The following is a 72,089-nucleotide window of genomic DNA, read 5'->3' on the forward strand; positions in this document are numbered from 1 at the left end:
TTGAAGTTGGAAAGCCATTGCAGCAGGCTTCAGAGGATGCTAGAGGCATACTGTTATAAGGGGATTTACCTCATAAAAATTTTCTTATGCCTGGCACAGAACCTGGTGTGTGTTATCCAGGCAAAAGAAAATTGTGCAAGTTTTATTCATTTTTATCTCTTTGCTCAATATCAGTAAAATGTCAGACCTTGTAAATCAGTCAAGGATAAACCTAAATATGTTTACTTTCTTATAAGGGCAAACATAAAAACAACCTGAGATTTACACATCTATCATGCAACTGTTTTATCAAGTATTTTTAAGTCACCTATCACTCCCTTTTGAGCATCATTTCTGATTGTTACATATGCAAAATCTGACTTTTCTTTCTCAAATGATTTTGAGAAAAATAACACTCTTCCTACGTACATATTTGGTTTAATAGTTGAAACACTCATGTCCCAGGTCAGAGTGTCTGGGTTCAATTCCGGTTCTGGTTCCCAACTCCAGCTTCCCATCAGTGCAGATCTAGGGGGACAAGAGATGACAGTTCAAGAATTGGGTCTCCAAGTGTTTAGCAAGGTGGATTTCCTAGCTCCTAATTCTATGCAGCATTTTGGAATAGAACCAATGGATGGAAGCTCTGTCTAGTTCCCTCCTACCTGTGTATCGTTTATTATTCTCTTCTTCTCAAAAAGGAAAAATAAACAGCAGTGTCCTGCCAAAGTTTAATTATGTCACTTTTAAGCATACCCCACCTACAAGTATTGCAGATTGCTAATGAGTATATTTATACCTTTATATTTTACTTTTTTTTTTTTTTAAATATTCATTTATTCATTAATTACATTGCATTACATGACACAATTTCATAGGTACTGGGATTCCCCCCCCTTCACCCCAAACCCTTCCCCCATCATGAATTCCTTCACCTTGATGCATAACCACAGCTCAAGTTCCGTTGAGATTCCCTAATTAAAAGTTTACACTATACAGAGTCCAGCATCCCACTTGTCCAGTTCAAGTTCAACCGCCTCTTAGGGAGGCCCTCTCAGGTTTGTAGGCAGAGCCAGCAGAGCGTCACCTCGTTCAATTAGAAGCACCAACATATCATCAGCAACAGTCCAGGTATGATGAGGCTGGTGCAGAGTCCACTGATAGTCCGTCTTAGGGTTTCCCCTTGTCCAGTTTTCCGCTGCAAGCATAAAGCTGAGGTGGTTGATTCATCTACTCCATTTTCCATCTTTTTTTGATTAATGCTTTGATTCCTCCATTTTGTTCAGGGGAATCCCCCTAAAAAAAACTTTGAGGCATTCCCAGTCCAGGCTCCTACATGTACTACTAGTAAGCACAGTGCCCGCCACAGTCCATCACTCCGATCAGCTGATGGTTTTAACCCCTAGGTTGGTTCTCTTCTGAGCCCCGACCTCTATTGGAACCAATGAGTATTGCATCTCTCCCCGGCTCTGCCCATCACACTCTTGTCCCTCACCTAAACCAGTGGGAGGAGTGCTGGTCGGGTGTTGCATTCCCTGCTAGCACAGGCCATTTCACCTTGGCATTTTGTGTTTTGTACTGTTTTTTTTTGTTTGTTTGTTTGTTTTTTTCGCAACCAAGCACGGCCAGGCCCCCACACAGTTTCAGCACTTGGGCTTGCCAGTGGATGACGTGAACTGACTCAGCCTGGTCTGCCCCAACCCGAGCCAAGTGTATTCCAGTGGGTCACATTCCAAAGCCTCTTCTGGGTTATTTACCTCCATGCTTCTTGCGTTTATTTGTAGAGTCAGTGTCCTGTCAGAGGATCTGTTCAGGTTCCTCCCTCCGACTCCTTCATGGTGTCGGGCTTCACGCATTCCAGCAGGTCCTTCGGCCAGCTCCGCTCTTCAATCCATTCTGGTTCCTGCTGTTGAGAGTTTCAGCCCAGCCACGGCTCGTCCATACCCACGCATATCTCATATATGGCTCAGATGGGGTTGAGGCCTAGCCGAGCCCGTTCAACGTCTATCCTGGTCCTCCAGAGCACCAAACTGTGCTGTGGTCTAATCCGGCATGGTGCGTCAAAGCCGAATTGATATTTGTGCCAAGGGATTACAACTGTGACCCGACCAGAACTCAGCCTCCCTCCAGTTCCTGTGCCCCTTAGTGGTAGGCTCCACGCAGCCAAGGCCTCCACCACGCTCTCCAACCAGGCCTGTTGCCAGCCAGTGTTAACTATGCCAGAGGTTGCTCTGGTCAGCCCAGAGCATCCTATAGACTGTCATGCCTCCTGCATAGACTCCACCGGCCCTTCTAAACCGTCCAATGGGGTCAGAGTGTCAGGGCATTGGTCCACGTATGCCTTACACATTCTAGCCCCGAGTATGGTTCTTGAATGCCAGTCAGTGTCACAGTAATGCCTTCTGTGACCCCTCTGCTGATCCCTCATCCTATCAGGTAATGGGGCATCCTGCTGGAAAAGCCCGATTGTTTACATAATTGAGAGTGATGCATGCCCATGTGAGCCCCAAATTAGTGTGGGGAGATTCAGGTATGAAGGAAGATGGGTGGGACAAATATTCCAATTTTTTTTTTCGCTTTTGTCCACAAGGGAGGTGGGGGAGAGGCCACTCTTACAGTGAAACTACACCAGCACCTGGAGATTGGGGTGGTCCTTTGATGATACCCTAGAGACTCCAATGTGGAAAAGAGTGTTCTAAGAGTACTACTTGAGTGATTTTGATAGTGATAAGCCATTGTCATCTTTGTTGCACCACAATTGAGAAAATCTTTCTAAAGTCTGTTGGCGAACTAAATCCACGTTAGTACATCCACAGACCCAGTAACATGCTGCAAAACTTGGCCAGAGGAATTGTCCAACCTGGTCTGCTTTCCATCCTCTTACAATGCAGTTGACCTCACCTTGCTGGACAAGAGGAGCTGGCTGTTATGTCCTGTGTGCATCTGGGCATGCTGTCCACTGCACAGGCATCAACAACTGTGGAGGCCCAGTCCCAATACATGCACTCCAAGGTCAGATCACACATCCTGTGATTCTCCCTGTGGCCAGGGTCTGAGTCCAGCAATCTAGTTTGGAGTCTTTCAAGAAAACTTACTTGGGGTGACCACAGACCTGACTTATATATGCCAGCTAGTCACCTGCACCAGCCAACATTCACACCAGTAGATACAGCTGCCTAGTTAGTTCCATCCCAGCCCCTATTTCACATGAACTGATGCATGCTGTGCCTTAATTTTACCAGCCAGCCTGCCACAGACCAGTTCCTCATGCATGCCAGCAGATGTCATGACCTACTAAGGGCAACTCTCAATAACCCCCATCAGGCCTGCTGTCAGCCCTGGTTATTCATTGTGCCAGCATGTGCTATGCCTAATCCAGCCAAGAATATATCCATCAGCTCTCATACATATACATGGGTGCTGCAACTTAGTTTAGCCCAACCCACCCCCAGACCTGGCCCTTACATATGCCAACAATAGCCTTGTCCAGCCTGGTCCACCCCCAGCCCTTGGTTTCATGCTTACCAGTGATAAGTACAGTGTAGCAGGGGTGTGTCTATGATTCTGCCAGGCACGCTTCCTGCCCTAGATCTTGTACCTCCCAATGGGGTCTTGCGATCCTGTCTGGCATAACTCACACCCACACTTAGCACTCACCAGCTGGTGCTATGGCCTATCCTGGCTCGCCCACATCAAATCTGGCATTCATGCATACCAACAGGTGCAGCCTACTAGCTCAGGTGGCCCCACCCACACACCTAGCTCTCATGCTCATCAGTAGCAGCATCAGGCCAGCAAGGGAGTCCCCAAAGTTTCCCCATGAGGCCCACTCTCAGCTCCAGGTATTGTGCATACCAGCAGGTGTTGTGGCCCAGTGAGATGGCCCTCCCCCAATCTCAGCATTTACCAGCAGGTGCTCAGCCCAGCATACCCCCAGGTCCAGTTCTTGACAATGAATGTAGCAACCTAGTTCTACCTGGCCCACCCCAGTCCCCATGTGAAATGTTGAAAGTTGTAGTCTAGCCCTGCTTGGCTCTCCTTTGTGTCAGTGTGTGTTATGGACTCACCCTGCCTAGCCTACCCCCAAGCCCAGGTCACATATATGCTAACAGGTGTTACAACCCAGCTTGCTCTGCCCTTGCTCTGCCCTGCTCCAAGTCCCGGTTCTGCACTCATCAGTGAGAGCTACAGCCTGTCAGGGGAGTTCCTTAAATTCCCTTTACAGGAATGCTCTCAGTGCAGTGGTGCTATCACACAGAAATGACATGGTAGACCTCCAGTCCTGACACTCATAAATGGCTACTGCAGCCTAGCCTAATTAGCCTGCACCTATTTTGGCTCATGTGAATGCCAGCAGGTGCTGGAGCCTAGTCCAGTCTGGTCTTTCCTCGGCCCTGGCTCTTATACTCACCAGTGGGAGCTGACACCCTACAGGGAGTCTCCATAGTTCACCTACTAAGACTGTTCCCAGCCTCAGGTCTTGTGCATGCCGGCAGTGATTCAACCCAGCCTGACATGACCCACCCACAGTCTCAGTGTTTGTTGGTGATTGTTGTAACTTAGGTCAGCCAGGCACAGCTAACATTCTGTTCTGGCCCTCATACACATCAGTGGATACTGCAACCTATTACATCCTGGCTTGTCCCCAGACCCAGTCCACAAAAATGCTGATGAGTGCCGCAGCCCTGCCTGGCCGGGCCCACCTACAGCCCTGGCTCTTGGGTTCCTCAGCAAGAGGTGAAACTCAGTAGGGCAGTTCCCCAAGTTCCCCTACCAGATCTGCTCCCAACCCCATGATCTCAGACATGCCAGCAGGTGCCGTTGCCCTGCTTGACATAATGTGCCCTCAGTCTTGACTTTTGCATGTGCTAGTAGGTGCTGCAGCCTGGCCCTGACCGGACTCATCTCAGAGGCAGGCTCCCAGGAATGTTAGTAAGTTTTACAGTTGATCCTGGCTCAGTCTGTCACTACCTCTAATTCTCCATGCAAATCAGGGAATGCTGCAGTCCCTCAGATGTGTGCCTACAATTCCCCTGCAGAATCTGCCCTCTAGATCTGGCACTCTCACATTCTTATGGATGTTGCAGCCCAGCCTGACATGGCCCACCTACTTCAACACTTGTGGGCAGGAACTAGCCCAGCCAGTCATGCATCCCAGATCCATGTTTTGCATGTGTCAATGGGTAGCAGACAATGATATTCAGCCCAGTCCAGGTCTCTTACTTGAGTGGGTTGTATTGGTCTGACCCAGACAGGCCCACTCCATGTCCCTTCCCCAGATAGCCTGCAGCTCCTCTACCTAGGGATCAGAGTAGTTTGTCCCAGCCCAATGTTCCCTGTCATCCCCACTGATCTCAAAAACAAAGGCGAAAAACAGGTAAACAAACAAAACAAAACAAAACTATGTTGGTCTACTGGTATAGATAGCACAAATTGGCATTAATCAGACCTAGAATGCCTGCCAGCCACTGACTAGTTTTCTCCCAGTAGTGTAACACTTGCCTAGGTACAAGGCAACCTAGGTTGTTGCCCACAGCTGAGACCTAAAGAATAATAACCTTTTTTATTGGAAAGACATTTAAGAATCTCTCATTATGTGTCAAGCACAATGTTAGATTTTGAGGATACATTCATGAAGAGACATTGTAGTTCTAGTGTATACATATTTCATATTTTTGTTGGTGCAAATAAGCAAGACTGTGCAGATGTAATGCAACATGTAGAGTTTTAGGCAAAAAAATAAATAGGATTGTTATGTGGGAATAATATGGGGGAAGTTTATATCCACCTGTCACTCTTCCAACAAAGCAGCATTTATGTAGAAACTCAAGAAAGATTATAACTCACCATTAATAAAGCTGGAAGGGAACAATTCACAACAGAGGGGGAAAAATACATAAAGGCCCAAGGGCAGAAATGTGGATGTTTAGGCACTTAAAATCCTGAGATGTGTGATGTATCATGAATGAGGTTGAAGTTGGAGTCACAGGTATACGTTAGGCCAATGAAGACCTTGCCACCTTGATTTACCATGAGTGTGGTAAAAAGTGTGTGGATTTTCTTCTAACTGTAATAGAAGTGGGAGCAAAGCAAAGATAGGGAGACGTGATTACACATCTTTTCAGAGATGGTACTATTTAAAGCCTAGAAAATGGGAAAGCAATGAAGAAAGAAAATACATAGATGCTTTATTGTTTAAATATGAAGGGGTAGACTTGTATCAGCAACGAAGAATGCAGAAATGGGCAAATTAAGGGATATTTTAGAACTTAAGTTGACAAATAACTGCCAACAATTTCAGGGAAGAATTGGAAGTGTAGGACTAGGTGGAGAAGAAAATCAACCTTTTGATTTTTCAAACCCCACAGTACCTTTTAATACAAGCAGAAAACCTAAGAGAGAAACAAGTTGGAACTGGAGGAGACCATCAGAATTCAGTTGGGGCCTGGTAAGTTTGAGATGTCCCCAAAACAGTAAAGTAGAGATGTCAGATAGATACTTAACTAATTGTTAATACCATTTAAACAACATAAAATGCATATGTTCTCATCATCTCAGCTGTTCTGGGATTATTTTTAGCAGCACCTTGTTAGCATTTACTAATATTTATTATGCCTTTATGTTTTGTAATTATTACAGGGATGAATCTCAAACTTTACCTCTTTATCCTGCATAGATACTCAGAAGAAACCCAGAGCAGGGAACAAATTTATTCAAATTCCAGTTTCATATTTGAACTGCAGCTTATAGATTTAACCCCAAGCATTTCTGGCAAGCAAAGCATGAATAAAAAATAGGCATTACAATTCCAGACAACATACACATTCACTCTCATTTTTATTGTCTAATGGTCCTGTCTCATCTTGCCGTTTGACACATTCCAAATTAACTGCAAATTTGCAATGACAGCTGTTTTCCATGGCAGAAGATAAAGTAGTAAGCAATCTCCATAAGCATTTACTGAGCATAAACTTTGGCGATAATAACAAATATATAATTTTTATTAAAGGCATACTAGATTATTGACAACACTAAACATAACATTTAGTTAGAATCTTTAAAAAAGTCTAAGAGATGAGTAAAATTATAATCCCATTTAACAAGAATGAAAACTAAGGTTTTAGGGAAATAGAGAATGACAGAGGAAAAAATCCTATTTGCAGGAAATAAAAATTTCTGCCATCAATAACTAAATCAGACTGCCTAAAAACTAAGCAAAGAAAGAAATAATATAATACAGTTAAAGTATTTTAAGTATGAAGATTTGCCATATGACACCGCAATCTCACTTCGAGGTATGCATCCAAAAGACAAAGGTATCTTATCACAGAGATAATACAGCACCATTTTATAGCAGCGCTGTTCACAATATGTAAAATATGGAATTAACCAACATGTCGATTATCAGACGACTGGATAGAGCAATGTATATGTACACAATGGAAAGTCATTCAGCAATTTTAAAAAGAAATTATAAGTAACAAAATGGTTGAGACTGGAAGACACAATATAAAGTGAAACAAGCCACACATAGGAAGACAAATACCAAATGTTTTTCCATTACATGTGAGCCAGAATTTAAAGGAAAAACATGTAAAAAAAAGAAGTGTGTGTGTGTGTGTGTGTGTGTGTCTTACTGAAAAGATCATTATAACTGAAAATACAGTTTGGTCAAACTTTTTAATGTTTTATACTTTTACAAATGTGCTAATTGGGGCCCAGCACAATGGCCTAGTATCTGAATTATTGCTTTGCATACACCAGGATCCCATATGGGTGCCGATTCATTTCCCATTTCCCATCCAGCTCCCACCTTGTGACCTGGGAAAGCAGTCAAGGACAGCCCAAAGTCTTGGCACCATGCACCTGCGTGGGAGACCCGGTGAAAGCTCCTGGCTCCTGACTTCAGATTGGCTCAGCTTTGCCAAATGCAGCCACTTGGGGAGTGGACCAGTGGATGAAAGATCTTTATTTCAGTATTGACTTCTCTCTGTAAATCTGCCTTTCAGATAAAAATAAAATAAATCTTTTAAAAAACAACATATTAAAAACATAGTGAACTGTTTATAATCTAGTCTAAGAAAGGAAAAGGGGAACGGACTAAGATCTATCACAAGGACAACATGGTATTGCAGGTAAAGCTACCACCCATGGCACCAGTAGCTCATATTAGCACTGATTTGTGCCCAGCTCCTCCACTTCCAATCCAGTTCTCTGCAAATAGGTCGGGAAAAGCAGTGGAATTTGGCCCAAATGTTTGGAACCTTGCCACTAATGTGGAAAGGAGTTCAGATGAAGCTCCTGGCCCCATTTTTGTCTGGCAAGAGGGCTGGCTATTGCAGTCATCTGATTTGTGACCCAGAGATAGAACAGCTCGCTTGCTGTCTCTCTTCCTCCTCCTCCTCCTCCTCCTCCTCCTCCTCCTTCTTCTTCTCTTCCTCTCCCTCTCTATTTCCCTTTGGAATTCCAACATTCGAATAAATTAATAAAGGGAAAACAATGTCTGAGTGCCTACCTCCACTTTTTGCCACCTTTAAACAAAACAGCCTTTCTTTTTACTTAAAACAACGTGTCTCCACTCGTTTGTTGCACATACAGAAGTATGAGTATGGAGCTGTGATGGTAATGCCTGGAACGTTTCAAAGGCCATACTTTGTAGAGACGAGGATGAGACCCCAAAAAGTTCTTGGTAGTTAGACAATATTGATTAGGAAACAATTTTTATTCGTGAAACAAGGTTATAGAGCTTTATTTGTGCCCAAGCCTCATTCACTAGACGTTATCAGTGGAATCCAGCTCCCTGCTTATGGCCTGGGAAAGCCGTCAAGGACAGCTCTTGGGACTCTGCACCCATTTGAGAGACCTTGAAAAAGCTCCTGTCTTCTGGCTTCAGATTAGCTCAGCTCTGGCCACTGCAGCCATTTGGGGAGTGGATTAGCAGAGCAAGATCTTTCTCTCTGTCTCTCTGTCTCTCTTTCTGTCTGCATATCTGCCTTTCCAATAAAATCAAATAAATCTTTTTACAGAAAGACAAAAATTCTACCAAAAAGGTAGTTGTATGCAGAAATTAATTGGGCCATTGTTTTGGTAAAATTAATATAATTTTTAGAGATTTAGTTATTTGTTGGAAAGAACCACAGAAAGAAAGAGAGAGACAGAAAAAGATCTACTGATCCACTCCTAAAATAGCCACATTGGCTAGGAACGGCCCAGGTCAAATGCAGAAGTCCAGAGTTTCATCAGGGTCTCCCACAAATGTGGCAGCAGTCCAGGTACTTGGGTTGCCTTATGTTGTTTTCCTAGGTGCATTAGTAGCAAGCTGGATCAGAAGTAGATCAGCTGGGACTCCAACCTGTGCCCATATGGATGCCAGCATCACAGGTGGGAGTGTAACCCATTGCATCACAGATCAGAAATGGAACAGCTGGGACTCAAATGTGTTTCCTATCAGATGTAGGTTTTGCAGGTGGGTGTATTGCACTGCATCACAGCACTGGCTAATATCATTTTTATAAAAAAAAAAAGTAGAAATCCATCTCATTATCTTTAACAAAGCAGCATGCTCAACTTTAAATACAGTTCATCTTTTGTATCAAAGAACTTGTGTGGTTTGCTCATATTATAGTGACTGATATATTGTGAGGCTCATAGATTGAGACTTTAGTAAGCTGCAACTGAAATCTCCTAACCCTGAACGATTCTTATTTATTGAAAACTCGACCTCTTTTTGCTGACTACTGTGGGCACTCAAGTAGTTGTAGGTGCAAGCTGTTCTTAAGAGAACTTAACCTGAACAACAATATTCAGAATGTATAAACATGAACAAGTCACTCCAACATTCTGTGCCTCGGTGATCAAAGGCATGAAATGGTAGTGACAACAAAATAGGAATGGTAGGTATTGGAAAAAATACAAACTGGAATGCTTCAGTGCTCAGCAATCATTTAACACTAGAGCTGCAAAAGTGTATGTCCATCCCATTTTGCACAAAGATTTTTACCTAAAATAACTAATCTACAAAAATTTCAATTAAATTCTTCTCCACATCCACTCATTCATCCCTAGGTTACAGAAATAGTCAACATATTTAAGATGATCTGTTCTTTCATTGTATTGCATATTATTAACCATTTGCATCTTTCATTTTGAAATCATCTCTATTCTGCTATGCATTTTTAAATATACAAAGATTATTTGCTTATATTTCCTATTACTTCCAGGTGATTCCAAATCTGCATAGACACAAAATGTTCAACTGTACTTTTTCATTTAATCTTCATAAGTACTGTAGAAGAAAAGTTTTATTATACCCATTTTGTGAGGAAGAAAATATTTTTCCAAGTCTATCATTAAAATTTAGACCGAAGTTATACTACTTCCCAAGTTACTAACTAAAGGATACTTACCTTGAATACAAACATGATCTCAAAGAGACAGGCTCAAAGGAGACACAAAGTTGTAAGAATGGCTTGAAAGGGACTGCATGACATGAGGGAGAGATTGGGTCAAGTAACAGGTTAAGTGTGGCTTTGCTTAAGTACATACAACATGAAAATTAAAAGTAGCAACTATCTTGCACAGTAAAAACTTCCATAAGCACTGGTGGATTTTTGTGCAGCAATAGAATTTATAGTTAGACTACAAAAGGCCCAGTTGTTGGAAAAACCTGAGAAATTATGCAATGAGAAAAAAACTTTTTTTCTTGACATTTATTAACGTTTTCTTCCCCTTTGGCATCATAGCAGTTATCATATATCCTTAAAATTTCAATTAAAATGTTCTCTTCCTGGGGATCTTGTCCAATATCTCCAGGAAGCTAAATACATCCTCCTCTTTTTTTCTGACAGTGTTTGATTGGAACAGTGTAGTACTTGTTCCATTGCCTGATGATTTATTGTCCATTTGTGTCTCACACTGATTTATGAAAACACTGGAAAACAGGAAATTTGTTCTATGTGTCTTTATGGATCCCATGAATTCATCTTGGTGTCTAACACACGGCAGGTGTTTAATAGATGCTTACTGCTTGAATGGATAAATAAACAAACATATCTAAAGAAGAAGAATGACAGTGTTTGACAAAAACACAAAGAATGGCTGGAGCGAGAGACTATTAGAGGCAATTAAGTAGCTTATGTTATAAAATGTTCCATGAGCTGGACAATATATTGGAATTATTCTGTTATATGCTGTTGCTGAATTAATTATTCTAGTCATATGAGAAATGCTTCCTGTAATCCTCATACCCCAATATAATCCAATAAAAGCTCAATGATGTGAAAGTATTAATTCAGTTTGAATGTACTTTTCAAATATGGCAAATATTATTTAATCTAAATCAAAAGGTAACAGGCAAAAATTCTGTAGCAGTTTTTCTAATGAGACTCATGTACCTGTGATTCAATAGGAAAACTCAAATAATATTAAACCAAAGTGGTCAAATTTTTGGAGTGTTTCTTGATAGACATAGTTAAGAGAAAAAAATCAGAATTTATCATGGAAAATATATTATATTTGAAATCTACAAATAAAAATATTCCACCATGGTGAAATCATAGTTTCCCAAAACCATTTCATTTTATTCTCTTGCTTATGTACTAATGTGTCATGACAGTATAGCATTCTTTGAGAAAAAAAGAAAATAATTCCCATGGTCTTCACTGTTCTCAAGTAATGGAAATCATTACATGTGTCAAGCAATTAAGACTACCCATTGCACTTAATGAATTGACCTGAATCAAACTGTATCTATTTTACCCGCTGAAATCATTGCATCTCCACTCCTGAAGAAAAAGTCAAATCAAGAACAGATTGAATGTGGACTTAAGCTTGATTAAATATTAATGATCAAATATGTTTCCTTTAAAATAATTTGTACATTTATGAAATCATCCACTTCTACAAAGTAAAAAAAAAAAAAGGATCATTTAACTGATTTCTACTATTGCTCAATGAATATCATCAGTTACCAGCAAAAATCCATTAGTAGGATATCTCTACCAGAATGAAACACAAATCCAATGAACACTTATATGCAACACTGGGAAATTCAGGCTCCAGGCTGACGGAAATGATCCAAATGAGTAGCTCTCTTAAACGCTGAAAGGACACAATTGACACACCACTCCAAAGGATCATCCTTTTCAAGTGCTATACAATGTAGCAAATTTTCATAATTTTTTTTCATAAATAAAGGTAGTAATGACCAATGTAACTCAGTCATTATATAAGTCAATGAAGAAAGACTTAACCAGGAAATGCATGGGATAATATACAGAAAATGTAGATTATAGAATTTGAGTACAGATAAAAACACAAGCCACATTGCTAATAACAGAGTTAATACATTCCATAAGATTTGATAACATCAGTATTACTCCCAAAGGTTAAATAATCCAAATTTGTTTTTCTTGTATTCAAATGATATGATGTTTAATTAAAATATTATCAAATCTGGGCCAGGCACGGAAGCCTAGCGGCTAAAACCTTGCACACGCCAGGATCCCACACAGGTGTCAGTTCGTGTCCCAACTGTCCTGCTTCCTGTCAAGCTTCCTGCTTGTGGCCTAGGAAAGCAGTAGAGGACACCCCAAACCTTGGGACCCTGAACCTACTTGGGAAACCTGAAGGAAGTTCCAGGCTCCTGGTTTCAAATCAGCGCAACACAGGCCATTGCAGCTGCTTGGCAAGTGAATCAATAGATGGAAGATCTTTCACTCTGTCTCTCCTCCTCTCTGTATATTTGACTTTCCAATAAAAATACATAAATCTTTAAAAATATATTGTCAAATCTGATTCTTAAATAGTATGTTTACTGGTTAAAAATTATCCTACATATTTCAAGGAATATCATTTTAATTCACTTTCCATGTGGAACGTTTAACCAAAATATCTTGTTTTTTAGATCATTGCAATAAATTAACTTCTTGGAATGAAAAACAAAAATGAATAAAAGCTATATCTCATATATAGTACCCAAAGTATGACTCAATGACAGAGGTGGTATACACCATGGACTTTTAAAAAATAATTCATTTTTTCTTTGTCAATAGTGATCTCTGAAAAAATGATTTTGTCAATAGTGATCTCTGAAAAAAAGAATCATTTTTTCTTTGTCAATAGTGATCTCTGAAAAAATAAAGGAAATTTATTGGAAACACAGCATAGGAATTAACAGGCATACCAACTGAAGAGAAAGGTAAGATAAATAGTGAGGATATAGAAAGAAAAAGGGTAATCGTGCAACAATGTATTAGCCAAACTGCCCAAGGAAAGAGAAACAGAGAGAGAGAGAGAGAACATATTAGCCAAAAAGAATGACCAAACCACAGCAATCAAGAAGTTCCCACTTTACCTTCTAGAAATTTCTTGATCATGCCATCTAAAATATTCAAAGGTTTGAAACTCTCTTCGTAATAGTACTTTGTTCTTCCTGATTTTCATTAATATCCTCTAGGCTATTTCTGTACTAGTTGGTCTCAATGTTTTCTAATATCCACATACGTATTTCTTCTGCCTACAAAAATATGCCAGTAAAAAGGGGTTCTTAGAATCTCCTCATCATTGCAACAGTTGTAAATTCAGTTTTGTGACTTCTACTTCTGCTGAGTCTTTCAGAATGAGGGTTAACGCAGATGACGCCGATCAGATAAACTAGGCATTGTGGGGAAGCATTCACAAGTTAGAGGAACAGATCTGTGAGATGGTTTTTTTCTGTGGTCCCTCATCTCAACCACCAAATCCATGATGTGTCTTCCACTGTGCTTTCTGCCATATATATGGATGTTTATGGCCTGAAAGAAAATTGAAATATACCACTGAAAATATTGGCTGGACATTGCTGCTCCCTAGTTTCCCACTCTACTGCTTATGTTTAATGATCATAGTCATCATTATAGAAAAACACTACTATGGCAACAAGTTCTCTCCCAGTTCCCATAAAATGTTATCTCCTCTTGCCTTTTGAAGCCAATGGGCAGCAACAACTTCCTCTATAGCTAATCTGATACTTCAAAAGTTTTGAGCAATTTACCTACTCTGGTCATACCACAGCCGAATGAGAAGCGCACTTTTTTTAAATTCTTAAAGACTGAAGCATGTGTTTCACATAGGAACTAAAAGTGGCCCATAGTGATAGAGTGAGCTTGAGAAAAGTGATATAACAGCTGTTGGAGAAGCAACTGCCAAGGTTTGGCTATGATCTGAGTGTTGCCCCAGGTTTCCTATGTTGAAATTGAATCCCCATTGTAAAGCATTAAGAGGGAGGACACTTAATTCAACTGTGAAGCCTTTGGAGGAGTGGTTAAGATTGGATTCATCATTACAGTAGAACCCCATGATTGACTCCTGGTGACCATAAAAGAGGGTTAGAGAGACATAGGCACATGCACTTCCTCCTCCCACCCTTTGGACACTACTAGCAAGAAGGTGTCCTGAGATGTGGCCTCTCCACCCTGCACATCCAGGAACATGAGCCATAATAAACCTGTTTTCTTTATAAGGTAGTTAGCCTCAGGTATTTTCACTATCATTACGAACAAGCCTGATTAATACAGTATCCCTAATAAGCCTAGGAAAGACTTTGTATTTTTATCTTAAGTACATGGGAAGACCACTGGGATAGTAAGTTATCCTCACTGTTTCAAGGAGAAAGAGACTGTTTATAGAAAGAGATCAGATTTGGTGGGAAGGGTCATCCCATGAAGATGGAGAAGGTATTGTAGAGTACTGTCAGAACCAAAATTAGACTTGTCCTTACTAAACCAGTAGTATCAACCCAGCTAGAGGGTAGTTAGCAAAGCAGAGTCTGACTTTTCTCTAGATATTCTGAATCACAATCTGCATTTTAAACAAAATGCTAGGTGAGAAGTAATGAGTATTACAGCATTAGTAGATTCCAGAGACCAGGCAAAAGTATAGATGCTGGGCCCAGCATGGTAGCCTAATGGCTCAAGTTCTCCCTTGAAATCGCCAGGATCCCATATGGATGCCTGTTCGTGTCTCAGTGGCCTCACCTCCCATCTGACTCCCTGCCTGTGGCCTCTTGAAAGCAGTCAAGGATGGCCCAAAGTCTTGGGACCCTGCACCCACATGGGAGACCTGGAAGAAGCTCCTGGTTCCTGGCTCCTGGCTCGTGGCTCCTGGCTCCTGGCTCCTGGCTTCGGATTGGCTCAGCTCCGTCATTGTGGCTAGTTGAGGAGTGAATTGTTGAAAAGAAGATCTTCTCTCTGTCTCTCTTCTTTTCTGTATATCTGACTTTCCAATAAAAATAAATAAACCTTAAAAGAGAGAGAGAATAGATGCTGAAGGGCCTAGCAAATTAGGCTGAAGCTATTGGGCAGAGCCTCGAATACTGTGACTAAAGGATTTGAAGGATCCTGTACAAGTGCTCCCAGAAAGCCACAACACAATTCCTACTTCATCCTAGCTAAGTACTGTTAGTTGTCAAATTTAATATAAAACACAAAAGTAGAGGAATCTTTAGTAATATTTCAAACAAAATTAAACAATATAAAGATACTGTTAATAATGTGTTTTTGGACTTAAAGAAATGCCATTATCTGATTTGCAAGGATACTCACCCCATGCTGGTTTATATTCATTCTTCAGAAGCTCTGAAATGTCCTCAACAAAATGGGAAACAAAAATAGTCTTTGAAGCTGTGCATCAGTGAGTTGTTTATTCTTTTCATTCTTCATGTTCTACAGGCCAGGCTCAATTGCAAATGTGTTCTCTCAAGGAATGTAAATGTAGTCAATTACAGGGCTCTTCCCATCCTTGTTTTGGCACAGGAGCTGTTCTCTCTTCTGCTTTTTATTGAACATAGCGAATACAGATGTTCAAAATGCGTCACAAGAAAAAGGGGTCAGAATATCAGCAAAACTGACAATTCCAGAAAAAAAAATCATTTGAATATTGAATTTCAGTAAAATAATGTGTCACAAGAGGACTTTTCCCCTTGTTTCGTTCATCTGGTGTCTTTTTCCTTTTTTTTTTTTTTTAACCACAGTTTGAGACTCAAATGAAAAGACAGGGATAGCAGGTCTTCAGGAACTTGAGAGTGCACAGAGGGAGGACACAGGTAAAGGATACTGTGGACAAAAATGTTGGCAAGCACATTCTGAAAGATCTCTTCCACTTCTAGGAGAATTAGTATTAAGAAATGTGCAGAAATTAAGTACACAGAAAATGAAACTCACTAGAAGAACTGAGAGCCAAAGACAGATAACCAGGAGATCAGCCAGGAAGGGTCTTCTTCCTCCTGATGACAAGCCTGTTCTCCCAGACACAATCAGGTCCACTCCCATCCAGGTCATGAGCATTTCTCATCTGCAGTAGTATCCTACATGAATACGCATGTCTCTTTTGTTCAAACCTTATACTACTCCCCAACAGGAAGCCATTCTTCACAGAATAGCTAGAGGGTAAATCTTGTCACTTCCTTGCCAAGAATCCTTCAAAGACTTCCCTAGGTATTATAGATGAGATGAAAATTCTCTATCATTTGGCTCAAAACTCCACCTACTGGCCCCACCATTTTCCTTCATGCATACAAAATGCCTTGTTTCTGTTCCTCCAACATGTCAAGCTGTTCCCTATCTCAATCAAATATTCTCTCTGCCAAAATGTCCTTGTACTTCCTACTCCAATTCATGATTGTGAGCTTCTTATTTACATATTTATGAATTTATGTATGTATGTATGTATTTGTTTATTTAAGATTTATTTATTTGATTACAAAGTCAGATATACAGAGAGGAGAGACAGAGAGGAAGATCTTCTGTCCTGTGATTCACTCCCCAAGTGAGCCGCAACAGCCGGTGCACGCCAATCCGATGCCGGGAACCAGGAACCTCTTCCGGGTCTCCCACACGGATGCAGGGTCCCAAAGCATTGGGCCGTCCTCAACTGCTTTCCCAGGCCACAAGCAGGGAGCTGGATGGGAAGTGGAGCTGCCGGGATTAGAACCGGCGCCCATATGGGATCCCGGGGCGTTCAAGGCGAGGACTTTAGCTGCTAGACCACGCCGCCAGGCCCTATTTATTTATTTATTTATTTAGACTTCTGTCAATAGAATATCACAAGAGGGACTGTCTTGATTGTTCCTATATAGTAACCTCTGTTTCGGGCTTATTTTTATAACACTATCCTATTTGTATATTTTAATATCTTTTAACTTTGTGCGAATGTATGTCTATTTGCTTGCTTGTTATACGGTTCTTGTACTAATTTTCAATTGCTGTATAGCAAATCCAGCAACCTAACACACATTCATTATTTTGTAGTGGCTGTAGGTCAGGAATTCATGTGGACTTAGTCCCAGTTTCTGCAATTAAGGCTGTCAGCCAGTACCTGGGGTCATACCATGAGACCTCACTAGAGATGAGCTCATGTGTTCAAGTTTACTTCAGTTGTGGGAAGAATTCATTTCCTTGAAACTCAAAGACCAAGGGCACCAGCTCTTGCTGAGTGTCACCTAGAAACTGTCCTCACTTTCTTACCATGTGTGCATCCTAACATGAGCAGCAACAGGGAACATCTCTATACTAAATCTGCTAGCAAGGTAAGGTTTTACATAACATAAAATAACAAGAGTAGAATTACATCAGCTCTTCCATAGTCTGTTGGTCTGAAAAAAGTCACAGGTCCACTGACATCTGAGTGCAGTGGAGTATACTTGCATAAGAGTATGAACATCAGAAGTAACTAACAGGGCCAAATGAAGCTGTCCTGCCCAGTTCACCATCTGACTCCCAATGATTCATACCATTCTCACTTGCAAAACACATTCAGTCCCCTACAACATCCCTATTAAAATATCCTATTTTTGCCTCCTAACGTAAAATCAGTTCAAAATCCAAAATCACATTGTCTAAGCCAGGTCCAGGTAAGGAAAATGGCCTTCAGTTTACAACATTAAGTACAGTTCCAGAGACATAATTCTTTCTGTGAATGTATAAAACTAGAGACAAGTTATCTGTCTCCATATTTTCCATCTCAAGTATTACCTCTGAAAAAAATACAAAATAAGTCAATCTTGGTTATGCTTTATCTCCAGAATAGGCACTAGATCCAACGTCAATAGATGTTCAATAAATACTGTGATTAATGAGTGTGTAAGGGTACTTCAAAAGCCTGTGAAAACGCATACGCTCCATGAACTCTTTAAAGCTTTACTTTAAAGTACAACAGAACTGACATGAAGTACACTAGCTGATTCCGAGGTGTGACAAAGAACCCAGATACAGAGAATAAGGTACAAGGCTAGAAAGCAAATCAAAACTGAAGAATAATACAGCAGTTTGAACACTGAAGGAAAGCACAGGGGTAGGAAAACAGGAAGGAAAGAGTGAAGTAAGTACCAGAGCATGTTACCGAACCAGGTATTATGTCATTTTGTAAGTCTATTTAACAAACATCAGAAACTCTGGTAGTGATACAAGAGACAAACAGAAAGAAAAAAAATAAAAAAACCCTATCCCTACCCTCAAAGAATTTACAGAGAGCAAACACTGGGCTTACCAGGTGAGAAGCCTGTGTCCACCAACAGAGCTGCCAGAGTTCCACCCCTAGCTCTGGCTCCTGACTCCAGCTTCCAGCTAATGTGCACCCTGGGAGTCAGTGGTGATGGCCCAAGTTATTACGTCCTTGCCATACAGACTGAAGTCCTAAATTGAGCTACCAACTCCCTACATGGATCTCAGACAACTGTCTATCTAAGGCATGTTGAGAATAAACCAGCTGACGGAAGTGTACTCTTTCTCTCATTTGCTTGCCCTATCTTAGCTAACATGAGTAAATACATAAATAAATACATAAATGAAGATAAGTCTTTTACATAAATAACTAATCGCTTCTCAGCCTTTTGGCTGAGATCAAATGTAGTACATAAAAAACTATAATAGAAGAGACCTGATACAAGATAATAAACATTACATTAGTAAGCAGAGAATTAACAAAAGCACATGGCAGAAATACTAAGCCCCACATGTGGGAGGTTCAGGGAAATTATCCCAGAGACCAGGACCACTAAACTTCATCTTGAAGATTTAGTAGGAATTAGCGCAACCACCACCTGAGTTGTGATGGAAGCTACAGAAAAGACAGACAATGTTCCAGGAAGAAAGAGGAAAATATGCATGTTCATTTTGAAAGATGAAAGAGTATATGGCACAACCAAGAAATATTAAAGGGCTATAGCACAGATAGTCACAAGGAAAAATGTTAAAAGGTTAGGTGGGACACTTGGTCACAAGTGGAATTTGAATTTTATTCTGAGAACACTGTAGAACTATAGAATTCCAAACAAAAAGTCAAACTTTTATCTTAGAAAGTTCACTCTGGCTCCATTGTGCAAAAATTAATCAAATGGGAAACATCTAAATATTATGAAAAAGAGGAAATTGATATTGGAAATTAGGAATTGGAGAGGGTTGAAAATGTAACAGCAGAGAGAATAGGAAAATGAACTGAGCAATACTGGGGCGGTAAATGGATAGCAAGAATTACAGATTGCCTGAGCCCAAGGAGGATTAAGTGAAGGGGGTATAGCAACTGACAGAGAGGAGACAAGGGTAAGTGCCAATTGCCTGACTCTCAAAACTAGACGCACAGTAGTATGATTTGTTCAGATAGCAAACAAAACAAGAGAAGAGATGCAGCCTGGGAGCCAGACTGGATGTAGATGCAGCAAGCTGGAGTACTTTGAGTTGTCAGTGGGACTTCCAGGTGGAAAAGCCTGGAAGGCAGTTGGATGCACAGGGCTACAGAGTTCAAAAGAAAAATTTGACCAGGTCCCTAATTTTCTCCAGTTGATGAAAAACATTGGCTAAAGAGTATAACTAATAAAAGATTGGTAGTGGAAAACCTGAGAGATAAATGTTACCTGATGAAAAAAATCTAAATTTCATACACAAGAGATACAGCATATAGTCTCTTACATATTTCTCCTGTTTTGCATTTATGAAGCCATAGTATAGTATGTGGTACATCAGTTTAGACATTTAGTCACACAAGGTAAATTGAGCTCCTCTCTGCTCCTAATGAAGATGATATTAAAGCAGCAGTATTTTATAGTGTTATAAATCCTGCAGCTAGCATAGCAGAGTAGCAGGCTAAGCATGTTCCTGCAGCGCTGGCATCCCTATGGGTACTGGTTCCTGTACCAGCTGCTTCACTTCCAATCCTGCTCCCTGCTGATAGCCTGGGAAAGCAGCGGAGAATGGGTCAAGTCCTTAAGCCTGTGAACCTATGTGGGAGACCCAAAGGAAACTCATGGATCCCAGGCTAAGACCAGCCAGCTCCAGCCATGGTGGCCTTTTAGGGAATCAATCAGCACATGGAATATCTCTCTCACTCTCTTTCTGTCTCTCCTTCCCTCTCTGCAATTCTGCTTTTCTAATAAAAAATAAAAGAAAATTTTTAAAAATTATAAATACTAAGAACAAAGGAAAATAACAAGAGCAAGTTAAAATATCAACATGTGTTAACTTGTGAAAGAAAATAGTGGGGAGGTCCTTGACATCTGGGTACAGTGTTGAACTCAAGTTTTTTTGGTTTTGTTTTTGTTTTTTCTGTGTGCTACCAGAAAGATTTGAGACATGAAGCCTATGGATGAGTCACAGCATGGTACAGAACATGGAACTGTTTGAAAACTGTACTAAACGAGCAGATCTCCTTCCTTCCTCATTCTGCAGAATTAGATTAATACTCTTCCTAACCACCCCTGGGGCTTGGATGGTTTGTCTTTCAGAAATGTATCTACAAATAACTGAGAGTGGAAACACCAAGAACAACGGAGAATAAAGGTGCAGAAGTTATTAAAATAATAATAATTATATGAAAGCATATGAGTAAATTCCTGTATATTTTACCATAACTTTTCCAATAGTATTTATATGTAATATAGCAGTCATAATTTAATAGAATTTATATTTGTTTAATAAAAGACCATTAAATGGGAAAAATCATCTTTATTCAATTTTCTGTTTTGTTTTGTTTTGTTTTAAGAAGCAAAAAAATGCGTAAAATTATCCAACTTTTGTGACACCAGTTCTACTTTGATAATGATGGAAAGGAAGGAAAACAGGGTACTACAGTCGGGTACTATAGACCTGCAGACTTTTTAGGGCCATCAATAGTAAGAATATCATCAAGGGGCAAAGTTTTAAGTTCCCCAGAAAGCATGAATCATCTTTTTGAATTCCTTTTTAATTATGCCTCCAGTGGAGAATTCACCTAACGAAAAGATTTGGGGAATCCTTCCAAACCAAGGGTGTTGACAGTGAGGAGGTGTGCAGAACACAAACTCAGCCTTGCTCTCCCACGTGACTGCAGTCTTCATCCAGCACTGAAAGTCCTGCTTGCAAGGTCTTTCCTGAACTCCACCCTGAAGGGGCTGCAAAGCACTTCCCACCCAACCATGTCTTACCCGGCCACACCCAGCCTTGCCTAGCAACACCTCCAAAACTCAGAGGACAGAACGAGGACTTCTGTCTTTAACTGCTACCCAGAATCTGGATGGCCCACCCCCACTATCCAGATCTAGTTGGCTACTTTTTTGCTGACCTAAATCAGTAACCTTGAGACCCTGAAATGCTCGTGACATCATGGATCAGAGCTGATCTCGGTTCATAGCTCTGTGGGCTTGAGCAATTTCACCCACAATCCTTGTGCCTTCCCACTCTGCCTCAGACCTGCCCCAGCTTTTTTTGTGCTAAAGGATTCTATCTCTGAACTAAATCTTCCCAAGTTTTCCTAATCATCTTAAATGATTCCTTCATTTATCCTCTAACACTTTTTTTCTTTTGTTTTATTAGATTTGTTTCCAACAATTGCACTTTCAGTCAGCTCACTTCAGTTTCTTTCATATTCATAATATTCTGTGCTTCCAAAATTATATATTTATGAAAACAGACACACACTCAAAAACACACTCGCAAAAGTGCTCATTCCTAGATGGTAGTTTTACTGTTACCATAGAAACATATCAGTTTCATATCAAATCAGAGAGATGAATCATGGCTCATAAATATTTATTTTATTTTACATTTGAGTATTCCATCTTTAAGATCTGTGGGGAAAAAGGATATTTGTTTTCAATTTCTTTTTAACTTAAAATCTTCCTTTTAAAGATAGCATTTTGTTTTCACTCAAAATACAATGACATATTTAATGGATATGGTTCACTATTATTATTGTAATGATATAGTTCTTCATGTGTAAATATGAGATACATACATTCTCCATATATAATCATGAGATATATAAAGTCCTAACATATATAAAATTCTGGTGTATCATTAATTATTGCTCTATGCTGGATATCTTATAACCAATATGCTCATCTGTAGAATCACACATGATTAGTAGGGACTCTTAGCTACAAGGGCAAGGGATATATGTGTATGTTGCCAACTTAACGCAATAGAATGATTCGTATGGCTAAAGAAAAATATCACCAAGTCAAAGTAATTCAGTAAGAATTAAGTGAATTAATTCAGTAAGTACAGAATTAATTCAGTAAGAATAAGTGTTTTTTAGAGGGTGTTGAGTGGGGCAGGGAAATGGTTCTTAACAATCCTTTACAGTTTTGGATCACTTTTCAGTCTCCAAAGCACTCCACAAACATTCAACCTCCTTCATTGTAGAAGCAACTATTTTTGCTCAATTTTCTTTTCTGTGCTGCATTAAAAAGTCAGAATAGACAAATATATTTCCCCAAACCTCCTAAAAGCCTGAAACCTCAGTTGTTCTTGACTTCAAGTAAATGAAGTCCTTTTTTGTAGTTATTGGTGCTTCATATTAAATATTACCAAGTTTAATGAACCAACAGACTCTTTTTTTTATTAATTATTTTGCATTAGGTGACAGTTTCATAGGCTCTGGGAATCCCGCCACCCCTCCCCCTCCACTCCCCCCTGGTGGATTCCTCCACCTTGATGCAGTATTACAGTTCAAATTCAACCAAGATTCTTTCCTTGCAAACATATACCAAGCATGGAGTCCAGCTACTTATTGTCCAGATGGGTTGAACAGTTTCTTGGGGAGACCATTTCTGGTCCGAAGTTAGAGCTGGTAGAATATCATCCCAGTCAATTAAGAGTCCCAATATAACATCAAAGGCAAATAAAAGTAGAGTTTTAGAGGTTGGCAGAGTTCATGGAAAAACAAACTGGAATCTACTGGGAGAATAAAACAGCCTTTGGGGATCAGTTGGGAACCACAAGAGCCTAAGGAGAAGGAAAGGTCCTAGCCCAAAGTCAGGTATGGTTCAGGTGGGGCAATCGATTATCCCTTGATTGTCCACCAGGAATGATAACTTTACATGGCTCCTACAACTTCCCCAAGCCCAGTACCCAGAACACTTACAAACCCAAGGAAGATCCCTAGGACAGGCAGAAGAATGTTAATGAGAAGTTCCTAATCAGTACTTAGGGTTCAACTGAACCACTAATCCTGCATATCAGACATTGTTGATATATATAATCTCCCCAAGGTTCACAACAAAACACCTTTTATTCACCTTTGTAATTTTTCTAAAGATAAAGGTGAAGATGAAGTCACAAGACCAGGCTGTAGAGGGCATGGCCTCAAGGACCAAGAGGACTGTAACTCACATTCTGTGTCCTCAACACAGAATCTCTGTTGAACAACCTTAGTTTATTTTTGTTGTGTCTCTTTTATCCCCAACTGGATTTAAACGTGGAAGGGCAGTTATAACAAAGTTATTCTACTGTACCATGTTGTTGCCATGGACTCAAGTAGGTCAAGTAGATCAAGAAGGTAACTCAGAGGCTTGATGATCATGAGTACACAATATGCACAAGGTATTGGTACTAGCCGGTAAACCAAAAGGAAATCAAGTGAATGGCCTAAGCTATGTGGCAGCATCAAGGATCTTTCTACTAGTCTTCATTCTGAGATATTGAAGAGCATGCTTTCTGAGAAATTGGATCAGCACTATTGAGTCTCCCTCACACTGCACAAACCTGGAGGGCACAATTGCTTCATTTATGGTTTTTCTTTTTTTCTCACACAGGTTCAAGCAAGGAGGCAGGCAATGACTATCAGCTTAGTCATTTTTCCTGCTCCAAATCTGTCCATCACCTCTCAGAAACAGATATGCCTTAAGAGAAATTCAACTGCTTAGCCGTGAGTTTATTTTTATAAGAGAATTAAACCAATCACGTGTGCCCCCACCAAGATGATCTAATTACATCCCAAAGTCCACATCTTCAAGACCAACACATTAGATATTCCATATATGAGTTTAGGACATACATGAGCAGTAAGTCCCTAACAGTCTAATACATTAGGTTCTCTGACCACTATACTTCACAAAGTTAATCAACTTGGCTAAATATATTTTGCAGCTGGATAATGTAAGGCTTATTCATTGCTGTATTGCTTCCAGTTTCCAAAAACACCACCTCAGAAGCACTACGGTTTTCAATTACTTCTTGCTCTACAGTTTGAAATATTTCTTTAAAAAAAAGTTTGTTTATTTTATCAGAAAGGCATATTCAGAGAGAAGGCAATACAGAGAGAAAGATATTTCGTCCACTGGTTCACTCCTCAAATGGCTGCAATTGGCAGAGCTAAGCCAATCTGAAGTCAGGAGCCAGGCACTTCCTCCAGGTCTCCCCTGTGGGTGCAGGGTCCCTAACTTTAGGCTGTCTTCCACCATGCTCCCAGCTCACAAGCAGGGAATCAGAAGAGAAGTGGAGCAGCCAGGACACGAACCAGTGCCCACATCAATACCGGCACATGCAAGACTGGCCACCAGGCTACCACACAGATTCCAGTTTGACATATTTCCTCCAAAGATCATTGCCACTAATTATAACAATAAAGTTAAGTATGGTTAATTTGTATCATTGAGTAACAATTGGTATCCAGTGTATGACGCTTATATTCATCTCCTCTAACACTTGTCTGAAAAAAACAACACTTATAAAAGTGAAATTTCAAATAAATGAAGATTTTTCATTTTATATTTTTGAATAAAGAAAAAACACATTTCTAGGACCACATAATACCTTATGTTATATATCTATCTTGTTATTTTTTAAAGATTTACTGGTGCTGAGCCAATCCGAAGCCAGGAGCCAGGAGCCAGGGGCTTTCCTGGGTCTCCCACACGGGTGTAGGGTCCCAAGGCTTTGGGCCGTCCTCAACTGCTTTCCCAGGCCACAAGCAGGGAGCTGGATGGAAAGCAGGGCCACCAGGATTAGAACCGGTGCCCATATGGGATCCCGGTGCGTTCAAGGCAAGGACTTTAACCACTATGCTATCGCGTAGGGCCCCAGGGTAGGTTCTAAATGCCAAGTTTCCAACATCCTTCTTAGATTAATGACACATGACTTGCCTAGCACATACTATGTGACAAAACACCAATAACAATTTACAAGACAATGTACAGCCCAGGGCAGCTCATCCAAGCTTCAGTGTCTGAAGATTCTCTTACAGCTCATGATGTACGTCCGATGCTTGAATCATTGACCGTGAGTTTCCATTCAATTTCCAGTCTGCTCTAAAAGCAGTTAATATTTATATGGCTCAAAGCCCTACTCCTACATCACATATTGGTCTTTCTATTGTAACCTGCTCCCATACTGAGTCATCTCTTTAGTTTGAAGTATATAGGAGGTGCAGCAGGTTGAGCTGCCACTTGGGTCTGCCACATCCTGTGTAGGAGTGCTAGAAGACCTGTGACTGCTCTTGGTTCTTGACTTTGGCATGGCCCAGTGCAGAGTGATGTAGCTATTTTGTAATTAAACCAACAGTGTGGATCTCTCTCTCTCCTCTTCTCTGCCCATCTACCTTCCAAATAAATAAATAAATAAATCTTTGAAAATTTTCAAGTGACTCGCATAAGCAATCTTGTCCGTATAAACTACCAATAGCAACAGATACACCTATTATCACTTGGGATATAGCAAAATGTACAGCTTCACTTCAAACACTAGGGACTAAGGGGAAATGTGATATTTGTTCTTTTGGATATGACTTGTTTAACTTAATATAATGATCCCCAGGAGCATCCACTTCATAGCAAACATTAGAATTTCTCCCATTTTTGTGGCTAATATTCTACCATGTGTACATACCACATTTTCCTTAACAATCATCAGGTGATGTGCATTTAGAGTGATTCTCTACCTTACTCACTGTGCATTGAGCTTCTGTGAGTGTGACAGTTCAGATACCTCTTTCATACTCTGATTTAATTTCCCTTGGATACTTTCCTAGGAGTCATACTGTGGTTGTATTTTTAGTTTTCTGAGGAATCCCCATACGGTTTTCAATAACAGTTGTAATAATTTGTATCCCCAACAGCAATTTATCAGGGGACATCCTTGCCAGTGCTGTCTTGTTTTTCTTTTTAATTACAATAGCCATTCTAAGTGAAATGACATGATTCTTTATTTTCTTGATTTGCATTTCCCTGACTTCCTGAGAATTTTTTTATTTGTCTATGGCCATTTGCATTTCTTCCTTTCATAAATAAACCAGTTGATACCCTTTGTCTATTTCTTAATAGGTTTTTTTAATAATTGAAATTCTTAAGCTTTTATGTATTACAAATATTAATTCTTTATCAGATGAATAGTTGGAAAATTTTAAAATATTTCATCCCATTCTGTTGGTTGTTTGCTTATTTTTTAATATTTTCCCTTGCTGTGCAGAAGTTGCTTGTTTGATATAATCCCACTTTTCATTAATTGCCTATGCTTCCATGGTCTTATCCAAAAAGTCCTTGCATAGACCAATGCCTTTCCAATTAAATATTAATTTTTTAAAAAGATGGACTTTCAAGAAACTTAACTTGTGTTTCTTTTTCTTTATTTTAAATAATTATCCATTCCTACTGAAAAAGCAGATTCACAGAAAGAAGTACAGATAGAGAGGAAGACCCTCTGTTCATTGGTTCACTCCCCAGGTGGCCGCAGAGGCCTGACCTGTACCAATCCAAAGCCCCAGAATCCCGGAGCGTCATCTGGGTCTTCCATGTAGGTGCAGGCTGCCAAGGCTTTGGGCCACACTCCTGCTTTCTCAGGCCACAAGCACGGGGGCTGGATGGGAAATGGAACACCCAGGGTACGGACTGGTGCCCCTACAGGACCCAGGAGCATGCAAGGTGAGAATGTAACCACCAGACCATTGAGCCATGCCTGCCCAATTAACTTTTGAAGAAAACATAGCTGATCAATAGAAAAATGAGATTTGAAGCCATGCCTGTTTTTACCACCCAGTTTTCCAAGACTGGACTAATCTTCCATGTGGCTATGCCTCAGTTTAATACCATTTAACTACTGTTAAATGGTCATGGCTTCAGTGAAAAAAAGAGCATTTTTTATGAAATCTATTTAGTGCACTCAAAGTTTATCTTCAAAATAAGAGAGGCAATGAAATGTTAACGACAGAAATAGATTTGAGTTCTAATTTCTGCCAGTTTCTATTTAGCCACTAAATCTGTAATTCAAGTCAAAGCTTTTATAATCTCTGAACATCAGTTTCCATTCTATGAATGTTCACCCATATTCTGAGATGATTTTGACATTCAAGCAATGTTAATGAAAGCTACAGTCATGTTTGCGAAAGATCCTTATTGCCTCTAGTTTTTTATAAGACTTCAATACCTCATGACATTTCATACAATTCTAATATGCAAGTTCAATATTTACATCAATATGTAAGCTCTGCAATGTCAAAACTTAATTTTCCAATTAAACATCTTAAATCTCAAGCTCAGGTTCTGTTAAATGATGGAAATTCAAGTTCTTAGACAAATGGTATGCTGGACAAAGCAAGAACAGGCAAAATTCTAACTTTCTTATGCCCATTATACGCCTGAAGAAAACAAGCAAAACTTGGAAAATTTTTGTTGTTTTCCACACTGTCCTATCAGATAGAAGAAAATGTTGAAAAATTGCTGGTCCAAGAATCAAGGGAGAAGGAAACACCCTAAAATCCTCAGATATCAGATTCTTTTCTGCAACAACGATTGCTGGTTACGGAGGTACTATCAAGCGATAGAGTACTGATCACTATTCTTCACAGACTCCATGCTAGTAGACCATGTTTTGGAGCCAAAGAGGACCCAGTGAGGCAAGAGAGGACCCAGTGAGGCTCCCTGCTTTGGGGCTACATTCTCCAAGGTCTGTGCCCTTAGAGCAACATAAAATGCACAGAAGCTCTTACACAATTGAGCTCTGTTTAAATTATACACATTCCAGACATTAATCTGTGATTGCTAATCCCTCAGAGGCACTTAGAACTTGCAAACGTGAACCTCTCTGAGCAAAAATAAAATCTATAGTTAAAAAAAAACATTTTTATTTATAAAAAGCAGATACTTAAATAAGCAGAGTTAGATGAATGGAAATCTATAGAAGGAGACCATAGAAATATACCAAGCACTAAAAATATTGGAGCCAACCAGACATAAATTTAAAAAAGGAAAAAAAGGGGGGAAAAAGCACAGATGACAGAAAATATATGTTCTAAAATGTATACTATGAGAGTTTCAAAATTAGAAAAAATTAACAGAAATGATATTTGGATAAAACATTTTAAAACAGAAGAAGAATATTGAATGGTTGAAAAGCCATATAAATCCAGAACAATGGAAAATAAAAAGAAAACTGAACCTGTTCATACACGTGAGAGTATACACACTAAAAATGCAAAATCATCTGAAAATATAAAACAAAACTTTAAAAGTGGCCACAGTTATCTAGGAATGGTGGGATGAAAAAAACAGCTGACCTGTCAATGAACATAATGGGCAAAGTGTGAACATGCTGCAGGGAAACACTATGGATACCATAGTGATACCATGACAAGGAAGAACACAGAGGTAGACAAAGGAACACAGCAGCTACACAGACTCCAAGAAGTACTACAGGGAAGTTCTAAACAAAATATCCTCATACTGGCATAAAAATGGACATGCAGATCCATGGAGTAGAATAGCAATCTCAGAAAGCACTGTCTCCTCAACCAATGGTACTGGGGACATTGGACCTACATGTGCAGAACTATGAAAAACAACTCTATCTTTCACCTTCTACAAAAATCAAACCTAAATTAATCAAGGATCTGATAACTTCATATCAGCAGATCACTAGAGGAAAATGTTGGTGTTATCGTACAAGATAAAGGTGTACACAAAAACTTCTTGGAAAGGATTCCAAAAGCACACTCAATCAACACAAAAATAAACAAATGACATTACATCAAGCCAAGAAGCTTTTGAAATGCAAAGGACACCATCAATAAACTAAATCACAGTCTACAGAGAGGAAGAAAATATTTGCAAAGTATGCAACTTGCAAAAGATTAAGTCCAGACTCCATAAAGAGCTCAAGAAACTTAACAACAACAACAACAAAAGAATGCAATGAAGAAATGAGCAAGAGACAGGCATTTCTCAAAGGATGAAGTTCAAATGACCAAAAGCTCAAGTTCACAAGGCATCAGGAAATACAAATAAAAAACTACATTGAGGTTTCACCTCACCTTCATTAGACTAGGTATCATATGAAAATCAAAGCACAATCAATGCTGGCAAGCATTTGGAGGGAAGTGGACAGGATCAGGATGGACTACAACACCCATCGGTTCACGTGGAAGACAGGGCTGGAACCAGAACTGACCCAGCAATTGAAACGGCCAGCATGTGCATAAACTGATTGGGGCGATGAACTGTGCCAGACCCTGTACTGGCAAACTCATGCAAGAATCAGGTCTGGGATCACTTCAGATGAAGTTTCTTTGGAGATCTCTCCAACTGAACTGCTGACCTCAGAACCCCAACCATGAAGGCCCTATGTCAGCCAGTAGATTCTGAATAGATTTCATAGCAATTCGAATGACGGGATTGGCAGCAATCTAGAACTGTTGAACTATCAAAGCAGCTTAAGCAGGACCCTGGGAGTGCGCCTCGCATGGGGAACCTGGGATGGGAGTGAGGCTGAGTGGGGCTTCTCCCTTTTTTTCTCCCCTGACCCCAGATACAGGGGGGAAAATGATGATATTAGTGTGAAAACAATGGTATTGCCCACTTTCCTGTAGCCCTTGACCCTTTGTACCCTAAGTAACTAAAAAAGATTATTATATATATATATATATATATATATATATATATATATATAAATTTTTAAAAAGGAAAAGGTACCCTCATACACTGTTGGTGGGAATGTAAACTAGTATAACCATTGTGGTAGACACTATGCAGATTCCTCAGAGATCTGAAAATAGATCTACCGTATGACCTACATATCCCACTTCTGGGAACTTATCTAAATGAAATGAAATCAGCATATAAGAGACTTATATAGAAGCTCAATTTATAACAGTAAGCTGTGTAACCCCAATACCCATCAAAAGATGACTGGAAAAAGAAAATATGGCAAACAGAGGTTGGAGTGGTGGCATGATAAAGATAATCCTCCTCCTATGGTGCCAGCATCATGAATGGGCACCAGTTTATGTCCTGGTTTCTCAACTTTTGATCTAGCTCCCTGCCTATGACCTGAGAAAGCAGAGGAGCATGGCTCAAGTCCTTCGGCCCCTGCACACATGTAGGAGATCCAGAAAGAGTCTCCATACTCATCGCCTCAATGGCTCCTGACCATTGCGGTCATTTTGGGAGTGAACCAGTGGATGAAAGATCTCCATCTTTCTTTTACATTCTTTCCCTGTTTCTCCTTCTCCTTGTAAATCTGCCTTTCAAACAAAAATAAATAAATCTTCTGTTAAAAGAAAATGTAGTAAATATACACTATGAATACTACCAGTCATAAAAAGGTTAATTCATACAACATGCAACAAAATGAATCTACCTGAAAATCAATAAGCCAATCCCAAAAAGACAAATATCATATTTTCTCTAACTTGCAACAACTAACACACAGAACACACAACAATTTACTTTCTGTAAGAGAGATTAGCACACTGAGAATTAATTGTTATATACAGTGTCTTTATTCCTCAGTGATAGTAGGGATTTTATTTTTATTTTTTTATTATAATTGTATGTTATTTTATATTTTTTCCTTTCCCTCTACCTGCCATGAATGAGTTTTGTGGGGTTTTTTTTTTTTTGTTGTTTTGTTTTAATTTTTAAGTGAACAGGATTGAGTTAATCACGTTTCCTGACTGTATAATTATTTATTGGTACTGATCTTTGTAAATACTTCTTTAATTTTATTTTTGAGCCCAGCACAATGACTCAGTGGCTAAATCCTTGCCTTGCACACAACAGAATCCCATATGGGTGCCAGCTCATGTCCCAGCTGCTCCACTTCCTGTCCAGCTCCCTGCTTGTGATCTGGGTAAACAGTAGAAGATGGCCCAAGACCTTAGGACACTGCACCCATCTGGGAAACCTGGAAGAAGCTCCTGGCTTCTGGCTTCAGCTCTGGATGTTGAGCCACTTGGGGAGTGAACCAAAGGAAGAAAAGTTCCTTCTCTCTGTCTCTCCTTAGCTCTGTAAATTTGTCTTTCCAATAAAAAAAAATAAGTAAAAAAAAAGGAAAATTATTTTCTTCATATCCCCTACTTCCACTATTTCAACAAATGGAGAATATTGGGGTTTAATATATCCTTTTCTGCACACATTTTTTTATAAAATTTATTTATTTTTACTGGAAAGTCAGATTCACAGAGAGAAGGAGAGACAAAGTTCTTCCATTCACAGATTCACTCCCCAAATGGACAAAACTGCCAGAGCTGAGTTTATTCCAAGCCAGGAGCCAGGAGCCAGGAGCTTCTTCTGGGTCTTCCACGTGGGTGCAGGGTCTCAAGGCTTTGGGCCATCCTCTGCTGCTTTCCCAGGCCATAAGCAGGGGGGGTGGAAGGGAAGTGGAGCAGCTAGGATACAGACCAGCACCCATATGGGGTCCTGGCACATGCAAGGTGAAGACTTTAGTCACTAAGCTACCACACCAGGCCCTCTGCACACATTTTGATAAATTATGCTCTAATTAGTGGCAGATATTTTTAATAAAAGCATTGATATTCTGTGATACATTTGTTATATTCCCCTTTTCTTCACAGGCATCTTTTTAAGATCTACTTATAATTTGTTACATGCAGTCCTAATTGCTACATAATAACTCATAATATATAATTACCACATCTTGCCCACAGTTTTAGTTAATCTGGATTATTACAATAAAGTGGCTTAAATATGTATTGCTCATAGTTGTCAAAGCTGGAAGCTTGAGATCAGGGTGGTGACAGTGGCATCACAGTCAGTTAAAGGGCCTTCTCCAGTGACATAAAATGGACTATATTTGTGCCCCATAAACAAGAGAATGAAAGCATTTTCACGGTTCTCTTGGACAAGGACACCAATCCCATTAACAAGGGCTCCATTTCCATGCCATACTTGCTTCTCTAAAGCCCCTACCTCTTACTACTAAGATTAGGACTTCCACAGATAGATTTTGAGTGGACACACATGTTCAGTCCCTAACACCTATCCATCATCTCCTAAAAGAATCTCGTCACTTGGAATTCCCATCAACAATAACAGTTCAATAGCACTTCCACTCGCAAGTGCTGACTTGTGGATCTATGCAGAACGTTTCTGGCTGTCCACTCAGAAGCAGTATGTACATGCAGTTAATTTGAGTAACTATTGCCACAATGCTGAGTGGCCACCTTAGTTCACACTATCTCTAACGGGATATAAAATTTCATATATTTTCATTTATGAAGTATCTCAAAGTGTTCATGGGAAATGAAATCTAAAGATTTGCTGGAACAATAAAGTTTTTAAGCATCATACATCAAGTTTTTGAAAATTCCCTTTGTGAGTTTTTAAAAAATTTTATCAAAATAAACTTACCTTTTAATTCCAATTGTCCATTAATTTTTGAAGTACCATAATATTATTTTAAAAAATGGTGCAGATAGGTTTTCTAACTCATACTAGGGTAAGAAATGAGAAATCATACTGTAAAATGAAATTGGGATTTTTACGTTTCCTCTTTCCATGCATTACTTATTCATCCTCTGTCCATTTTTTGCCCATTGTTTATTTTTTTCTTGGCTCATTCTTGTACATTCTAAATATTAGTGAATTATTAGTTTTAAACTTCAGATATATATTCTTCACAATGTATTTGTTTTCTAGATCTAGCTTAGCAAAGTACTTCAAGTTGGGTAATTTAAAATCGTGGAATTTCATTTTTGTGATTTTCTTTTTTTTTTATTAATTCATTAATTACATTGTATTATGTGACACAGTTTCATAGGTACTTGGATTCTCCCCACCCCTCCCCAAACCTTCCCACCATGGTGGATTCCTCCACCTTGTTGCATAACCACAGTTCAAGTTCAGTTGAGAATCCCCCATTGCAAGCATATACCAAACATAGAGTCCAGCATCTTATTGTCCAGTCAAGTTCATCGGCTTCTTAGGTATACCCTCTCTGGTCTGAAAACAGAGCCAGCAGAGTATCATCCCAGTCAATCAAAAGCTCGAGAGTAGGCATCTGTCATCAAGACATTGACAGTTGCATGCTACCTTATGTTAGTTACCACGGATTGAGGGATTAACCCTTGCTCATGCTGGCTCAGAAAATTTTTCTCAGAGAAACAGAAGAAAAAATCACAATTCCAAAAAGTTATGTAAGACTAATAAACTTGAACGAAAGCTGCATCTTAAAATTTGTGGAAATAGCCTACAATCTACTTATCTGATCAGGACTTTTATCTCCAATAGGAAAGTGTTTGCTTGGGGAACCCTAAGTCACACAGAGTTATCTGGGCTTTCCTAATGAAGAAAGCCTTTAAGATGAGCCATCCCAAGGTACCCATCTCCACCAAAGCATAAAACTGACCAGGAATTCAATAGGACTCTCCTTGCTGTCTTAGGGTCTTTCTCCTCACATATGACATGGACAAATGGAATAATTCTCTTAATTTGATTCCCATTTCTCTATGTATGCAGAAAATGTTCTATATTTAACACTGTCTTTATGTAGTCAGAATAAAAGATGTCTTTTGTTATTGCCTCACTAATGGAGTTCTAATCCTAAGAATACCTCCTGGACAGCATCAACATTTTATAGTTTAGAAAAGCAAAGCATTGAATATCAATCTTTTTGTGGAGCAATCAAATCATTGTTTATCAGATATTGATTTTTTCACCTCCAAATGTAGAAGCTCCTTTCGTCCAAGTCACTTTTCTGCATTAGTAGCCATCATCATCGCAGAGTCTGAAGTAAACAGCAGCTTTCAAAAATCATACAGCTAGGGCTGTGCGATTGTCGGTCAGGCTGGCTCAACTTGCTGATGCCAGAATCCCATATGGGCACCAGTTCATGTTTCGGCTGTTCCACTTCCCATCCAACTCTCTGCTTGTGGCCTGGGAAAGCAGCGGAAGATTGTCCAGAGTTTTGGGACCCTGTCTGCATGTGGGAGACCCAAAAGAAAATCCTGGCTCCTGGTTTGGGATCGGCTCAGCTCCAGCACTTGTGGTCATTTGGGGGACTGAAACAGCAGATGAAAGATATTTGTCTCTGCTTTCATTCTCTCTGTACATTTGTCTTTCCAATAAAAATAAATAAATCTTAAAGAGATAGAGATAGAGAGACAGAGAACATACAACCAGGGGCCCAGTATTGTGGCTTGTGGATTAAGCTGTCACTTGCTGTACCAGCGTTTCATATGGACACCAGTTCAAGTCCCAGCTGTTTCTATTCTAATCCAGCTTCCTGCGGATGGCCTAAAAGAGCAACAGAGGATGGTCCGAGTGCTTGTGTTTCTACACTCCCTTGGGAGACCTAGAAGCAACTCCTGTTTCTTGGCTACTGTCTGGCCCAGCATCAGTGACTGTAGTCATTTGGGGAGTGAACACTAGATGGAAGATCTCTCCTCTCTATGTTTCTCCTTGTGTATTTGCCTCTACTTATAATTCTGAAGTTTAAATAAAATAAAATATAATTCTAAAAAATATCACACAAGAAGAATGTCATTGATGGAGTTCACTGATGCCAAGACGACCTTTCACAGTGACATCACAAGCCAAAGCTCTATTTTCTTATCCAGAGCCCCCTTCAGATGTTGGCCGTTCACATTATGACAGTATTCTCATGATAAGATGGCCAAAGGGAAATGTGACATTATGTCATTTTGGAGCATTTTTTCCTCTTTTTTCTAAATCAAATGTGCTAATGAATTCAACATTAGCTTAGCGTCCTTAATTTTACATATTAGTGAAGATACCTTCCTATGAGAAAAATTAAAGGCTAAAGAAAATTAGTTTAAAGCACTGGCCCTCAAATTCAAGTCCCTAGGTTACCACATTAAAGCTTACAGCACACTTGCTAACATTACAATTGTATATGTACTTAGCAATAGGCAATTATTATTTTGTGTAATGAACCAGGTCAAACACCTACCACACAGCTTTGAAGATAGAATTTTGGGGGCAGAATTGACCTAAGAACACATCCACTGCTAACGAGTCAGCTCTTCATGAACTATGCATTTTTTTTTTTTACTAGATAATCAAGTAAATCAGGACTTCCATGTTTGGAAACCATTGTTATAAAGCAATTACATGGAAAGCTACAAGAACAAAGAAACCAGAGAAGAGCAATTACAGAAATTCTAGCTGTCCCAAACCATTGTGCCTTGAGGAAATAATGAAAAGAATCTAGCAAAGAAGGGGGCAAAGGGACATTAGCAAAAAGAAAAAGCAAAACAAGACAAAAAACCACTGACCTTTCCATCTGAGTTCATTCACATGTGATTCAAATGATGGGTCTCTTTATGGTTATTGCTAAGCCACCTTGTGTGAGCCCATCAGTAGTCTTCACTTACGAATATTCCTCATCATAGGACAAAGTGTTACACCTAAATGGAAACAAAAATAAGTGATAATAAGCACAGATTTGTTTCTTACCAACTTTGGCCAATGAGGTAGATTCAAGTAGAATTCTAAAATAGGTTGAGAATTTTCATAACATGCAAAAGATGAACACAATTATGTACTCTGCAACTAATGAATTTTCCCAGGCAGGCAATAGGGAAAAACACGAAAGCAAAACCGTTCCAAGGAAAAGCTGCTACAAAAAAAAAGTGTTTTGGGGGAAAAAAATGAACAGAATTTGATTTGGATTTCATGAAAAAAGAACAGGAAATGAAACAAGCAAGCAAACAAAGGGAGAAAAAATGGGAAATAAAATACACTACACCCTAAGGAGCAAGAGACAGAAAATCTATGTAGCAATGAATAATCCCTGTGTCAGAGAATCTATACTAGTCCAAAGAGGCCAATTTGGAAAGTGGCAGCAAAGATAAGAAATGTTCAATCACATTAGTTATTGAAAAGAAAAGGAAAAACAACATAAAGACAGGAAGTATGCATCTGACTTCTGTGTTAATGACTACAGACTGAATCCACTGTTTCCTGTGTTTCCAGCAAATTTTGATTTTTCAGGTTTGGGATAAAGTGAAAGAAGGAACAACATTTATCTTTCCCCTAATTCCCCTGAAGAGTGATCATTAACCACTCTACTACCTATGTCCCACCCAATTATCTTCACCCATCCTGACACATTCTGCCTCACTTCCCCTTTGCTTAGATGTGAGCAAATGCCACAAGAAATACTGCAGTGAGAAACACATGGGCCTCAGGTGGGATTTGAGTTATTTGCAAAGCCCACACATCCTCTCTGTCCTAGCCCCAGGCACATTCTGTTCATTTTTCCATGGGGTGCATCAGCTTGAGTTGGCTGAGAAATGTCCAGAGCTGAGAAATTATTAGTTCTGTGCATTTATGTGAAGATGTTTCCTTATGAGTTTGACATTCAATGAGCAAAGAAAATTTGCCCTAACCAATGTGGGTGATGGTTTGGGTGGAATAGCAAGGTAAAAAAAAACAAAAACCAAAAAACATGTAATTCAAGCAGTTCATACGGGCTCCTGTTGATGTCCAAGCTACTCCACTTTCAATTTAGCTCATTGTCTCAAAGCGGCACTAAACAACACTAAAACTACTATACCAATGCATGAGGGGGGAATCGGGTGCGATCCTGACAACCTCTTAACAGGAGGTCATGTGCGTGGAGCAGGGGAGCACTCCAGAGTGGAGCAGGTGGTAAGGAGGAAGCTTGGATCCCAACCATGAAGACTCCCAGACCTTCACCACAAACTATTAATACGAGCAACAAGGACTATATCCCAACTGCCAAGGAGGCCACAGGGAATTGGATGCCCTCGGAGGCCGAGTACTCTGAGGTCACCCACCCCCAACCGGAGCTTCCACAGGGGATGGAAGAAGTCCAAACACTACCATGCAGAAACCAACGTCATCGGAAAGACAACCAGAAGCCCTGAGTGGTCTGCAGAAACAGAAGAACAATAAACGTCCTTCGGGACCAGGGAGGAGAGCTTTCTCTGGTCCGAGCCTGGCTCCACTTCTGGACCCCCCCTCCCTCGCAATGACCATCGGATCGCTTCGAAAACCCCTCACAGCAAACAAACAATCATACAAACTAAAAAAAAAAAAAAAAAACCTAAAATAAATAAACAACAGAAAGTAGAACTTGAAATCTGACAGGAAAGAGCTGGCATGGATTGGCTCATGCCTCGCTGGGTGGGTCACAAAGATTAGTTTTACTCCTCACCATGGTGTTGAGGATTTTCCTGCACACCCTCCCCCCCCCAAAAAAAATGTTCTGCACCTAAAATGTTGACATATATCTTGTTAGAGTTACAAGCCAGTCTGGATTATCCTAAAATCTGCCAAGATCAGCAAAATTTTACTTCAACACAACAACTGGCTAAATACTAAGATGAAATGGACACGAAACAGCTGAATGGTGCCTTATGGCCATTTTAAGGTATAGAGCAGCCGGTCCTGTATATGAACTAAATTGAAATGTCAATGAGCTAATCATAGGTTGTGGCTAGGACTTGTTTTCCTTTTTTTTTTTTTTTAATTTATTTTTTTTATTTTTAATACACTGGTTACTCAAAACCATGTCAACTCCATAACATTGCAAATTGCTGTTGATGTTATATTGGGACTCTTAATTTTGACTGGGATGATATTCTGCCAGCTCTAACTTCAGACCAGAAAAGGTCTCCCCAAGAAACTGTTCAACCCATCTGGACAATAAGTAGCTGGACTCTATGCTTGGTATATGTTTGCAATGAAAGAATCTTGATTGAATTTGAACTGTAATACTGCATCAAGGTGGAGGAATCCACCGGGGGGAGGGGAGGGGGAGGGAGGGGGGGATACCCAGAGCCTATGAAACTGTCACATAATGCAAAATAATTAACAATAAAAAAAAAAATTTAGCTCATTGTTAATGTGCCTGGGAAAGCAGCGGAAGATGGGCAAATGCTTGGGACCCATGACACCCTAATGGGAAATACAGAAGTTCTTGGTTCCTGGCTTTGGCCTGGCTCAGCCTTGACCACTGCAGCTATCCAGGAAGTACACCAGCAAATGCAATAGTCGCTCTCTGCATTTCTCTCTCCCCTCCCTGTCTTTCTAGAACTCTGACTTCCAAATAAATAAATAAGCCTTTCAAAAAAAAAAAACATAAGGAAGGATATAGACTCAAGTGAAAGCAAAAACCAGGTTGACTTAACTAGAATTTATATCACTGAAGTTTCTATTTTTTCTTTTACTTTTTATTATTATTATTATCATTTTATTATACAGTTCCATAGGCCCTGGGATTTCCCTGAAATCCACCCCAAGCCTCGTTTCCCTCACTGAGTTCCCTAAATAGAGTTCTTCATAAACAGTCATACGTCCATCATTGCAGGCATGGACAACAGCAGAGTCCAGCATCCTAATATCAGGATATAATAAACAGTTCCATTAAGAGTCCATCTTTGGTCTGGAAGTAGAGGTGCATACTGCATTGTATCCTCACATCTGGATATGATAGTCTCCATTATACAGTTACTGTGTATCCCCTTAAATGAAAAGTCATAATACAAAACCAACAGCAGGAAGAAAAATAGAAATTTGCAACATCATGAATTTAAGTAACATGCCACACCATTGCAGAGTTATTGTAGATCACCTTAAATGAAAAGCCACAAAACAAAATCAACAAAGAAAGAAAAAAGAAGTCAATAATGCCATAAAGTTAAATAACATGCTACTGAATGACTAATGTGTTACTGAAGAAGTAAAAAAGAAAATCAAGGAGCTTCTTGAAGAAAATGATGCTGCTATGTGATCCATGAGTCAGTGAAGAACTTAATAAGGAAGAAAGCATTTTAAAGAAATGGAACAAAAAAAATCAGAATCACTGGGATATTGTTTTTGCTGATCTTTGCTGGTGAGATATGTCTCCTATAGGCAACATATAGATGGGTTTGGTTTTTTAATCCAGTCCAATTATGATGTTTCATTGATGAGTTTAAGCCATTTACATTTAGGGGTTAATACGAATGGGTGGTAATTTGGTCCTGTCATTTTAGCAATGGGTTGTTCATTGATTTAGCCTTCTGTTATTTTGCTGGGATGTTCTTCACATTTGCCTTTGATTTCGGTGGGTACTATTCCTCTTCTCTGTCAAGAGAACATCTTTAAGCATCATTTGTGGGCAGGTTTGGAACAGGCATATTGTTTTAACATTTTCTTACTGCGGAAGAATTTTATTTCATTTTCAAAGACAAAGAAAATCTTTGCTGGGTATGTTATCCTGGGCTGACAAAATTTTTGTTTTCAGAATCTGGAATATGTTGCTTCATTCTCTTCCTGCCTGTGGAATTTCCTGTGCGAGGTCTCCTGTGAGTTTAATTGGCATTCCTTTATATGTCAGTTGATTTTTTTCACGTGCACATTTAAGAATCTTTTCCTAATGTTTGATTGACGAGAGCGTGATGATCATGTGTCATGGTGAAGATCACTTTTGGTCAACCCTGTTGGGAGTCCTGTGGCCACCTCCCAGATGTTGCTTCCTATTTTTCCCTCTAGATTAGGGAAATTTTCATTAGCATTTCATTGAATACACCTTTAATACCAGATTCTCTTTCTTTACCTTCTGCGACTCCCATAACTCTTATACTTGGCCTTTTAACAGTGTCTTTCAATTCTTGAATACTTGTTTTAGCTTGACCCAGCTCTGTTTCCGGTTTTTTCTTTGTTTCCCACTGGTGGCAAGAAATATCTTCCAATTCTGAGATATCTTTCCTTGGCTTCCTTCATTCTATTTTGGAGACTCTTCACTGTACTTTTAATTTGTTCCCCTGTATTCTTCATTTCTGATATATCAGCTTTCATTTGATTCATTTCCTGTGTGACATATTCCTTCAATTCCTTGAATGCCTGCTTTACATGCTTCTCACTGTTGATAAGAAGCTTTATAACAAGCATTTTGGTTAATTGTCTATCTATGGATTGTACATCGATTTTGACAATGAAATATCATTCCTCAAGCAAAAGACACATATAAATTGTTGGGTTTGATCTTAATTCATCAAGTGAGTGTACAACACACATAAAATATGGGAACAACTTTCCTTAAACAACTTGACTAACGTAATACATTTGAAAATATAAAATGCAATAATCACTAAACATTCTGCAAATGGCAGAACATTTGTCCATAAGCACCTTCCCATTCGTCACTCAACAACTAATTGCACCTTAGTCATTAGCAATAAATTAACTAGAAGAGAGTTATAAAGGAATATAGGAGAGTAAAAGAAGCCAAAGGATAAAATTGATGAGCAGTAAAATGAAGCATTTTTAAAGATATTATTAAAAAATGTATAAAGTAATAATAAAACCACAATGGGAAAACAGTGGGGAGCAAAACGTTGAAATAATGTTTCACAAGGTAAAAAATGTAAAACTGAAACCAGTATGAAATAACACAATTTAAGAAAGATGTAGTCTCCTTAACGCACAATTGAAAACATATAATGAAACACATATTCCAGATAAAACCTCTTAGGAATAGTGGAACTTAAGTAATCACTTTTTCAGATGAAATTAATATCAAAAATACATATTGTTACATATAAGCTTTGTATTCTAGAAGTGTCTATTTCTAATTTGAGCTATGATCTAAAATTATTGAATTGCCAGCTACCTTAAAGAATAGTAAATATGTGGATGAACCAGTTTTTAAAACTGGACAACAGATACTCCACAACTGTGATTATTTAGAGAGAGAGACAATTCTTATAAATGAACCCCAAAGTCACAGAAAGCACAGAGAAGTAGACTGAACCAAAAGCACTGGATGGAGTATAAGAAATAGAGATGAAGGGAAAAGGGTTATTTAGTAGGTAGAAACTCTAGGTGTAGAAAGTTAAAGAGAAGTAAGTTATGCTGAGAAGAGTCTCCAGACAGGTAAACATGTCCCTTTCGGACCTTAGCTGACTATTAATCTGGTTATTCTCATGGCAAGACTCCCTGAGCCATACAGAACAGTAGCCGAAGGTGCTGTTAGTTGAACGCAGGCCTGAGACACCTCACAGTGTTTAGAGACACCAAAATTCTGATTTTCTAGGACGGGTGGGGTGGCTTCATTGAATATCACATGCATTCAGTTGAGACTCCAGAAAGGCCATATTTTAAAAAATAATGTTATTTTGGTTTTACAGTAATGTCTTCTCTAGATACACCAAAACACATGCAACAGCAGGATAAAACACAGCTCAACACTCTTTTTCAAAAAAGACCATGAAATATAGGTAATCACAATGCAATGCAAAGCAGTAGGAAAATGTGATCTATACGCACGTGTATAGAAATAAAACCAAAATGCTGTAAGTATTGAAATTAGCAAATAAGATATTTCAAAACATCTTTACCAAAACATCCAAGAAAAATGCATATGATGAAAAAAACTATGTGTGAATTTCAAAAACATTTTGAATCAAAATAAATTTATCCTTCACTCCATTTTCCAGAATCTCTGAAATAGTATTCAAGGATTTAAAAAATATGAACATATGAAATAAATACAAATCCTAAGTACAAGAATGAATAAAGGACCAAATGACAACTATGTATCTCCGAATGCCTACAACTGAAAAAAGACTAGATGATCTTAAAAATAGAATGAACACTACAGATGAAAAAAATACTGGAAGCTATACACAGAGAGGCAATGAAGAAAATCAAATCACCGGAAATTATTCAGAGTCCCAGGAGTACCCGGAGCCACACCAAGACGTCTGACATGCATACAACTGGAGTGCCAGGAAGGGAAGAGTGGAATAGAAACAAATAATTGAAAAATACTACATAAATCGTTCCAGATTTGATTCAAACTATAATTGGACTGATCCAGGAAATACAATGAAAGAATAAAACAAACAAAACAACAATTATGTTTACCCAAACCAAATAGCTGAATGATCAAGAGGAAATCTTAAAATTAGCCATCAAGAAATGGGTATCCAATGACACAGATGGGGAACACAGGTTTATCTTTGTTTTTCAATTCTCATCTGAAACAATGAACAACAAAATTCAACAGAATGATAAGTTTAAAGGACTAACCTAAAGTCCACCTAAATGTCTACATTCAGAAAATGGATTTTTCTAATGCAGGTGAAATAATTACTTTTTCCAACAAATAAAACCACAGTGAATTTGCTGCCAGCAGTCTGACTCATGAAGAAATGTTAGGTGAATTTCTTCATGTAGAATAGAAAAGCTTAAAGTGAAAAATAATATCTATACAAAAGTATGAAAAATACTAAAATTTATGGAAGAGTAAATACACAATACTTTTTAAGAAAATTTAACTCTTGTTAAATAAAACTATTTAAATAAAATCTGATAAGAATATATGAGGAGAGTTATACTATATATATACATACACACACATGTATGTATATATAAATGCATGGCAACAGTAGTCAGAATAAACAAAAGAGAAGTGGAGACTATGGTAGGAAGAATTAGAAAAGTATAGGGGTCTGTGCTGAGATGCAGTGAGTAACACCATTGCTTGAAATGCCAGCATTCCACACTGGCACTGTTCTTATCTCAGTTTTTGACTCAGCTGTTCCATTGCAATCCATTTTCCTGCTAATGACCTGGGAACAGTAATCGAGAACCACCCAGGTGTCTGGACCCTGCCAACCCTGTGGAAACCCAGGAGATCAGAGCTGCTGGCTGCTCTCTCCCTCTCCTCTCTCTCTCTCCACTCTGTTTAACTCTTGCTTTCAAAATAAATAAATCTTTTTAAAGAATGTCTTTAGTGTTTCCTACCTTAATCCCCATGACAGAATTGTGAAATCCAGGAAATATCTATCCTACTTATAATCAGCTTCTACTATCTCGCCACCGTGTTGGTTTCAGATGCTCACATGTGGCAACCTGAACAAAAGGCAGGTGAATCAACTTGGACTTGGTTCGAGGATTGCAAGATAAGTGTGCACTGATTTAAATCACCGTTAATGATAATTTGTTAGAGCAAAGTAGAAATTAAATGCAGAAGCATACTTTGTACACCTCTTTTATTATGCATGAAAGAATAGATTTTCTTAAAGGTAAATCATATTTTTGATATGTTAAATGTGCATATTGGAAACTACAACAATCACACACAGAAGAAAGAATGATATAAATAACAATCCAACAGTTGAGACAGAAAGGAGTGTTATATGTTCTTAACAAATCCCAAGAAAAGTGCTGTGAATCTTCCCAAATATGGACAGACATTTTGCATGGCCTGTTTTAGAACAAAGGACTGTTTCTCACATATACAAAGCATTTTTAAAAAGTTGATGTAAAATGTGCATTATGGGAAAAAATGATGCCTGGATTTCAAAGGTTTTTTTTAAATACCAAAGTAATTTTTCTAATAATGTTCCAGAGCCCCTTTCATTTAAGTGAGCTATATACATTTACAGAATTAATGAATGAACACACAAGAGAACAGCCAAATCTGTGTGTTTAAAAGTACAAATCCCTAAAAGGTTCCACTGCCCACAATAACTAGATGAAAACACAGTTTAGCCTATAAGAAAGATAATTCAAATACCACTACTGACACAGAAAAAACAGCAAAGATTTCTGATTAATTTTGAATTTAGATGCAATCAGAATTTTTAATGGATTTAAGGTACTCAAGAACAGTTGAAAGCCTGCTCAAAATAGCCACATTTTGAATGGCTGTGGACATACGAAAGAATATCAAACATGTTACATTAAATGTAGAAGGATCCATTACAAATTAAAAAAAAGCATACATAAACATGCCCAGCTTTTACAAGTAGCAAATACGGGATCTAGGCATAGCGCTATTCAAACTGTTTTTGTATATACAGTGTGAAGGATGTCTGCACATTTGCAAAAGTTGCAAATCAAATTATAATATGCAAGGTCAAAGCAGCCAAGAAATAGAAAGTGAGATTTGAAGAAAATGCTTATATATCTTCAACTGGTGCAGACTCCATGAGATGAGGCAGCCTTTTCAGCAGAATCAGCTGAAGTTTAATTAATTCCACATTGTTAATAGTTGACCACATGTAATGCAAACTTTCTGCACATCCTAATCTCTAATAAATGGTAAGGTGTAGGGTCAGGACAAAGAAAGCAAGGTGTAACGAGTGCCTGTTGTGAACAGGCGAGAACACCATCAGCTACTCTCCTGAAGTGAGGTAGGTATGCCGCGGCCTTTGGGAGAATTTCTGGCACACGGTATTGTTCACATGGATGTAGGCTAGCAAGCAGCAGCCCGGACCGTGCTCTCCTTCATTCTCATACTACTGCCTGAGATATTTCAGCCATGTGGGAACCCGACTCCCAAACAGGATGTAAGTGTGAAAACTATGTGGCTGTGCGTATGCCCACATATTTCAGATAAGAATATGAAGTGTCTCGAGTTAACATTATGAAAACACAAAGTCGTCCCCTCCTACCACTTCACAGAAAAGAATATGAAGTGTCTCGAGTTAACATTATGAAAACACGAAGTTGTCCCCTCCTACCACTTCACAGACCCTACAAGGAGCTCTGGGGGAATCAAAGATATTTGTGGGTTTCTTAGTTTCGGTAGGCATGCTTCCCCTCAAACTCAGTGAAACTAAGCGCTAATTAATGCCTAGTTGCTGAGAGTCTTCCTAAAAACCAAAGTGATTTGATTGAGCACAAGCTAAATAGAGTGGAAGTACATCTTTTAAATTACCTCTTCTAAAATACTTCTTTCTCTGAAGATAGTCTGTGGGAAAAAATGAACACAATTCTTAACCAAACAGTAGATAATTCACACTAATTAAACATGTAGTTTATGGCTTTGAACTCATGGCATCAAGTTACAACTTATGTGCTTTAAAAGCTGCATTAACTTTTTCTGCTAACAAAGAAACAAAGGAGAAGGTACTTACCAGTTATTTAATACAGCAAACTGAAATTTGTGATCACTTGAAATATTTAGCTAGTGGTTTGGCTTTTTAAGAGGCTAGTTACCACATATAAAAATGGGAAGTGAATTTATAGATTATACCACCAGGCTTAATTTGACTTCAAACATAAGAATACTATAGTAATAAATGTATATTCAGTAATTTCATCTTCAGTTAGATGCCAAGTATTGTGTAGAGTAATGGATTTCTGTATATAGACACAAATATGAAAGAGACACAATTCCTTCTTCCATTATTTCCTGTTTGAAAAGTGAGAAAACACATTAACTTCAGGAATTTCTGGTGAAAAACTGTGGGCAATCATTTCATAAAGAATATAAACATAGGAACTGTGACCTAAAATATAGTAACATTTTCAGGCAAAGAAACTCAGTGTACAAAGACAGAATTGGGTAAAACAGGAAGCCCAGCATGGAAAGCGAACAATTGAGAAAGTGAAGAGAGAAAGATTCAAACTATGATGCTGAATCAGTACACAAGAGTCAGAATGCAGTAGGAAACCATTGAAGAGTTTTGTTTCATATTCTTTTAGCAACCTTTTTCTTTCTTTTTCTTTTTTTTTTTTTTTTTTTTTTTTTTTGAGAGAGAGAGAGATCTTTTGTACACTGGTTCATTCCCCAAATGTCCATAATAGCTAGGGTGAGCCAAGCTGACATCAGAAGCCAGGGACTCAGTCAGGTCCCTCACATGGGTTATATCGACTCAAGAACATGAATCGTTGTTATCGGCTGCTTCCCAGGGTATCCAACAGCAGGAAATTGGAGTTAATGCTGTGGAGCCTAGACTCGAACTCATGCATCATGACTTGCGATGAGGTTGTTGCATGTGGCATCTTAACCACTCTGCCAAATGTCTGATTCCATGGATGAGTTTTAAAGTATTGAGCTGAAATTACCAGAATTATCTTAAAGAAGATATTGCCTCAGCAGTAGGTGGAAGGGCCTGGAGAATGAAAAACCATAGGAAAAGAATTGTTATGTCAAAAGGTCAATTAGGAGACTTATTGTTAACATCCCATATGAGAATTAGCAAGGACTGAACAAAGGTAATGACAGTGAAAACTACTGGAGAAGCATAGTTTTGAATTTTATTCAGTAAATAGCATTTCCAAAATGTTTAAAAATTAATTGCAGTCTTACAAGTTCTTAAAGGCGTTGCTTATATCACACAATCATCAAAAATAGGTTGTATTTCCAAAAATTGGTTAATATTAACTCACAATTGCATTGTTCATAATGCATTGGAGCAAAATTATTAAATATTTATGAGAAATTTGATAACTATAAGATTCACATTTCTTTTTCCTGTATTTTTTTTTCAGGAGCCTAATTTTAATGGCAACCAATCTTTTTATTGCTTGTAGTATCTTATGACAAAAATGTTGCCTACTCCAAAGTCATGAACACTCAAGGCGGTGTTTTCAAGTTCCTGTTCAGGTACCAGTTTTCAAGGTTTAGGCCTGCCCTCTGTCCCCGAGGTCACCGAGGTTGAGGAAGACTGTGTCCTTTGGCTGCAAGAACCATCGGAGACAAGCAGGTGAAGAATGTCTGTTTATTCAGAACAAATTCCAGGGTTTTAAAGATTCACGAAGGGGAAGGTAGGAGGGTGTCTTCCAGCAAAACCCCCCTTTGCCCACCAAAGGCACTGTAATTGGCTATAAAACACATCTATTTTGCTTGATTTTCTGGTCATGTCATGTTCCACGTGCATTCTCCTTGACCTTCCAGCCATGTCGGAGGTCACACTCCAAATGTAGGCCTGGAAGCTGTACCAAAGGCCATAGAAAAGTAAGCTTTAGGCCACGCCCCATAGGTAGCAGGGCAGAGACCTGGGGTGATTGTCCACATTGGTGTTTTCTTTGAGGAGTGTTACAGTGTTACATTTGGGACAGTTTGAATAATTTTTTAAAGATTTATGTATTTATTGTTATTGGAAAGTCAGGTATATAGAGAGAGATGGAGAGAAAGATCTTCCATCCACAGGTTTACTCCTCAAGTGGCCACAACTGCCAGACTTGAGCAGATCGAAAGCCAGGAGTCAGAAAGAAGCCTCTTCTGGGTCTCCCATGCAGCTACAGGGTCCCTTCAAGGCTTTGGGCTGTCCCCTACTGCTTTCCCAGACCAAAAGCAGGGAGCTGGATGGGAAGTGAGGCAGCCAGGATACGAATCAGCACCTGTATGGGATCCTGGCAAATGCAAGGCAAAGACTTTAATCACTAGGTCATTGCACTAGGGCTAACTAATTCCTTCTTTATAAAAACCTTAATAAGATTAAAGACTTTATCTTGAAGACAAAGAAATACACAAGATCTTCAAAATATTCATGGAAATGCATACAATGTATGTCTGTTTCTCTCCCTTTTTCTCTACAACTCTTTATGTCAAATAAATAAATAAATATATATATTCTTTAGAGTTGAAATTATAAAAGGAAGTGTATCAGAACCAAACATTCAAAAGCACAGTTAAGGGGTTTAACATACAGCACAATTTTTAAATGCAAGCATTAATGGCTTTCACTATAGGAATCTAAAAATTATCAGAGCATCCCACATTGGAGTGCCTGGAAACAAGTTTCACCTCCATTTTTTCTCTTTAAAATCTTAAAAAGATTTAGTTAATTTATTTGAAAATCAGAGTGATCAGGAGACAGAGGGAGAAAAAAGGAGAGAGATAGAGAGGAGAGGAAGGGAGAGATACTCTACCCACAAGTTTACTCTCTACAGGACTGCAGTGAACAACAGCACTGGGCCAGGCTGAAACTGGGACTGTGGAATTTCATCTTGGTCTCCCACTGGGGTGGCAGGGCCAGAAGTACTTGGACCACCCCTCTCTGCTCGCCCAGGCTTATCAGCAGGGATTGGAAGTAGAATAGCCAGAGGTTAAACTGATATAAAATGTTAGCATTGAAGGTGGAAGCTTAACCCATTGTGCCACACACCAACTCCTCACTTCTGCTTCTGATGCAGCATGTGGCTACTCCGCATCCTGGAAGGCGGTGATGACAAGGATAGGTGGCCCTGCCTCCCACTGATGGAATACAACTCCTGACCTGTGATTTCAACCTGGTCGAGTCCCAGATTTTGAAGTTAATTTAGGAGTGAACCAGCAGATCAAAGATCTTTCTCTCCTCCTGCCCAATCCTAACTACCCTCACTCCTTTCATGTAACTGTGCCTTTATCATAAAGATAAATAAACTCAAAAAAAAAAAAAGAAAAAGAACACAGAGTACTATCCTCCAAGTATAAACTTTTAGAAAGTGTCTTCTCTTTGAATTAATAGACTTTTTTAACTGTCAGTGAATAATAAAGAACATCTTATTTCCATTTCCACACTCTACAGCATCCTTCACTCTCTACTGTTCATACACTAAGTTACTTCGTATTTCACATGTTTCTATTTACACATTTATTTTTAAGAAAGCTTTACAAATTTCAGAATTCTCAGCAATAGAAAAATGGCTCAAATTTAATGGCTTTGTGGGTGCAGAAGTCACTCTTCCACTGGACGCCCTAAACCCAGAATGCAGGATAGTCCCCCAACTAAAGCCCTTTCCAGATGGTAACTGACTCCAGCTGATATTTCCACTTCTGTGCACTCCATGCCTGTGCTTCCCTTGGATCTTTTACCAGACTCTCTTTGAAGAAAGGGAGCTGCGTTCACAGCAATCTGAAGAAAACACACGGATGTGAAGCAGAATGCAGAAAGCAGGACTCAGTGAGAATCAAAATGACTGTTCCCCGAGGATGCACCCAGCAGGATACAAGGCAGACTCCAAGCTTTCTGGTTTACTTGTTGTCTAATTATGACTTGTAGAAACCTTGCTGTTAAAGATATCAATCTGGCAAGACGACTGGAGGGAGGAAATGTAAAAATAATTGTTTGCTTGTACAATTGACTTGTATTGGAAATCGATTTTCAACCCAGAATGTGATCCTTGAAACACACACACAAAATATGTGCTTTCTCACAGAAGAAAAAAATAGAGTGGTGGTAGCACATTCTGCTAGAAGCACACTTGGCACGCAACCTCACACCCCTCCAGCTCTGTGATATGCAAATTCCTTCAAGCTCTAAACTTCAAGTATACCTCACAGCAAAAGAGGAACAAGAGGAAGAGCATTATTGACTGTGAATGTAAGACCATGCACATGCAGGCTGCAACACATGGTAAGTTCTCAATGTCAGTTAAGAAGGGGATGTAGAAAAAAGCTAAAATTATTATTGCTACACTTTCTTTGGGAATGTAGTTTGGAAAAGGATAAACAGATTTTGGATACTAAATTCTGTTAGACAATGCTAGAGGGTGAGAAACATCATGCTTTTTAATTGAAAACTGAAGGTTTAAACTTTGACTACAGAGCTTTCTTCTTTAGCCTGGTGGTTAAGAAACCCATTTCCCACATCACAGTGTCTGAGTTTGATGCCAGGCCTTGGCTCCTGACCTGGCAGCCTGCACTAACGGCGTTAGTAATTAGGTTCCTGCCACTGACATGGAGACCTGGGCAGAGTTCCTGGTTCCCAGGCCAACACTGACTGTTGTGGTCATTTGAGGCATAAAACAGTGTGTGGATTTTTTTTCTCCACCTCTCTTTCCATTTCTTTCCATCCTTCCCAGGCGATTTTTTTTAATGAAAAAAAAAGGGCTACTATTTAATGCAGAAAATTAATGGGCACTGACACATAGAAAATTTATTTTGAATCTGTCAAATAACAATAACTATATAATTACAAAAGAAAGTGTGTGAGAGAGAGAGAGAGAGAGCAAAAACAATGAAGCAAAGTAGATAACTTAAAAGAGTATAAAAAGGGGCCAGCATGGTAGCATAGTAGCTAAATACTCATCTTGCATGTGACAGGAGCCCATACAGGTGCCAATTCGTGTCCCAACTGCTCTACTTCCCATCTGGTTCTTTGCTTCCAACCTGGGAAAGCAGTAGAGGATGGCCCAAAGCCTTGGGACCTTACACCTGTGTGGCAAACCCAGAAAAATTTTCTGGCTCCTGGTTTCAGATCAGCTCAGCTCTGGCAGTTGTGGCCAGTTGGAGAGTGAACCAGCAGATGGAAGATCTTTCTCTCTGTAGTTCCTTCTCTCAATAAATCTAATCTGCCTTTCCAATTAAAATGAATAAATCCTTTTTTAAAAAAAGAGCATATAAGGAAAAAAAATGAAGACTGGAAAGCAACAAAGGGCAAATAAAGGACTTGGCGCGATGGCTCAGTGTCTAAAACCCTGCCTTTCATGTGCCCAGAATCCCATATGGGTGCTGGTTCATGTCTCACTTCCCATCCAGCAATCCTGCTTGTGGCCTGGGAAAGCAGTAGAGGACAGCCCAAGGCCTTGGGTCCCTGCACCCACTTGGGAGACCCAGAAGAGGCTACCAACTCCTGGCTTTGATCGGTTCAGCTCTGGCAATTGTGGCCACTGGAGCAGTGAACTAGAATTTAAAGATTTCTCTCTCCTTCTCTCTGTAAATATGCCTTTCCAAGGAAAATAAATAAATATCTTCCAAACCAAATAAAACAAGCAACAACAAAAGGCAAATATAATAAAAGACTTACCTGTTACAGAATGAGGCAAAATACTCCAAAGGTTTCTCAGAAAATTTGATTGAAATATGGAAGCAAATGTTCTAAAAAGAGAAAATAGCACTTGATGATTTAGTAAATGTCCTGAAAACCCAAGGTTACAGGAAGGAAGGTGGACTAATCAGGAGGGATTATTATGAAAAACAATGACAACCCTGCAAAATGATGAGTTTCCAAAAATGTCTCACCCTGGAAATTTACTGTCCTTTTGAAATCCCTACTTCTGACTCACTGGTTGTGGTTTTTAATAAAGTCTGAGAGAAAGGGTAGATGAGTAACACTATGACTCAGCAGTTATTAGCAGTTATTTTTAAGAAAGGTGATATTAGATTTAAAAATCTGGGTTGCCTTTAACAATTTGTAGTAGCTATTACATTAAATTATCCTGGAAAAGTTATCCAAGGTTTACAAAAAAAGGTGACTTTTTGATATCCAGGGTGCACTGCTAAAAAGTGAATTTTTTAAAAAAGCAATCAGTTGTCTTAAGAGCAATGGCAAAACATTAAAAAAAATGTTTCATCTGGGTAGTATACAGCTACTTAGACTTCACTTTTCTAAGTATATGTCACAAAATGAATATAGTCAGTGAAAAAAAAAAGTAGCTTCTAAAAGTTCCACAGACATTTGACACATGCCATCAACCATATTAAATTGCAAACTAACCTTCTGTCTCTAAGATATAGGCCAGGTGGTTTGCTTATGTCTCCTAATAGCTTTTGACAACTGGACTAGACATGCCAAAGCAAATGAAGTACTAGTATATACTTAACGGCAAATCCTTTGTGTTTTCAGAGATATTGTTTATACAGCTTAGAGGAGAATTTAGTTGTTAGGATTTTATATCTTCAAAATCTCTCCTGCAAAAACAAAACAAGAAAAAAAAGGAAAAGGAAAAACAAAACAGAACAAAAAAACCAAGCACAGCATGTAATTGATGTTTAAAACTTGTCATAGCAGCCTCTGCAACACACTACACCTGGGACTTTTGCATATGGATTTTAGCTGGTTTAGATTGTATGTATTGCCTTATGGTCAAATCTGGTCAAGAAAACCACCTTCCTTTATCTGTGCTAAATTGCCTTGATTATCATATATATAATGATGGCTACCAAGAAAATTAAAAGTAGTTCCAAACTTCACCTTTGCTTTTATGATTCCTAGAAGTACAGAACTTTGGAAAACAGATATTGGCAGTGTATATTCTTAAATACATTAATGTACAGAGGAATCAATAAATACATCCATATACAAAAAGCATCAATGTAAATGAGTCTGACTTGAAAAAATGGCAGAATGAAGCTGTCTAGAATTAAAGTAGTCTCAGGATCTCATATCAATTTAGTCTTAAAAGTGAAAAAGTTCATTCCAAAATAAAATTAAGGGAGAAGCTCCACCCAGTTTCCCACCCACCCCAGGTCCCTGATGTGGAGCATGCTCCGAGATCCTTGCTCAAGTGGTTTGTTTGTTTGTTTTACTTCATTATATTTTGGCAATCTTTACATTGTTGATTAGGGTAAAAGTTACAAAGGCTAAAGGGAATATTGAGGAGAAGCCCCACCCGGTCTCTCACCCACCCCAGGTCCCGGTAGTTCACCAGTTACGCATTGCTGCCAATCGCGCCACTCCAGATAAGATGAGGCTGTTGAATAATCTACTGATTGACATAGTCCATCATGGAGTCTCCCTTTGACCAGTGTTTCGCTGCCAACATATAGCTGTGGTGGTTGATTGACCTGTTCTGTCTTCTGTCTTTTCTTGGTTAAGGTTCTGAGTCGACCGTTTCAATTGAGGGGATCCCCAAAGAAACTTTGAGGTGTTCCCAGACCAGATTCCTATATGTACTAGCAAGTACAGGACCTGGCACAGTCCATCTTCCCGATCAACTGGTGGTTGCAATTGCTGGGTTGGTTCCGTCTTCAACCCCGACTTCCACTGGAGCCAGGAGTCCATCCTGGTTCTGCTCATCACATACTCGGCCATCACACAAACCAGTGGGAGCTGCAGCCTGGTCAGAGCGGCCCCCCAAAAACCCCCACTAGGCTCGCCCCCACCCTGATTTGCCAGTATGTGTAGCAGACTAGTTCTGTCTGCCCCATATCCCATTTGGCTCTCATAGATGTCAAAGGGTATTGGAGCTTAGTTCCATCTAACCAGCTTCAGTGTCCAGCCCTCACGGATGTTGTTGAGTGCCTCTCTGTCTAGCCATCCCAGCCCCTGTCCTGGTTATTATTGTGCGCTCCCATGGGAGTGTTATCCCAAGAGGGGGGAGCCCACTATTTCCCTCCCAGGTCACTCTCACTCCCGGATTATGCTCTCTCCAGGTGGCCCTGTGGTTGGACTTGACAGTATTAGCCCCTAGTGCCAGCTTCTGCTACAGTTAAGCCCCGACAGCTCTCACCCACTCTAATTTTGTTTGCACCAGTAGGAATAGTCCGCCCATCCTGGCTCTTCCCTGATCTGGTCCACATGAGGCGCACAGGTGCTGTAGCCCTGCCTAGTCTGGTCAGTCCCCATCCCAGCTCACGCTCTCCAGTGGGAGTAGCTATCCAGCAAGGGAACCACCCCTAACTCCCCTGTCAGTTCTGCCCCTCCCTTCCTGATTCTCAAGTGTGCTGGGTGGGTTCTGCGGTCACATCTGGCTCAGGCAGCCTCACCTTGGCATTCTGTGTTGTGTACTGCTTTTGTCACGACCAAACCTGGCTCAACCCACACTCTGCTCTGGCGTTCAGATTTGCCAGTGGATGACACGAACTGATTCAGCCTGGTCCACCCCAACCCATGCCAAATGTATATGCCAGTAGGACACTTTCGATAACCTCTTCTGGGCTGTTTCCTTCCATGCTTCTTGTGCTTATTTGTAGGATCCATGTCCTGTCAGAGGAGTTGCTCAGGTTCCTCCCTCAGAACCCCTCCTGATGCTAGGTTTTGCGCATGACAATGGGTCTGTGGGCCAGTACTACTCAGTTCACCTCCTGTCCTAGCAGGAGCAGTGGCTTTTCTTAACTGGCCTTCAGCCCATTCTGATTCTTGCTGTTGGATTTTTCAGCCCAGCCATGGCTCGTCTGTACCCACATATAGGTCATACATGGCTCAGTTGGGGTTGAAACCCAGCCTAGTCCATCCCACATCTACCCTGGTCCTCCAGAACACCAGCAGGTGTTGCAGTCTGACCTGGCCCAGTGTGCCAAATCCCAGTCCACACTCTTGCCAAGGGAGGCTACAACTGTGTCTCGACCAGAACGCAGCCCCATTCCATTCTGTGTGCCCCTTGGTGGGAACCTCCACCCAGCCAGGGTCTCCCCCCAGCTCCACAACCAGGCCTGTTCACAGCCATTGTTAAGCGTGCCGGTGGTTGCCCTGGCTCAGCTTGGCACAGTCCGTCACCTGTCGCAATCCCTGCCTTAGACACTGTGGCTCATCGTCCCTAGCTCACATAGACCAATTGGTGCAAGAACCTAGCTGGGCATGTCTTGCGGTCCATCCTGGTTTCTAGTTTAACTTGTGGGCTAAGGTTTGCTCAGTACTGCCCAGTACGCCTGATCCATCACCTTTCCATACACTGACGAGCAATTGGAGCTACTTTGCCCAGCGTGCCAGACCCCCAGGTCTGGACCTCCTGTTCATCAGTGGGAGATATGGCTCACCAGGAGAATTTCCCAAGTTTCTCCCCTTTATCCCCTCCCAGACCAAATTCTCACCCATGCTGTTGGGTTAAAGGCCAGTGCCCAGCGCAGACTGGCCTTCCTTTTGGCCTTGCATGGGTTGGTAAAGGTAGCAGCCCAGCCCATCCCGCATCCCATTCAGGATGGACATTCGGGTGCCGCTGCCTTGAGCTGTCCAGACTGTTGAGGGTTCTTTCATCTGTGGTTGATGGTAAGCTCCTTGGTCTCACCCAGCTTAGACCGTCACCATCCCCACTCCTAAGCCACCCAGTGGGATTAGAATTTCCACAGCGTGTGGCCCACACACCCCCCACACAATCTGCCCCCAGATATGGTTCTTGAGTGCTAGTTAATGTCATGGTCCTGCCTACTGTGACCCCTCTGCTTATCCATCATCATGTCAGGTAATGGGGACATCCTGCTGGGCATGCCTGGAGTCTCAGCTTTTGAATGAATTGGTGTTGGGTGCTCAGCACTATTAAGTAATTACAGTTTCTTCAGAGGAAGATTTACTGTCACTGGGAATCTTTAGGATTGATTCATGGCCCCAAAGCACTGTGGGTTCAGCATGGAGCTACCTAAGCAGCGCACTAAAGAACCAAAATCCCAGAGCTCCCTAGCTGGGTGGCCAGCAGGCAGAACCTGGCACCAAATGGCACACTGGCCACCTTAGAGCAGCTCACCACGTGCACGTGGTGGCCAGCATGAGTGAAGCAGGCATGAGACCAGACAACTGGTCTTTTTCCTGGGGGCCTCTGCAGCCAGGCGGCTGCTGGAAGTTGAAATCCCCGGACTCAAGGACCCGCCCCTTTCCAATCCCCTCCCCAGCTCAAGCACAGAGTGAGCAGTAGGAGGGGCCGGACCTGCCTAACAAAGCTGGAGACCCACCCCAGAGAGGTCAGCTCCCGGGGCTCTGGCAGGCAAGCCTGGGAGCAGCTCATCACGTGCACGTGGTGGCCCCAGCGTGCATGAAGCAGGCATGAGGTGAGAGGACTCGTCTTGTCCTGGGGGCCTCCGCAGCCAGACACACTCAAGTGGTTTTGATAGTTCACCAGTTATTAATCGCTGCCAATCTCGCCACTCCAAGCACGATGAGGTCATTGAAGAATCCACTGATTGACATAGTCCATCATAGAGTCTCCATTTGCCCAGTATATCATAGAGTCTCCGTTTGCCAACATATAACTGAGGTGGTTGATTAACTTGTTCTGTCTCTGTCTTTTCTTTACCTCAGATAGAAGAAAACAATATGGAAATAATAGTCTTACCTACTTTCCTATAGCCCTTGAACCTTTTTACCTAATTAACTATGTAAAGATTGTCAAAAATATAATAAAAATATAATAAAAATGGAAAAATAATAAAATTAGTTAAAATGCAACAAAAGCTAATAAAAACATCTCATATACTTTAACTCCCTGAAAGTTTTTTTTAATTGTGCTGTAGAATATACCATCTGTCAACTCAATGAAAGCTGGATTTGAGAAATTTTTTTGAAATTGCATTAGTATTCATATTCTAAAAAGCCTTCCATCCTACAGAGAAGATGCTTTTTCTCATCAGTATATGAAACTCTCTCCAGGACTGACCATATTATAGACCACAAAATAGGCCTCAGCAAATTTTTTAAAAGTCAAAATTATAATGTGCAACTTCTCAGACAATCAGAAACTGGAGACCAACAGGTCAAAATACAAAATATGCAAATACTCGGAGACTAAACAACATGTTATTTAATAAACAATCGGTTATAGAAGAAAATAAGGGGAAAATTGCTTGAAGTGATTAAAGGCATCAACATGAAATATCAAAATGTATGGGACATGATCAAGGCAGTGTTAAGGGAAAAGTTCATTTCAATCAATGCTTATTTCAAGAAATTAGAAATGTATCAAGTAAATGAACTAACCATATGTTTGAAGCAGCTAAAACAATAACAGCAAAGCAGTCTCAAGATTAGTAGGAAAAAAGAAATAACCAAAATAAGGGAGACCAAAAGAACAATGCATAAGAGCAATGAATCAAAGAGCTGTTTTTTTTTTAAGAAAGTTAACAAAATAGATTCTGCACTAGCCCAACTAAATAAAAAAAAAAAAAAAGAAGGTAGAAGATACAAATCAATAGGATCAGAGACAGAAAAGGAAACAGAACAACAGATAACTTGGATATACATAGCAAAATCAGGAACTATTATAAACAGCTATTTGCCAACAAATCATAAGACCTAGAAAAATAGATAGATTTTAGGACATATACAATCTACCAAAATTCAATCTGAAGCAATTAATAATCTAAATAGAGCAGAAACAAGACGGGTACTAAATCAGAAATTAAATCTCTGTCTCAGCCAAGAAAAGCCTTGGAACAGCTGGCTTCACTACTGAATTCTATCAGGATGATACTCTGCCGGCTCTACTTTCAGAACAGAGATGGTCTCCCCAACAAGCCATTGAACTTACCTGGACAATAATTTGTTGGACTGTATGCTTGGCACGTGCTTGCACAATCTCAACTAAACTTGAACTGTGGTTATGCAACAAGGTGGAGGAATCCAACTGGGGAGGGTTTGGGAAAGGGTGGGGAGAATCCCAGTGCCTATAAAGCTGTGTCACATAATGCAATGTAATTAATTTTAAAAAAAAGAACTTACCCCCATCTTCCACAAGCTATTCAAAACAACAGAAAGGGAAGTAATCCTCTTAAACTGTTACTATGAAGTCAATATCACCTTAATACCAAAGCCAGATAGAGACACAACAGAAAAAGAGAACTACAGAATCCATATCTCTGATGAGCACAGATGCAAAGATCCTCCACAAGATACAAGCCAACAGGATCTAATAGTACATCAAACAGATCATTCACCCAGAACAGGTAGAATTTTTCCCTGGCATGCAGGGATGGTTTAATACTCACAAATGAATAAATGCAACACACTACATCAACAAATTGAATTTTAAAAGCATATGATCATCAATATTGATGAAGAGAAAGCACTTGATAAAACTTAGTACCATTTCAAGCTAAAAACCCTAAATAAGATAGGCATAGAAAAAATATTCTATAACCTAATCAGTAAACTGTATGAAAAAAACCACTGTATGAAAAAAAAGCCAGCATCATACCAAACTGGAAAAGACTGGAAGCTTTTCCACTAACATCTGAAAGTAGACAAGGATGACAATTTTATCCATTGATGGTCAACATGGTAAGATAAATGGCAAGAAAAAGAAATTAAAGGAATGCAGATTGCAAGGAACAAGTAAAATTATCTCCATTTATGAGAACCAAAAGACTCAATAAAGAGATTATTGGAACACATAAGGGTGTTTGAAAGTTATCACGGTTAAAAAAAAAATCAATGGACATAAGTCAATGACCCTAGTATGCACAAACAACCTCATTTCTGAGAAACAACTTGTAAGTATAGTCCCCTTTAAAATATCAGAGAAGAATCTTAGAATAAACCTAACCAAAGATGTGGAACACCTATATGAGAAAAACTACAAAACATTTTTTAAAAAGAAATTAGAAGAAGGCACTAAAAGATGGAGAAGTTGATCATGATCCTGGATTGGCAGGATCAATGTCATCAAAATGTCATATTCCCAAATATACAGATTAAATGCAATCCAAATAAAAATCCCAACACTCTTCTCAGAAATAGAAAAGATGATACAAATGTTCAACTGGAATCACAACAGACCACAAATAGTCAAAGCTATCCTGAAGAATAAAAAACCAGCTGGAGAAATCACAATTCCAGACCTCAAGATATACTACAAAGCATTGGTCACCAAAATAGTCTGGTACTGGTAGAGAAACAGAGAAGAAGATCAATGGGTTAGAATAGAAATCCAGAAGGGAGCCCACGCATGTACAACAAACTGATTCTAGACAACAGAACTGAAAATAATCTAGGGGAAAAGTCTGGTCTCCAACAAATGCTATTGGGACAATTGGATAGCAGCCTGCAGAAATAAGAATCAAGACCCACCCCCCCACTTGTCATCTTATACAAAAATTAGCTCTAAATGGATCAAGGACATAAATCTGAGGAAAACAGAGGAAACACTGCAAGATACAGGCACTGGTAGAGACTTTTGGAAAAGTCACCAAAAGCACCGGCAACCAAAGCCAAAATAAACAAATGGACTACATAAAACTAAAAAGCTTCTGTACTGTGAGAAATGATCAACAGAGTGAAGAAACAACCAACAGAATGGGAGAAAATCTTTGCACACCACACAACCAGTAACGGACTGATATCTAGGACTTACAAACGTCTTTAGAAACTTAATGAGAGTAAAGCAAATGACCCTATGAATAAATGAGAGAAGGAAATCAACATTTTTCAAAGAACAAATTCAAATGGATAACAGCTATATGAAACAATGCCCAGACTCCCTAATGATCGGGAAAATGCAAATAAAAATAACAATCGCTTCCATCTAATCCCAGTGAGATTGGCCTACATTGAGAATTCCACTAACAACCTTTGCTGACATGGATGGAGGGAGAGGGGTACTCTGCTTCACTGCTGATGGAAAAGTAGGCTAGTGCAGCTGCTATGGAAGTCCATGTGGAGAATGCTAAGACAACTGAAATTTGATCTGCAATGACCCAGGTATCCCACTCCTGGGAATATACACAAAGGAAATGAAATCTGCGTGTTAAAGATTGACCTGCAATACCATGTTTACAGCAGCACAATCTACAATAGCAAAGACATGGAAATCACCTAGATCCCCATCCCAAGAGGAATGAATAAAGAAATTGTGGTGGGACCTGGCATGATCACCTAGTGGTTAAATCCTCAACTTGCATCTGCCAGGATCTCATATGGGTGTCAGTTGGTATCCCAGCTGCTCCACTTTCCATCCATCTCCCTGTGTGATCTGGTAAAGTAGTAGAGGATGACTCAAATCCTGGGAACCCTGCGACCAAATGAGAGACCCAAAAGAAGCTTCTGGCCTTGGATCAACTCAGCACCAGCAGTTGTAGTCACTTGGGGATTGAACCAGCAGACATAACATCTTTCTGTATTTCCTTCTCTCTGTATATCTATGGTTCCAATTAAAAAAATAAAAATAAATCTTTACATATTTGCTCCAATTATTGGCTGATTAATGTATGAGGATTAATAGAAAAGATACAGATGAACTAGTCCCCAAAGATGCTTTGCTGAAGGACAGGAAAAACTAAGATAAATTCACTCCCTGGACTCTGGCAGTCAGAATAACCCTGTGCATGTATAAAACTTATACTCTGGACAAAGAAGGACGGTATCTTTATGATTGATATGCCACTTATTTCTTTATCATTTCATTGCTTTACTTTGTAGGAAAATATTCTGTCAGGTGATGGGAGGAGACATAGGCATATCAAAGATGCAGTTACACAGACCATATGATCCAAGAACTAGGAGATACAGCCTTTCCAAACAGCTGTGAACTTCTATTCTAATAGACTAGTCCCATCAGGGGCAGGTTACAAACATGTTTAAAACAAGAATTTGAGTAACAAAAACTTACTTCTCTAAGCTTTTAAATACATAGTATTCTTACTTAGCCTAAAAGTTTCCTTGTAAATGTTCTCCTTTAGTGAACTTTAGAAGCTGATGTTAACCAATATATGAAAGTACTGAGTCAAATCATCTGCCAGTTTTCACAAATGCAAACAAGGAAGACTGTTAGGCAAGTTCTTAGCATGCATCTTCTCCAACAATAAGTACTTTCTCCTAAAGGCTACTCGCATTGCCAATAGGTTTGGCCGCACTATTGTTAAAACAGTCAGATAAAATTTCACCATGTAAAAATATGAGATCTTAGATTTCATGGCCAAATGAATATCTAAAATACCAGTTATAATGTAAAACTTTATTATATATGATAAATGTCTCTACCTGGTATGTTATGTCATAATGAATTTTAAAAATACTGTCCAATCAATCATTCTGTGTCCTAGATATAAAGTCTTGCATGAGATATTTTAAAATTTTAAAGTGGGGGTAAAAATCCACTAAATAAATGCTATTTCTTGTTTCAAGAATGAGAACTTCTCTTTCTCTCTTTCTTTCTTTCTTCTTTCTTTCTTTCTTCTTCCTTCCTTCCTTCCTTCCTTCCTTCCTTCCTTCCTTCCTTTCTTTCTTTCTTCTTCGCTTGATTGCCAGGACCTGGTGTCAGCTCTTAAATATAATTACAAAACACTCCTGATTATAGTTACCTGTAATTTTCATTTTCTATGAACTTGTCTTTTTTCAAAATCAACCTTGATTTTATTTATGGGAAAAGAAGAAAGCATAAATACATTTGGCAAATTAAAATACAAAGAATGCTATACCAACCAAACTACTTAAATCTCAGTGTTTTGTCATGTAACTTTATTTGTAAAACCCTGTCAAGTAGGCATAAACACTTCATTTATCTACATGCAAGAGTCTTATTTGGCCTTAATTTCACTGCTATTGCCTTCCAAGTATTTTAGGCTTTAGCAAATATCAAATCTACTCCACTGATCATGTAGAAAGTCAGCAAAATGATGATTGAACACTCCACCAGTTGATCGTCTATTAGAGAGGAAAAAACCTAGGTACAGAAAAGAAAAATTCCATTAACAAACAGAAAACTGCATTGTTTGTACCAAAGTAAGGAAGCTGATCAATGTTCCTTTCAGAAATATTTGGAATAGTCACAAGCTCATGTTTCACAAATTAAAAACAAAACAAAACAAAACAAAAACCATGATGAAGTCTAGCAGGAACATTTTTTAGGCTATAAATAGATTTCAAAATATTTTTCCCATGAAACAGTTCCTTAGGTTCAGGGATTTCCCCCTGCCAACTTTCATATCCCACTCTCCGTCCTCACTCCCCACCCTGCAAACTGTTTTCCCCTATAACATTAGCATAGTCTGAGAAATAAGTGTGGGAGTGGAGTGTCTCTATTAAGGTGAAAGAGTTCTGTAGCTTTCCTTCATTCGTATCTCTCCTCCTTTCAGTATATCTGACTTTGTAATAAAAATAATAAAAATAAATCTTTAAAAAAAAAGAAACAATTTTCTTGTCTTTCTGGTCAGCTTCCCTTTGCCATAACGCGTATTATGAATATGACTGAGGCCAGTGCTATGGCTCAATAGCTAATCCTTCACATGCAAGCACCAGCATCCCATATTAGCACCAGCTTATGCCTGGCTATTCCACTTTTGATCCAGCTCCCTGATTACGGCTTGGAAAGGCAACGAAGGATGGCTTAAATCCTCTGGTGCCTATAACCACATGGGAGACCTGGAAGAAGGTCTTGGCTCTTGGTTTCAGAAGAGCTCAGCTCTAGTCATTGCAGCCATTTAGGGAATGAGCTAGTGGATGGAAGATATTTCTGTCTGTGTGTTTTCTTCTCTCTGTAAATCTGCCTTTCCAATAAATATAAAATCTTAAAAAAAAAAAAAAGAACGTGCCCTTTTTTCTTCAAGACAAAAGCCACTTCCATAAACCCTAAAATTTATTTGCAGACCCTTTAAGAATGTTGAAGACTCTGATGTTGAAGACTGCCCAGCATAATCTTCCAGTCCACAATGCCAATCCTACACGATGGCCCTTAGACCTTAGCCTTCTAAATGGTAACAAGTTGTCTAGCCTAGATTTTTGCTTCAGGGATTTAATCTGATGATCTGGAGAATGAGAGAACTGTATCACCCCATATTCAATAAACATCATTGATAACTAATGTTTAGGGAGTAAAAGTGTTTGATATGCACAGTAATTCAACAAAATCTATTGCTTACTATGTGTCTAGCTTTACTATCTATTAAATACTTGGTGGAGAGGGGGGAATGCTTCTTCAACCTTGATTCCCATTAAACCTACCAGGAAATAGACATGAATCATTAAAACATCAAGAAATGCAAGCATACAAACAAGTGGAGAAGGGCTGGAAGACAGGGTCGTTTTTAAAGAGCATATGCCAAAGGATTTCGTTCACTGGGCTCAAGGAGTAAGAAGAAGTCATCTTCAAGAAAGAGATGCCAAAGCTGAGACATGAAAGATAAAGATAATTAATTAGGTCCTGTGGACATCATTCCAGATCAAGCAAGCAATTTGTACAGGAGGACCGTAGCAATAGGCAATCAGAGGACATGGCAGGGGCACGACGGCATAGAACACTTGAAAAACAAAGAAGGTGGGCATAGAAGTTCAAGAAGCTAAATCTAGCAAGAAAGGCAAGCTCCAGAGACAGCAAGGACTCGAGCTTTTATCTTTAAAATTATTAAATTCCTCAGAAGTTTTTAATAAAGACTGATACAATGAGATTTGGATTCTGAAATGATAATCTTCCCAGGGTTAAGGCTGCAAGCCAGAGATGGGTTGGAAGCAGACAGAACAGAGGCAGTTAAAAGGACAGCAGTACAGGCAAGAGACAATGGTATCTTAATGTAATAGTAGCTCACTTTAAAAAAAAAACACATGTCAGATATATGTTATACACTCCTCACAACAATTCCATGTATTGGAGATTACAATCATCTTTACAAATCTGAAAGGGAAGGTTAGAGCTGTTGAGTGACTTGCCAATGTCGTAAAGAGAATAAGCAATGGCACAGGAGTTGAAGCACCGACAATGTAAAGCTCTGACTTCTTTCCTGTGCTCCATTACTGCTTCCCAGAAAGTGATGACATTGGAGTTGAAGAGATGCTCAAGGAATATTTGGAAGTTGAAACCACAGGACAAAATGACGGTAGCAGAGACTAAAGAGGTGATATCAGCTGAAGTAGAAGGAAATGCCAAGGATAAGATTTAACTAATGATGGCATTTACTGAAATCAAAATACTTTGGGAGGGAGAAAGAGGAGGTAGCGCCTGGTGAGGGACTGTGAGTTCAACATCAAATGTGCTGAAGTTGAGGCAACTTGGAAATATTCAAATAAAAACATCAAACAGTTACATGGAAATGAGAGTCTGGAGTTCATAAGCTCTGTTTAAAGATGTAAATCTGAAATCCACCAGCATATGGAACCTAAAAAAAAATATCACAGGCACAGCTGTACTGAATAGGATGTGCTATCTTTTCTATAGTCTGTGAAACTCATATTATGGTTCCATTCTTTCCCTCACCACCATGAGAAAACCTCAGGCAGACCTAGCCTTTCTGTCAGGCATAATTGGTAAAATATTGCTTATAAGCTATTATAGTCAAATCCAGTATGATGATAAAAATTCCTAACTCTCCAGGTCAGGCTGGCCAGGACAAAGGTTTCTTTTCTCCACTTTAACCAACCTTCTCCTCTAGCCAGTCACTGACTATGTTTTTCTACCTCTCCTGATGAAAACAACAGGAGGAAGGACTACAGTTCAAAAGCTGACAAAATTGAATGCGAAATCAGTGCCCCCCTTAGAGATCTAATGTTTAACAGATTTCTTAACATCTCCATTAAGATATCCATCAAGTTATGTCAGGACAAACTCGATATCACTCAGCAAACTTGCTCCTCTGACATAGCAAATGGAAACTCCACTCTGTCAGTGTTTGGGACCAAAATTCTTTAATTCTTACCTGTCTCATACTCCATTTTCAAAACATTAGCAAGCCTAGTCATTATCTCCAAAACACAACCAACTCTCATTCATAGGAGTTATGTTCTGTAAAATAACCACAATCACTGAATTAGCTAATATTGAATTATTGTTCCTTGGGGAAATATATAGTTATATTCCCAAATGCATTTGGTCATATTTTCAACAGTTAATCAATACATAATCTTATCTGAAATATGTTTCTGTTTAAAAAAAAAAAATTTTTAGTATATCTGATTGATTCATTAACATTGACCTTAAATCCAAGACGCTATCATTCATGCATAAATCATATTTATCTAGCAATTTTTTTTCTATAGGTCAGACCGCAACCTTCCCATCCTTAGGAACATAAATAATACTTCAGGACTGCCCTGGGGGGTGGATACATTAACCAGTAAAATCACCAGCAAAAAGCATAAATCTGCAAAAAAAAAAAAAAATGCCCTAAATGATGCTTACTTACAACATGAGACCAGAAACAAGAAGGAAGAGCATTCTCTTGCTGGCACTCAGCTGAGAACATGTACTAGGAGTAACTCAAATAACTCACTATTTTGTACATATATATGCATATAAATGACAGAGAGAGAATAAAGCCCAAGTTCAAACTTCTGGGTTAGAAAAACAAAGTTTAGTGAATAGGCCCATTTATAAATGCACACTATAATCCGGATCGACTGTACATGCATCCAGAGCCTGACTGTTTCTCACACCATTGCCACGGCAAGCCTGTCCAAGCTATCATCATCCCTTCACTTGCAGCACATTCCTTACCTGAAGCCCAAGCCTACCCTACTCCCCGAATCATCTAACATTCATGCACCTTTTAAAACTCAAATTGAAATGGTGTCACCTCTGTACTCAAAACTCCTTCCTGTCTTTCAGTGTTTTGGGAAAAATCCTAACCATTACTTCCTAAGACATTAAATAATCTGTGATCTCACTCCTATCGTCCTTCTTTGAGCCCATTCTGAAAAAACATGGTCCTCTTTGAGGCCTTTGTAATTTTTTTTTCACCTTGTAAATGTCCTTGGATGCCTAGCCCTTTAAAAAGAAGGCCCATAATTTCATGCTGCTTCAGTATGCATTCTGAATATGTAAGTTTTCACATGCACTCACATTTGTCACACTGTGCAATTCTGTGCCTCCTTCTTGGTTTTCAGTGTAGTCAATCCAGCCACCTGTCTATATTACAGCCTTTTAGCAACCTACTTCCCTGCCTCTTGTTGGCACAAATGTACAAAACGTTCTTGGGTATTTCTACTCCTCAAGGCATTCCTCTTTGAATGGAATACAAGACTGACTTCTTTATAAATGGAAACGCATATTTTTAACCCTGAGAGTAAAAGTTCTATTAGCCAAGGACTGGCATTGTGGGTCAGTCGGTTCAGCTGGCACCTTCTTGGCTACTCTATTTCCAATCCAGCTTCCTGCTAATAATATGCCTGATAAAACGGTAGACAATGATCCAAGTACTCTGTTACCTGTTACCCATATCTGAGACCCAGACTGAGTTCCTTGGTCTTGACTTCGACCTGTCCCAGCTCTGACAACCTTGACCATTTTGGGGGTGTGTACCAGTGAAGCAGGCTCTTTTTCTCTCTCTCTCTCTCTTTCTCTCCATCACTCTGCCTTTCAAATAGATAAAATAAATATTTAAAAATTAAAATTATATTAGGCAACTTTTTATTACTAGACAAAATGCCTCAGATAAGCTGATTGTGAAAGGATGATGTTCATTTCAGATCTGTTTTGGAAGTGCACAGCCTAAAATCAGGTGACCCTTTGGCTCACAGACTTCAAGATGTTATCACTTGTGGAGTTAGCACATAGCATCACATGACAAAACAGAATAAAAGTCTGTCTATGCTTACCCTTTTGAAGGCATCATAAACTAACTAAATCATGGACACTCATCTCCAACAACCTAGTCCAATCCAATCAATTCCCAAATACTCTGCATCCTAACACTGTAATTGGATTAATTTTCCACCCTTAACACCATTAATCTGCAACTTTTGGAACTAAGCCATTAACAAATGGACCTTTGAGGAGTACCCAAACTAACATCAAAATGTATCAGAATATCAGTACTTGAATATGACAAGTTCTTCTTCAGGCCTACATTTTGTTTTATTTCTTTACATGAAAATGACCCAGCCTCTTCCCATTATCTCAACTCATTTCTTACACCTCAGTTTAAAAATAAACTTCTGCAATAAGTTTATCTGATTCATTAACCTTAATTAGAGATCCCAGGATTACATTCCTCAAATTGGTAAGAATTAGGGAGTGCTTGTTAGAAGTATTTTCTAAACCCTGTATGCAAGGGTTCTTTCCTTCAGAATCAATGGAGTACTTGAATTTACATTTCTAACAAACATTCACATTTATCCAGTAATGCAAGTCCCAGGATCATGCATTTGAGAATCACTGCACTAGACTATCCCTTAACCCAGTATTCAGCACTCCGTATTGTAACTGAATAATCACATGTCTTTCCAGGAAGTGATTGAATCCTATAACTTATCTGTAAAGTATTCAACAACGCAATTTTTTTTCAAATAAATACTCAATTTGAGTGGAGGAATATAAACAACAACAAGTTAAGTAATTTTCGAACTTAATGATTTTCCAATCATTAAGTTTGGGAGTAGGGGAAAAGGAGATATGAGAAGAGAAAACTTTAACTCTAAAACCCAGAAAGGTAGTAAAAGTACAGCCATTCTAGGACTAAAAAATATTATTTTGGAGGTATCTGAATGTAATCTATAATTGAAAAAATGAACAAACTAATGGAATACAAGTGGTGTGACAAAAGCTTAATCGTATCATCATCTCTCTTCTTCTCATCTTCCAGTTTTTCATAGATCTTTTATCCCTTTCACATTTACACCTGCTTCTGCATCAGCACTTACTAATGTCTTAAATACACTCAAGTTGGAATTCTTGATTGGAAGATCACTTAAATACCACCTGGAAGGCAAGCAAGCTCCACAACTTCCTTTACAGAGAAGATTGTGAAGATCATTGAAACATATCTTTGCCATATCCCAAGGAGAAAACAAAATTAAAGCAAGTAAATCATTTAATAAACAAACGCCTTCCAGGACACAACATTGTGTCCTGGCTGTGCCATTTCCCACCAAGCTCCCTGCTTATGAACTGGGAGAGTAGCAGAGGGGAGTTCAAGTCCTTGGGTGCCTGCACTCACATGGGAGACCTGAAAAAACATCCTGGCTTCTGGCTTCAGATCGGCTCAGTTCAGGCCATTGAGGCCATTTCGAGAGTGAACCAGTGAATCAAAGATCTTTGTCTCTCCTTCTCTGTGCTGATCTGCCTTTTCAATAAAAATAGATATTTTTTAAGAAAAAAATAACTAATATCTTCCTATTTTCATTTTCTACAAGTTCAGATTTAAAGACTGGCATAAGGACTTTTAGAGATATTACAAAGAATATACTACTGCTCTTGGTATTTCACTGAATTAAAACTACACAGAGCTTTTTTTAATGGAGAAAAAGAAAATCTTTCCATTTAGGTTTTACAAGTTTATACTTTCTGACTATGTTAAAGAAGTGATTGACTGTCACCTCTCAATCATAAAGTACAGGAATTTTTCACTTTCAAGAGAAGAAAACTAGAAGTAGCAGAGCTATCCTCTTTTTCTCTGCCACTTATCTTACTTCTTCCAGGAATCTCTTGATTTTTAAGAAGGTGTCTGTAACCTTTTTGTTTCTTGTTTTTAGGTCCAATTGTCATTCTCTTCATCCATGCAATGAGCTTACCAAAATACCAAAATATGTTCTAAGCATGCAAAGTCAAGGCCCACCATTTAAGCAAAATCATTTCAACCTAACCAACAGCAAAGCTGACATGTTGGATTCTGGGTTATCCCTGTTTCACTTCTCAATTCACTCTAAAATTCAGGAAAGTTTCTTGCCCCCTAAATCCCAACAACCCTCACATTTTATATGTTTGCTCCTCTCAATATTGCCTCCATTTTCTATTTTCAGCCCGACACATTTACCTCACTTTTTATTGTTCATACAAATAAAATTTCTGCTGAAATACGTCCTAATCATTTCCATCATAATGAATCTCTTTCTACTTAAACAGTCAGTCTTGAATGCTGGATAATTATGTCTAGAATTGTCTCCCTTCTGAGAGCATACACTCTAGTTGGAACGGTTTTATTGATTTTTTTAAATGCAGTAAATTGCACAATTCCTTCTCATTACAGTTTCCAATACAGTTTTCCAAATTTGACACAATAAGTGAAAAATTGCTTCCCTTCCTCTCTGTTTAGTAAAATCCTGAATGTTGAACTGGGGGTTGGGACAAGAATGAAAGATAAAATTTAAGATCAATATTGCCTTCTACCATCTCTTTCAGAAGACAGCATATTGTACTACACGTAAGAACTCTAGGTCCCGGCATGGTAACCTAGTGGCTAAAGTCCTTACCTTGCACACATTGGAATCCCATATGGACACTAGTTCTAATCCTGCAGCCCTGCTTCCCATCCAGCTCCCTTCTCATGCCCTGGGAAAGCAGTCAAGGACAGCCCAGTGACTTGGGACCCTGCACCCGTGTGGGAGACCCAAAAGTGGCCCCTGGCTTCGGATCGGCTCAGCTCTGGCCATTGCAGCCGCTTGGGGAGTGAATTAACAGATGGAAGATCTTCCTAGCTGTCTCTGCTCCTATCTGAAAATATGACTTTCAAATGAAAATAAAATACATCTTAAAAAAACTCGAATACTCTTATAATATCTAGTGCTTATTAGCATCTAAATGTGCATTAAGTATTTTATACTAGTTATTATGTTTACTTTTTATAATCATCCTACACAGCTTGAAAAAGTAAGCAATCACCCTAAAGCAGATTTGTAGTTAGTTCTAAGATTGATAGTAGTGTTCAAAATCATGTGACTTTCCATACTTATGTCTCAATCTTCTGCTACATCATTTATGTGCAGACATTACTAACATTTGTTCCAGGACGGTTTTGTCAAGCACAGCTACATAAAAACAGCCGTGTGAGATGGAGTGGGCACACCCAAAGAAATTATAGAATTTTTTTTAAGATTTATTATTATTGGAAAGCCGGATATACAGAGAGGAGGAGAGACAGAGAGGAAGATCTTCCATCTGATGATTCACTCCCCAAGTGAATTTTTCATTGTCTTGTATTATAAAAATATTGATCTCCACTGATGTAAATTTCATCCAGGCTTGCTGCCCACTGTTAAAATATTGAGAGTTCCTAAATTCAGCACTTGCACTCTTTTCTATAAAGCACTCAATGTAGTTGCACAAGTCACTTGGCTTTTTTTTTTCCACTATGTGGGAATTGGTGCTTGAAGACTGGCACAAATGCTAACACTCTTGCTATTTTTGTAGTGAATAGTAAAATCTCTGTGAAGCCCAAGGATCTATCTTTTGGCAACATCAGTGAGAATGACAGGCCAACTGCTTAGCTCAAACCTAAGCTTCTTCAGATTTCTTGATATTCCAGATTTAACAGTGACTCCCGCTTTTATTGTTGATGAACTGTGTGTTTCAACAGTTTGGGAGAAAGTGGTGATTCCTATAGTTAGTCTTCCACTAATTTTTATGTTAGGTGTTAAGTATTAATGAGCAACATAGGAAAATTCTGGAGTTCCCAACTGCTTCATGAAGAAGCAGCACCCTAATTTCCTTTGATAAACATAATCAATCAAAATAAGCATATTATTAGCCCATTTATTTGCTTCTTGCATCAAAGATATGAGGAATTCAAAGTGACCAAATACCAGTTTCCAGTTCAGTGGAATCATTGCTGAGACTCCTGGAAGAAGCACTACATCCTTGGTAATTTAAAACCCTAAACTATCAGAGCTCAGGACAGAAAACAGATGCTCTAAGCATACACAGTACCAGCTATAAAACCAGGTCTATATGGCACTCTGACTTATCCAGTGCTTCTATGGATCTTTCCACCTCTCTGGTCATCAACAGATCATTTCACCATTCGTTAGACCAAGCTGTTTCTGGGTGATTCAGTGTATGGCTACACTAGTAAATTCCATGAACACAAGCCTGTTCATTTCTCTTATTCTTAAGTCAGTAGCAATACTGTTTGGAAAAGCAGGGTGAGGGGGTAAATAAAATACGTGATTGCAGTTTGCAGAAAATAACATGTACAGGAAAGACAAATCTAGATCCAAAGTAAATATCTGTATCTACAACTAACGGCACAGATTTATACCTCTCAACATTTCTTCCTTAAGGTAAAGTTAAAAACCCAGATGCATGTTTGAATGTCTGCCATTATAAATATTTTTCTTTATCCACTATTCTTCAGGACCATGTAGAAATATAACTAGAATTACAGGTCATAGCAGGTGCATTACTATTCACTTTCCATGATGTCATAAGGTTAAAGAAAAATGTTGATGTTGCCAATGAGGTGTCACTTGAGTCTGAGACCCTGTCCATGCAACCTCGCTTAGGTCTTATGGTAAGCTAATGGTCCATATCGCTGATGACACAATACAACTGTTTAGGCTTAACTGTATAACTTGATAGATTATATTCCATGCAATGTGAGATTAAACTGTTCTAGTTTCTCTAAGACCCTAGTGCTCATCAATACAATTCTGATATTCTCATTTGTCTCTCCCTCCATACCTCTGTTTTCAAATAAATCCTTTAAACTCTAAATTATAATAAGTGACAATAGATTACTATTTTCAAATAATCATAATAATCATGCCTGTTCATAAGTACATAACTTGTCATATGCATACAGGATTTCTCAGATTCCAATGCAAGTCTCAATGCCTGAAGTCTACTTTTTCTGGATCTAATATGATTCTGGGATAACCGGTTCAAGAAAACATTAATTGCCCGAAGAAATAACACCATCACACTATACATTTCTCCCATTATGAAACTTCAAGGTAATATACTTGTCTTATAAAGCTAAAGTTTATGCCTTTACACACACACACACAAACCTAAATACCAGCAATACTACATGATTCCAAATGACTAAATAAATCACTGAAATTATTCTTAACACCAGCTTTTCATGCGAAGAATAAAGCAAGTCATATTCATTTGTCTGTATGCAAAATCTCACAGAACAAATCATCCTATAATCATGTCAGTGATGTGGAGTGAGATACTAGTAATGTCCGAGTGGTTTTCTGAAAAATATCAACAATTAGAAGAAAATTTCTAAGAAGTGACACTGAAATATGACATCTTCCTTTGTATATCAGAGAATTTAAGTCCTTTTGTTGTAGGACACCTGCAAGCAGGGGTTATTTTCATTCCAACCTATTGTCTTAGTTATTATGTAGTAACGAATACTGATCAGCTTAGTGTAAGGAAAAAGAATTTCTTAAATTAAATCACTGTAACGAGCTGAATCATATTTGGGGTGAGACATCAATCACTATTTGACCTTCTCCAACAGTGTTGTTTATACACTGTATCCACCTTTCGAACAAGCATATAAAATAGCTCATTCTTAAATTGCCTCATATCAGTGAGGTGTGAGCAATGTGTTTCTGCAGAGAGGGTAAATTTTTAAAGAATTCATGATGGATCATTGAGTTATACTATCTATCTTTACAAATGAGAAAGATAACTCACAAATGACTTAGCCATAAAGATAAATGCTATAGTACTTCATGTTACATAGATTATTGAACTGAATATTATATTACATTCTTCATTTTTAAAAATTCATTTACATTGAAAATGTTCCCATTTTTGCAAGACTTCAAAATAAACAACAATCACTACTCATAAGAGGAAAGCATGCTAATGAAGTAAATCTAAAATGAAAAGAAAAAGGCTTATCCTTCTAATGGATGAAGATGTCATTGCTTCAATGAAAATATAT

At 39.1% G+C, this 72,089-nt stretch overlaps 1 long non-coding RNA gene across 1 annotated transcript; it reads right to left on the bottom strand.

Annotated features, from left to right (window-relative positions):
* Positions 1 to 13,325: 13,325 nt before the first annotated feature.
* On the bottom strand, positions 13,326 to 35,807 carry LOC131481107 (uncharacterized). Its single transcript, XR_009246041.1, has 3 exons — positions 35,725 to 35,807; positions 15,558 to 15,782; positions 13,326 to 13,492 (listed from the first exon to the last, which is right to left on the bottom strand). It is a non-coding gene; the product is annotated as an uncharacterized LOC131481107 (long non-coding RNA).
* Positions 35,808 to 72,089: the final 36,282 nt, after the last annotated feature.

The sequence above is a fragment of the Ochotona princeps genome, chromosome 9, assembly GCF_030435755.1.
Source record: "Ochotona princeps isolate mOchPri1 chromosome 9, mOchPri1.hap1, whole genome shotgun sequence".
Classification (NCBI taxonomy): Eukaryota; Metazoa; Chordata; class Mammalia; order Lagomorpha; family Ochotonidae; genus Ochotona; species Ochotona princeps.